Source organism: Gossypium hirsutum, chromosome D02, assembly GCF_007990345.1.
Source record: "Gossypium hirsutum isolate 1008001.06 chromosome D02, Gossypium_hirsutum_v2.1, whole genome shotgun sequence".
Lineage (NCBI taxonomy): Eukaryota > Viridiplantae > Streptophyta > Magnoliopsida > Malvales > Malvaceae > Gossypium > Gossypium hirsutum.
This window is the reverse complement of record NC_053438.1, coordinates 62051684-62123772: the sequence shown is the minus strand read 5'-3', so window position 1 is coordinate 62123772 and position 72089 is coordinate 62051684. Positions and strand designations below refer to the sequence as shown.

Here is a 72089-nt window from a genome sequence, read left to right as displayed (position 1 = left end):
ATAGAAACTCTTAATTTGACGAGTAAATAAGAATTAATGTATAGATTTAAAACTCCCTAAGTGACTTAAGGGATCCCGCAGGTTTGACATGACATTGTTGACACCTTTACGTGTTTTAAACTAACCAATTGTGGACATATTGATAAGTGTGGTCGTAACCGTGCTTTTCCAAACACCCTATTTATGGGGTTTGACCTATATGGTTTTAGCTCAGACTTCCACGTTTGCCTTCTTGATTTGATTCATCATAGAGTAACCATATGTGTGAATACCTATATTGACGATCGTTGTTGGTGGACTATAAGATAACTCACCATAACTACTGGCTTCTTACATTAACCCCCTCATTCCATACGGAGTCTAATTCTAAGTTTGTCAGCTTATTCTCAACAATGTATTTCTTGTGACCTATCCTACGTACAAATCTCTCTTTAAAGGATAACCTATTTACTGATGCCCTTATTGAAAGCATTGGTTATGGATCATGTGTGTTGGATTGGCACCTCACTTTCTCGGCGGTTTCTAACCTATCAGAGAATCCTATAGGACTTCCCCATTTAGGTCAATCCTACCGAGATACTCCCAATGTCAAATGGTCTTCCTCACGGACTCTCTTTTCCTTAAGTTGTCCTTGGCAGACTTCTACATCTACTAGTCCCATAGAGACTATCCCATGCCAAAAAGTCGTGACAGACACCTTCTTTCTTTGAAAACCTCTAGGGAACTTTATCGGTCCTTTAACTTTGAGTTGACATTCACTTTTTCAGGATCCTTTGACGGACTACTCACTTTTCTGGCTGCTCCTTTTATCGACCACTAAATAGGATTTCAACTACAATAATCCATTATGTATTTGCTTACCCAACAATGGTTCTACATCAACTCAGGTGGACTCTTAATGGAAAACACTAGATATGCCCATATGTTGAAGGAATTTCCCCTTCACGTTAAGTCCCTTTTATCAATTCCCCATACCATCGCATTTTGACGGATCCTCTTATTATCACATTTTCCTATATTCTCAGTCATGCCACAATCATTTTGTCTTACTATTTGTCGCACGAGTCATACGACGACTTCTCTTTTATGCTTTGACGGGCTTTTTGATTCAATGTCCTAGTGGACTTCATATGTTGTCATAGCCCAGCTATGGTCTTACACGATATAGTGCCATGTTTACTATCTTGGCAAAATTCATATATTTCTATAGCCCAACTATGGTCTTACACGATATGGTGTCATGTTAACTATCTTAACGGGCTTCATATGTTGCCATATCCCAGCTATAGTCTTACAGGATATAGTATCATGTTTACTGTCTCGGTGGACTTCATATGTTGCCATAACCCAGCTATGGTTTTACATGATATGGTACCATGTTTATTGTCCTCGCAGACTTTATATGTTGCCATAGCCCAGCTATGGTCTTACACGGTATGGTGTTGTGCACCTATGTTTGTGAAGAATTAGTAAGCCTCTTTTGAGATGTCACCCCGAAAGACCTATATACCGTTTACATGATGTCGCCTCAAAGGAGCAATCGATAGATTGACATCACGGTGTCGCTCTAGCAAGCCAGTAGATTCATTTCACGTTGCCGCCCAAACTTCCTCGAATCTCATAACAATCCTCTCATTCCTCTAATATGCCAATTTTTCCTATCTTCAACTAACCCACCAATGTACTTCCATTCGTACTTTGCATATAGCATAATCATGCATTACAATCCATATAATACTACCTTAAGGAGTACGCCGCACTATACTACAACCACATTTAATTCTATCATATAGACATACTTGTATATTTTCATGAGTTCAAACTACCTTAGACACACATATCATGCCCATACATCGAAATCATATACTATCATAGGTTTCAAACAAAACTTAGAACAGATGAAAACACAGATTATTCAAGCAACACTCATCCCTAATCATCCAAGATTAGATTACATAAACTCACCTTACATCCGTTGTCCTTGCCAGTTAGCTTTTCCATATGTCAAAGCTTCCATCATCCTGACAGCTAAGTACGACAATCATATATCGGTTAAATCAAAGGTATTCTAATCTTAAAACCCAGAACTAATTTATATATAAACTTATTAGGAAATCCTTACTCTCATTCATCCTTTAATTTCATGAGTACAGAAAGATAAGAAAGGTTACCAATTTCTCAAATTATCTAATTCCAGACTTCAAATCTCACAACCACTGCTCCATGCAAGGCTCTCCCAAATTTTCCTCGATGAAGAGGAGAAGATATTTGCAAAAAGAATTAAGAAAATTTCCTTTTGCAGGAATATCCCTTCTCACCAAAATTTATAACTCCTCTTGCACGGTTTTCGTAGCTCAAATAGTCATGCATCGACAATCATTGTGTCTCCCACTATGGAACCAACCGGTTCCATCTTAACCAAACCAGGTTTGAAATTGAACTAATTGCCCAATAGCTAAAAAAATTTCAAAATTTCCTAGTAGAGCCCTCCAACTTTTAGTTTTATTCAATTTATCCCCATCTCTTCTTTAAATTTGGGTCATTATGAGAACCGAGTGTGACATAATCCCACGTCCACTCGTTAATCTTTCGAGAGATTTAACCTCTCACAGATTTAGATGACATAACTAGGGGTGTGCAAAATTCGGGTAAAACCGAAAAAATTCGGTTAACCGACCGAATTCGGTTAATCGGTCGGTTAATTGAAATTTTTCAGTCGGGGGTCGGTTAATTATTTTTTGATTTTTCGGTTAACGGTTAATTCGGCTCGAAACCGGTCGGTTAACCGAATTTTTTCGGTTAATCGAAAAAATTAATAAATAAAATTATAATATATAAATAGGCCCACTATTCACCTAAACCCAATTCAAACCTAAGTATTCAATCCAACCCAATTACCCAACCCAACCCAACCATAAAAATTGCAAAAAAAAAAAAAATAAAAATAAAATTCTAAAACTAAAACTAAAACTAAAGTATAAAAGTCTAAAAATAATGTAATTATGTATGATTTAATTAGGTTAATTCGGTTAATTCGGGTAATTCGGGTAATTCGGTTAATTCGGTTAATTCGAGTAATTCGGTTAATTCGGGTAATTCGGTTAATTTGGTTAATTCGGTTAATTTTTAACCAAAAATAAAAAACATATAATTTTCGGTTAATTCGGTTAACCGACCGAATTAACCAAAAAATTTCGGTTCGGTTAATTTTTTTGAAAAAATTTCGGTTCGGTTAACAGTTAAAAATTTTGAAAGGTCGGTTAATTCGGTTAATGCTATTTCGGGTCGGTTAACCCCTAGCTATAACTCTTAATCGTAATTTAAACACGTAAAAGAACACAATAAATTAGAATAAGGTAAAGGTAAACAATTACTCAATCAATTGAATCTAATGTGGTCGGAGTTATATAATCTCGTAATAGTTAATTGATCTTTGATGTTTGAATAAGAACAATGAAAGAAAACTAAATAATTCAGTATAAAAGACTTAGGTTCAAACCGAATCTAGTTGAAAAGAATAAGAAGTTTTTAGAAACGAAATAAAAATGTAATAACACGTAGATCAACTAACTACAGCTCCTAACGACCTCCCTTAATTTAGGAATAGCCTTACTACATATAAAGATATTTAGAAGCCTTACTAGGCAAATTAGAAGTTCTAGTCTCGAATTATATCGATTGTATGGACGAAATGAGCCTTCTCAGTCCTTGCTCCCCATGTTTAGCCCTATGTCACGACACATATTGCCTGTGTCGTGACACGACATCGACATCTCATACTTGGTTTTCTGAATTTGTGTGTTGCATCTCGGGAACTCATGCTCTACTCGAGTGTCGTCCATGAGGCTATCGGGTCACTAAATAATCATCCAACACACTCAATTGAACACATTAAAACTACCTAAGACCCACACTGGCATAATAGGTTAATAAATGTCAATTTATGTCTAAAAACACTTATTTTTGTGCTTAAGCTACTAATGCTGAAAATAACATAATTAATCCTAAAATGCCTAGAAAACAAACCCCTAAAGTGTTGAAATGTACAAAAACTACCACCACATTTTGTGGCAGGTCAAATGCTTCCTAATTTCCAGTTGACACATGGCTATGTCACTCGCCTGTGTGTGACACATGATTGTGTGAACAGGTCGTGTGGTACAAAATATGCCATTATGTGCCTAATTTGTAACAAGGCAAACCAAAGGTTCAAATGATGCATATAAGGCCATTCAAACCTGCACAAAAACATTCGAAAAACATGTCTAAATATTCATTCAACCAATATGCCACAGTTGGAACCACAAACACACAGATTACATAAAACTTTACAAGTCAGCCACACTTTTCAAAACAAAACATTCCAATAGCCAATATGATAATATACCAGTTCCTTTATGACTTTCATGTCACCTTAACTCAAACAAACCATAGCCAACATTGGCCATTATGCATACTTAGGGTCTCTTTGGATGAGCGTTTATCTCTAGTGTGATGCGTTTAGCTTTCTTGTTGTCTCATACTACAGTATTGCTATAGTATCTAATCTTATCGCTACCATTGTTTTTACACTAACGGCGGGTAAATGCACCGTCCATCCAAAAGGGCCCTTAATAACTTTTAACTTTAAAGCATGTAACATTTAAGATGCTAGCACAAGCTAGATCCAAACATCACCATTCAAATGAATATAAACATTTAACAAAACTTAAACACATATCATATAATCATAAAGTACAAGTATTATATGCACAACATAACCATTAACATCCAAAATGACACTTATACATATCAAGTCTATATACATGCCACAAAATCAAGTTTTGAACAATTAAAAAGTCTACCGAAACTGAAGCTGGGTACTGTGAGGTTTGGAGTGATCCAATCTGTCGAGTTCGCAAAATGTCAACTATAGAAACAGAAAATGAAACGAATTAAGCATTACAAATGCTTAGTAAGTTCATAGGTATTAAATCAATAAAGTTACCTTATTTCATAATTAAACAAACTGAATAACTAATTTAACTAAATTCTTGTCACAACATTTCACATTCACAAGGTGAGCATTTCATATGCAACCACATAACAATCAATTTGTTCAGTACAATTCAATTCAATATCATTTCATTAGAACTGTCGAACATATACTTCGTTTACTTAATCTAGTAATATAACACAAAAATATTTGTACAATCACATCAAATTCCATTTATCACATAACATTAGTGAATACATTTCCTTTTAAATAGTTAGCTTGATGAACTAAATAAACATATATGGATATGTTGGTAAGTACACCACACCAGTAGGCACCGTAGTGCTGAGCGATAGGCATCGAAGTGCGAATTAGTAGGCACTGTAGAGCAAATTAGTAGGCACCGTACTGCGAATCAGTAGGCACCATAGTGAAAATTGCATATAAGTGTGCAACTAACCCTATTGGCATGCCAATTGTATCCTATCATATATTCATCCGGGCTCAATATGCATATTAGGACAACTCTTTAGAATCCAGCCATTTCTCATCCTTTTATACCATTTTGAATACATTTCAAAATGCAATTTATATAACAAAAACTCATGATTTAAGAACATTCAATACATTTACAAACATAAATTCACCATATTACCAGGCACAAATAGCAACAATAAAAGTGTAAGGGTCTAATTTGTAATTTTTTTATTATATATCGGTTGATTCAATTTTTGATCTCTATAGTAATTCATTTCAAAATATCAGTGTCAATTACCTTATAAAATTCCATTTAATGCATATGATATCCTATTATCACTTTTCACAATTTCCTAAAGTTTCATATTTTATTCAATTTAGTCCCTAAAACTGAAACTATCATATCTTTCACATTTAAACCTCGTTTCACAATCCGATTTCAAATACATCCTTTCACAACCATTTACAATCAATAATTATAGAAATTTCATGTCAAATCAAAATATTTTCATTTTAGTCCCTAAACTCAAAACTAACCAATTTCACTTTACAGTTTAGTCCTTAATCAAATCTAAGCTTACAACCAAGCTATTTAACATTAAAAACCATCAATGGCAACATTTCAAAACTTTGAAAATTTTACAATTTAGTATCCAATTAGCTAGATAAAGCTACAGTGATTTCAAAAACATAGAATTTACGAGAAATGGGTTTCATATTCACTTACATGCACATAGCTAAACTTAATATATCAAAAATGGCTTATTTGCTTCTTTTCTTGTTGAAGAAATGGTGGAAGAAGGATGAAGATGATGAAGATGATCACTATATTATGTTTTATTATATTTTATTAATAATTTAACATTATAAATATAACACCCTAACCAATATCCGTCCCTAAAATAGGGTTATAGAGCATTACCAGAGTTTTCAAATCAAATGAATACATATTTATAAACATTTCATATCATATCAATAAAAGTATTAAAACCAATTCAAAACATACATATTTTCCCTTAAACAAGCCCTTGAGACCCAAAATACGCGATAGAAACAAGTCTGGACTAAATCAGAAGCTTAGAGAATTTTTCAGAAAATATTGAAAGTTTTCAACACTGCAGGGGTCACACGGCTGTGTGAGCATTCAAAGTAGGGACATACAGTCATGTCCCAGCTCGTGTCTGTGCTCGTATAACTCACTGACTTGGATCACACGGCCAAGCCACATTCCCATGTGCTAGGCCGTGTAATAGCCTGACTTGTAACCCTTCAAAAGCTACAGGGGACACATGGTCGTGTCACCTAGTTGTGTGTCACACACAGTTCAGACACACGCCCGTGTCTTTATCCGTGTGGATGAAAATAGACCACTTTACAAGCCATTTTTCTCACCCAACAAAGAATATACCTACAACGAAAAATACATATATGTACAAGCCATAACAAGGCACCAAAATCATGCATAATCAAGTCATATACACATGATATAATGTCATACAACCCATATGCCCTTAGGCACCTCAAATGACAAAATATAAACATGTACTATCATGTACTCCATTTTTCCAAAATAATCAACTAACTTCCGATCAAGATTGAATCAATTCAAACTATTGAATTAGCTTACCATAACCTGTTAAATAGTACCAAGTATGTTATTCAACCATTAACATTAATAAACATGTATGCCTTTCATAACAAGGCACCAATTCAAAATAAGTTACAATACTTATACATTATGCATACTTAACTATCATTTCGTCTTCCATCATTCAACCATATCAAACAATTTATTAACCATTTTAATGCTAATATTTACATGCCAAAAACTAAGTTCATCTCATCATTAATGTGTCATATCACAAGCCAAAACAAATGGCCATTTCAACAACCAAAACACATGGCCAACAATCGCCAAAATACCTATACATGCCATTATAACCAAAGTTAAACATCTAAAAGTCCAAAAAAGCCGATGGATAGTGTGATATAGCTCCGACAAGCTTCCAACCCAAATGAGCTTCTGATTCTCTATAAGATACAAAAAATAACACAGAGTAAGCATTTAAGCTTAATAAGTTTGTATAACTTAAAACATAATTTACCATTTAATCACATAATAGGTAAGATAAACATGACATAATCCAACACAATTTGGCTAAATGCTTAAACATATAAATCAAACATGTTAGTCATGTAAACACATATATGAATCAATATATATGGATGAGCATAACTATTAATTAAGTTTCCTATACATGTATCATCCGTTTCATTTCTCAATATACCTTGTATCATTATTTCCCTGTAATTCACATATGTCCCTATAATAATTCGTATTGAACTCTTACCATTTCGTATCAGAATATTGCCCGTTGAACCATTTAGAATACCGTTGGATACCCAGGATAGGTCACACATAATGTGCTAAATCATATAACTGTAATCAGTCAAATCCTGCACATGTATGCTCACATGAGCTGTAAATTGGTATGCTCTCACGAGCTGTAAATCGGTATGCTCTCACGAGCTGTAAATCGGTATGCTCTCACGAGCTGTAAATCGGTATACTCTCACAAGTTGTGGGTCAGAACATAGCTATACGATACTGCTCACACAAGCTGTGGAGTATTCACAACACATGCCGGACCTCGGCCATCGGTAGGATGTTCAGGACTAGCACCCAAATCATGCAAACCCTAATGACAAGTCATTTGTATCCTATGTATTTCTAAGGTTCAAACGGGGCTCGGTAATTATTATACGTCGTTGGATATGAAATCGGTATATATATATGACATTTCACAACACATGTATAATTCAATTAAAAACATATAAACTCAATTTAATTACACGATCTTACCTTGACGAGTATAAGTAGATACGGAGACGTCTAACTCGAGAATTTCTTTTTGCCCCAATCTAAAGCCGTACAAGGTCTATCTTGATTTATACGAATAAATTTAACTTAATTCAGTATATATTTTATTCAATTTAACCTAAAATCATATTTTTGTAAAATTAACATTTTGCCCCTATACTTTTAATTTCTTTACAATTTAGTCCCTAGCTCATAAAAATAGAAATTCATGAAATTCCACCACAACCCACTATACTCAAATATTAATTAGGTCCCTAGAAAGCCCTATATTTAATTTATTTCATAATTTCACCATGTAAAATTTTCTATTTTTCAATTTAGTCCCTATTTGACAATTTCACCAAAAATACCTTTACAAAAGTTGTTTATCTAACAACAACCATCCATTTTCTATCATCAAACATCAAAATTCATGTATATTCAACAATGGAAAAACCCTAATAGTTTAATAGTTTCACAAATTAGTCACTGGGCTAGCTAAATTAAGCTACAACGATCTCAAATATATAGAAATAATAAAAAAATGGGACAAAATACATACCTAATCAAGCAAGACAAGCATGGCTGAACCAAGCTATGGTTTCTCCTTGGTAAAATCGGTTGAAATGTTTTATTGAAAAAGATGAAAGCATTTTACCTATTTTAATTATCATTTAATTACTTAATTACTTAATTAACCTTTACAATTAATCAAATTTTCTGTATAGCCAAACCATTCTCATCCACTAAGATATAAATGGTCTAATTACCATATAAGGACTTAAAATTTAAATTTCTATAGCTATTTAATACCTTTAGCTACTAGAACTCAACTTTTGCACTCTACGCAAGTTAGTCCTTTTCTAACAAATTGAGCATGTAAACGGTAACATTTCTTAATGAAATTTTTATACGGTACTACTATCATGTTGTAGAAAATAAAATAATTTTTTTTACTTCATATTTGTGGTCCCAAAACCACCGTTCTGTTTTTACTATAAATGGGCTGTTACAATAAAAACATATTTTTCTTTTACACACAAGCACCAACCGTCCATTATTCTTTAAAAGTGGATAATTGCCACTTAAATCATTGAAATATTACCATACAAGCCCTTTTATCCATTAAAATTGATCGCCTCCAGACGTACCAATGTCCAAGGTGTGAATACTTCAACTAAAGATATGGAATAAAGGCGGTGTCTGCAAGTATACAGGTTAGGTTGTAATATAGTTATAATGATGGGTGAGTACTCCGAGGATCATACCCAAGGGAGGCAAGTACTAGATTAAATTTAACCTAAATGCAAATAGAATTAATTAGTAATCTAGGTAAATCATATTACGACAAAACGTAAAGAAGAGATTTTTGGGTTTTTATGAATGAATAAGAATTGCATAAATAAAATGAACTTTGAATAACTAAAATATAAACTTAATCAAATCTAAACATGGGTGATTAGCTCACTTCAGTAGTCATAATCAACTGTTGTCTCAGGTTTTCTTATTTAATCAACTAGTCAATACCTTAGCAGATCTTCTGATACGTCCACTGAAATGCTGAGTCGACAAGAACTACTTATCTTCCGGCCTCACAGCCTAGATCAATTTATGATTAAGGTGTTCACGGATAGGCCATACCAAATTTGGGTTAATTATCACCTTGATGACTTCTTAGGGTTGTCAATGGTTTAGATTCTTCCTTTCCTGAACAACTGATCCATTAAGAAATCCCTACAAAATAGTTAATTATTCATATCTCCACTCACTAATCCCTTATAAGAGGATTAGTTCCTCATGAAATCTATAAACACAGTAAACTTGATAAATAAGATATGCATAAATAATAAATCAAGAGTGAAGTTTAAGAGAATTCTGATTGTATTTTATTAATGAAGGTGCAGAAATCCAAAATAGTTTGATTGCGTCTATGAATCAAGTTCTCCAAAGAACACGAATCAAAAGAAATAAAAAGAAATCTAAACCCTAAGAGAAAGAAAAAAAAACTGAAAACTAAATTACAAAGAAAAACTTTGAATATCAAAAGTTGTCCTTTAATAAGTGTTTAAGAGCTTATTTATAGAGTTAGGGTTGATGTTCTCCTCAACCCTAGGTCAGCTGACGCTATTGTATTTAGCTTTTGATTGTGCAGAGTAAAACTCCTCTAGCTCGTAAGTGTTTCCCGTACAGGACTGATGTTGCAACACCCTAGTGCATGTGTTGTGACATCAAAGGCAGTATGCTGAGGTTCAGGGTAGTTTCAGGGGTGTGTCGCGATATCCAATGGTTGTGTTGCGGCACCAAAGGCAATCTCAAGATTCTTTCATTTTACTCATTATGTTGCGATATCAAGCTTTCCGTGTTGCAACACAACGACTAGTATTGAGTTTGTACACCCTCTGATGGTTTCCTGCACACTCACTAAGTACATTAGCTCACCTTTAGGCCTCATTCGACCCCTAAGGTCAATAAAAGACTCCAAATACATTTTTAATTGGATTTAAACAAAACTATAAAAACTTAACTAAAACATAATGCAAATGCTTATACTTAAACTCCTCAAGTGTGAAAACTAATTTAATCTGCTATACCAAATTAAGGCAAATAAAAAATCTACAACAATTAACTTTTACAATTTAGTCTTTGTACCTTGATTACTAACCGTTCAATAAAATTACTGACCAAAATTTAATATAACACTATAATGAACTTGTAAATATTAATAAATAATATTTACTGACACGATCATCAAAAAATAAGGTTTCAAAATTGTCGTTTTCGGTACCACTAAAAGACGTGTTGTTACATGATTCGTGATTGGTGAAACTGAATATTGAGAAATTAGACTTAAGTGAATAAAATAGAAATAAGTAATATATAAATTTATAAACGTATTATATTATGAATTGATTATAGAAATGGTATGGAATGATGATGTGGAATATGTGGTGGTATGAATTTGATAATATTAAGTTATATGAATTAACTTGTGTTAACAATATTAAATGATATTGAATGTCAAGAATTTGGACTAAACTGAATATAATATAAAATATTGTGATATTATTTATATATGATATATGATATGAATTATTCTATATGATATTGAATATTTATATATATGTATATGAATTGATGATAAAATGAAATGAGATTATGATATATGAATGGTTGATGCTCATTTGAACTTAGTAAAAAGCTAGGCTACAATCGGCATGCCAATAGGGTCATATGCACGCATGTGTATGGGATAATTCATGATGTGGAGATTATGATATGTTATTTCGAGATCCAACATTTGTTACGGATCATCAAGCATTCATTGTCTCTACGGAGACCTTGGTGTGGTGGAGGGATGTATTTGAATACATACATTTGATGCCTACGGGCATTGCACTACGGTGCCTTGGTGTGGTGTAGTTATGCTCAGATGAGCTATATTGGTGTGGTGTAGTTCACCCGCATGTCTTAACCCATTTTACTAAGATTGCATTGGGTGAAACGTTACATTTAATTTTGAAATCGAAATATGACATGTGTATTAGTTAAATGATGTTTGCAATGATTTGATAATATAGAATGGTATGACAAGTACATATATGTGAATTTTTTTTCAAGATAGCATGTGAAAGACCATGCGAAATGGTTTATACAAGCCCAGAGGATCGATATGAAAATATAGAAAATTAATAAATTCGATACGAAAATGGACTAATGATACGTTAAATGGCTTGAATTGAAATGAAATTAAATGTATTAATGCTAATACAAAGTAAGGTTTGATATGTTATACTGATGTAATTAATTGGTGGCAATTGAGATGGAAATACATACATGATTAGTAATAGATTGATAACATGATATGTGTAAATTAGATTGAAATTGATGGCATTGTATGGAAATGAAACACTTGATATGTGATAACTCTAAATTATATAGATTTATTTAGCATATTCTAAGTAGTAATTCATGTAAATTTTGAGTGTTTCTACAGAAAATTTTTAATTTTTATTACAAAAAAACTAAAATGGAAAAAATTAAAAACAAATCTACATTTTTAATATTTATATGCTAAATTTACATATTTTTGCCAAATTTGAAGCAATTTGGTGCAAAAGGAGAAAATATAGTCTTGCAACTCACCTTTTGACCGTCAAATATTGTAGCATCCTGTAACACTCACCATGAAAAGGAGGGCTGGTAATTAATCAGCTTTAGACGTCCAATTAATTAAAATTTTGAATCATGGGACAAACTTGATCTAGCTCAAAATTGGATCACTGAAGTGGGCAAGCCTGTTACTTAATTTGAAGCCAAATCATCCATTAAAGAGGAAAGAGCCCAAATTCGACAATGGGCAGCCCACCCTGTAACACCCCTAATCCTAATCCGTCACCAGAATAGGGTTACAGAGTATTACTGGACTTTTCAGATCAAATACGAATATTTTATATCATTTAACATACATATTAGAAACTAATCATAATCACTCATATTGTCCCTTATATGAGCCCTTGGGGCCAGAAATACACGTTAGAAATGAATCGGGACTAAACCAGAAACTCAGAGAATTTTCGCAACATTTCAAAATTTTTCTTAGGTGCAGGAGACACACACCAGTGTGGCCAGGCCGTGTGGCTCACATGGCCAAGAGACACGACCATATCTTAGGACGTGTAGGCATTTAAAGTGGGGCACACGGTCGTGTCCCTGCCCGTGTCCTTGCCTGTGTAACTCTCTGACTTGGGTCACACAGCCAAGCTACAAGCCCGTGTGCTAGGCCGTGTGAGCATACTAACTTGTGAAATTAAAGTTAGGGGTCACACGGCCAAGCCACACGCCCGTGTGCTAGGCCATGTGAAAATACATGGGCATTCTATTTCTCAATTTTAAGGATGCGGGGGACACACGGCTAGACCACTTGCCCATGTGTTAGACACACGGCTTAGACACACACCCATGTCTCTGCCCGTGTGGACGAAAATAGGCCATTTCAAGGCCACCATTCTCACCCAATTTTGATTTCAAGTTAAACACTTCAAATTGCACTCTCATAGGCCATAACAAAGCCTCCAATACAACCAACCCTAGCTCTAAACATATCATATTGTCTCATATATCATAGCATTTAAAAGTTACCATATTGATCAAAACACATATACACATATTTATGCTAATTATACTATACTATTTCAATCACCAACATGCCTATAAACTTTCATTTAACCATACCAAACCCATATAAAGCATGATAAACTACCTACATATGTATATAAGTTGATTGTAAGAAAATAAACAAAATGTAATTCATATTATGTACATAATCAACTTTGATCAAACCATTCCAACCCTATACATGCCATATAAACCATAATGTACATTGCAAAAACTACCAGAACAAGTTGGATAGTGTGGCTTGATGTGTTGATCCGATCTCTTGACCTTACGATAATCTACAAGGACATTAAACAACACAAATAAGCTTAATGAAGCTAAGTAAGTTCGTTAGGTTAAACATAAATCTTACCGAACCTAATAAACAAATCAATAAGCAAATTATTCATGCAATCTCCCTGTCAATCACAATTTTAATCGATGAATCCACTTATTTTAAATCAATACCAATAATAATAAGTCTTTCAATTTCAATTACATAAGTCACTTACCTAATCTTACCAAATAGGAGAACGACTTACGGATAAGAGTACATCATTATCAGAAACCCTAAGGGTGAACAAAAGCTTATAAAAGCTAAACAGAAACCCATAAGGGTTGAACGAGAGCTCTTAAGAGCTGAATGGAAACCCATAAGGGTTAAACAGAAGCTCAATAGAGCTGAACGAAAACTTATATGAGTTAAACAAAAGCTCGTGAGAGCTAAACAAAAAGTAAACATGAAAGTTAGCAACAAATGCTGAACTTCGATTTACTTGGGTAATTTGCTGTCACTTTCCTCCAATGTCGTCAATTCATCAATTGCTAAATGTATTCATATCCCTCATTCCATTTAAATCCGAACATTCAATTCAGTTTTGTAACTTTAACAATATTTCATTTTTAACAGTAGAATAAATACATAATACCATTCATCAAATAAATATCAATATAAATATTTAAGTTTAACCATACGAACTTACCTGGGTTAAATTGTAATATTTGCAGGAGTTTAGGGACTATTCTACTAATTTTCCTTTTTCACGAGTATCTACGGACTCTTAATCTAAAATATAAAGTTACTCATTCATTAGAATGTATTTCAATCTCAATTCACTTCACAATTAATACCCCTTAATTTTTGAATTTACACAATTACCCCAACTTTTACAACTTTTGCAATTTAATCCCTTAACTAATTAGTCTATCAAATGAACTAATTTTTCTCAATTGATAATTTATCTGAATATTCTAGGCTATCATACAACCCTTGATAAATAGAAATTTAATACCAAACCCTAATATTTAACCTTTTCACAATTTGATCCTAAACTCAATATCTATCAAAATTACCATGTAAAATTATCATACAACAAAATTAAAGCTCTAAATCCATGTTATTTCATAAAAAATAACCAGTATCCATCAATGGTAACTTTCAAAATTTTCAATAAAATCAAAAACTAATAAAATAGTTAGTTAGACCTAATTGTAAAAGTCTCAAAAACATAAAAATTTCAAGAAAAAGGTAAGAATTAAACTCACATGTAGAAAAATATAAAATTAGCTTCTTAAGAGCTCTTAAATGGTGTTTTTAGGCTGAAATTTAGAGATGACATGTCTAGAAATCATTTTAGCCATTTGTTTTATTTTTTTTCTTAATTTCACCAAATGGCCATTTTGCCCCTAATTCACCTTATTTTGTTTTCTTTTCTCTGCTTATGCCGCCTTAGCCATCTCTTTTTGGCTCATTTACTCTTTAAGTCCTCCCTTATTTACCATTTAAGCTATTTAATCACTATTTCTCTTAATTAGCAAGTTTTTGCACCTTTTCCAATTTAGTCCTTTTTAATTAAATCAAAACGTCAAAATTTTCGAACGAAACTTTAATACTACATTAATGACACTCCGTAAATATTTATAAAAATATTTACGGCTTAGTTTATAGAAACGAGGTCTCGATACCTCATTTTCTAAATCACTTGACCTAATAAATCTTTATAAAACACAAATTACTAATGCAAAAATCTTTCTAAAATCACAGTAGACTTGTAAATACTAAATAATAAAATTTACGAGCTTACTCTTCAGATTTGGTGCATGTTTAATCTAATATTTGAGAAAATTAGGTTAAAATTTGAAATAATTCGAAAGAATATTATTACCTTACATAACCCTGGGATTTATGTGATTAAACTATCTCAATATAGAAATATCATTGTTACCTCACATAATTTTTTTATGCTTATTAAAAACACTAAGTTGTTGACATAGATATATGCTAGACTTAATAATTTAATAAGTATGAATTCTTAGATGATGCCTTAAAAGGTAACCTTAAAGTCGGAATAGACATAGAAATATACAAACAATAGGTTAAACTTAGGACTTCGAAAGAAGCCAAAGTACTCTCAAATAAAATATGGTTAATAAATAGCTGATTTGCCGTAGGATTTCCCGTACATCATTTGCATTATTTAAATATTTATGAGTTAGGAAGAAAATTTATTCTAACGCATGCATACTATTGTGATTGCTCTTAAAAACTTGCATACTTATTTCTTTATTTATTTAATTTAATTTTAAGCATACTTAGGTTAGTTTAATATAATTAAAACCCATCACTTTAATTTATTTTCATCACCGACCAATTTTCTTAATAGTTAATTTTGCAACACTTGATTCGTATAAACAGTTCCTATGGAGATGATAACTCTTACTCATTACTTTATTACTTGTCAATGATTGTGTATACTTGCACATCAATCGAATTATTTCGAGACAATATGATATAGTTGGAATGTGATCTTGCAATAACATATATGTATCTTGTTTCCATGTTATTTATATGACTTGAATCATGAAAGTACCATAGAGCTTTATTGCTCAATGTACGGTTTGTTATTTTATACGTAAGTATTAGGAGATCTCAAAGTTTTGAAAGGTGGTGCAGCATCTAGATCATCGAATCTTTACTAAAAAATGTTTGTACCATCTTTACATTTCAATAGATGTCATGTACCTAGAATTTTAACGGTTTAAAGTTTTAATTGGTCAAGTAGATATTTTGGTTAGAGAATGTTAGATAAAATTGATTTGTGAATTGTTTTAGTCTTGTTTAAAAAGTGTTTTGAAGTCTTTAATATGTTTTAAAGTGAAAATGAATACCTTTAAGTTGAATAGAGTTATATATTGGGTCTTTAGACCATTGGTGTCTATAATTTGGCAGGTTGAATCTAAAAGAAGTAAGCTCTGTAGGAGTCTGTCATCAGAGTCGTGACACCAGCTCCCAATGTCACGACGCCTTCTGTCTGAAGTTGCGACGCCAACCTATTATTTTGAAAGTCGCGACATTGCACCCCTGAAGTCGTGACGCAGCCCGAAATATTTTGAAACTTTGTAGTTTAGTCCTCCAATGGCCTCGAGTTATCATAAGAGCTTTCGTAAGCTCAGATAAACCCATATTATAATATAATGATGTAATGAACATGTTAGTGAATATAAAGTGTTGAATAGATAGAAATTATGATCGTAGTTACTCCGGCAATGAATTGACATCCTATAGCTCAGACCCAACGATTAAGTTGGGTATGGGGTGTTACAATTTTAAATATAAAATATTTATTTTACAACACTAAAAAAGTAAAATTAAATAAAAATAGAATTAAGTTTGATTCAGATAACCTTGATAACTTGTATTCCAAAAATCATCCAAATACCATAGTTCAAATTGAATCTTGATTTCTTTTTTTGCTCAACTTAACTTCGTGAATTTCTCTTTTGGCTTTTCTCTCTTTACCTTCTTCACATGCAATGAAATAGTCTTAGAGGTAGACTTGTTTAATAGTCGAGCTACCCATCCAAACTTGAGGGCCTACTTGAAATTTGAGAGAGTTCAGGTAACATATTAGACCTAAAAAAGGGCTTGGGCAAAATAAAAGGTTCATTCAAAATATAGGTTGATCTTAGGCTCAAACATTCAAAGTCCAAGCCCGACTCGGACATTGACCCAACCCGGCCCACCAACATTTCTTCTTAAAAGTCAACAAAACATCTATCTATTAGCAATTCTATTTATTCTATATATTGGTTTATATGAAGTTAAAGTTCACTTTTAAGAAACAAGCCGATCTCAAATAAAATGGGTTCAATTCATTTATTCTTATAAATGAATTTGTTTATGAATAAATTGATCAGGGTAAATTACATGTAGTCAGTTATGTTTTTCTATCATCCAAGTATGAAAAATTAAAAAATGATCATCCAACTACAAATTTATCTTCTTCTTTTTTGTCACCAGCTGGCTAATATAAAAATAGAAACACCCAAATTCCAAGATAGTTGGGTGACCAAAAAAGGCAAAACTGAATAATTGAGTGACCATTTTGTAAGTTGTCATAGTTAGGTGACCAAAAAATAATACGACTAATAGTTGGGTGACCATTTTGTAACTTTTCATAGTTGAGTGGTAAAAAAAATCATAGTTGGATGACTACTAATGTAATTTACTTAATTGATTAAGTTACTATACTCTTTTTTTTTGTATTTAATGAGTCCCTAAACGTCAAAAATTTTCATTACTCAAACTATTAAGTCTATTTTTTTTAAAAAAGGATTAACCCATAAATTAGTTCTTAAACTATGCCATTTTTTTTTTCATTTTGGTACCTTTTTTTTGCCACAATTGATATCTAAACAATTTTTTTTCAAATTGATACCTCTGTTAGTTCAGTTGTTAGTCAACTCATTAAATATATTTTAAAAAAAAGATAACCACTTAAAATTTTCCATGTAGCAAGAAAATACAAAGTATTATTTTCTTTATATATATATTTAAAAAATTATTTAGAAATTCACTAAAAATTAAAAAAAACGGGGGAAATCTAGTTAAACTAGTTCAATAGATTTTTAGTTGGTTCAAATGTTTTGTATTGGTTCACAAGTCAACTAGTTCAACCCCTATCTCCGGATTGATTCCCAATCCAACCGACTATTCTTGTCCAGTCCTAAAACATTGGTTTTGATCGATGAAAGAACTTTTCCAATCTAGTTAGGTCAGGCAAGTAGGCGATGAAGTTTAAAAATAGAATTAATCACATGCATCTCAATCTCAAGATGACCAATTTAGAGTATTGTTGGCATTACCAAACATTATAAAGGAAGAAGAAAGAAAGAATAAGAAAAAGTAGAAAAAAAATAAAGAGAAAAATAATGTAAAATAAAATAAAATAATTAAAAATTAGTTTTTAAATTTTATATGACCTCACGGTCTATTTACTGGCTGATTTTTTTACGGATATAATACTTCGGTGTAAAATAAGTAATGCAAAAATAATTTAAGTATCACTTGTGACAAAAAATTAGTTTACTATATTATGGGTTAAGTTTTTTTAATAGACTTAACAGTTTAACTAACGGGGCATCAGCTTGGAAAAAAATAATTTACGTATCACTTGTGACAAAAAAAAAAAAAGAGTTGAGGTACCAAGATGAAAAATGACATAGCTTAGGTATCATTTTATAGGTTAAGTGTTTTTTTTTTGTCTAGACCTCATCATCCATCAATATCAAGGTTTCCTTAAAAAAAATAGAGAGAATTAACCTTGAAATGCAGTAAAGTCTCTAGAATCCCATTCGTCCATTAAATTTTTTTCTGTTATAGAGAGGTAGTTGTTATAAACCTACCAAAGAGTTCATATCGTGAATTTTCATGAAATAAATAAAGTGTGAATTGTGTTCAAAAAGAAAGAAAGCGAGAATCAAATCAACAACATTAAAAGATGTATAACAGGTGCATGCATTATTGCTTTTATGCGTCTTTTATTTTATATTCTTTCACATTTTTAATTCATAAATTTAACAAATTCAATTAATTAACATGAGTTATTAAATTCAAGTAATCAATTTATAAGTTTATAATGTTCCGAATTCATAATAGAATCTTTAATCAGGAAACTTAATAATTTATTGAATGGATCTCTTTAATTCCACTTATAAAATATTATTTTCATTTAATAAAATATGATTAATAGAATTTTTAAATAAGAAGGGTTAAATTTATTAAATTATTTAGAATTAGGATCAAATCGATAGAATATGTAAGTATTGATGATTAAATGTGTTATTATACTGGTTAGAAAAAAGGCTTTCCGTTATCAATTTAACGATGAGTGACCAAAATATGAATAGATTCAAACGCTAGTGCCTAAATTGAAAAATTTTAAATTTGGTTATCAAAACAGAAACGCGAGCATAGTTTGGGTGATCATTTGTATAGTTTTTCCTAGATTTTTTGATGTGAAATTTAAACATTTTATTGAAATAATATTTTAATTAAAATATTTTTTATTAATAAATTATAATTAATAGATTTGCTTATATGAAATATCTATAATTTTATTTAAAATTTTAGACAATATGTTGTCATAGAGAACTAACTTAATAAATATGTATTCCACAACTATGGATGTTGCTGTAATCAATGAAAAATTGTTACAAAAGGGTGAAATAAAGTATAAAAAATTGATTCTACTAAAAATTTGATTATTATAACAAAATACTGTGATAGAGGATAATTGTTATAGACAGAGTTGATTGTGTAATTATTTTGAGAGTAAATAAATAAAATAGAATCAAATAATGTTAAAAAATTTAAGAAATGAAGATATAGTTTACGACTAAACCTGATCATGGGTCAGGCCACCCGTCTAGGCCTGAAGGCTCGTCCGAAAAATGAGAGGGTTTGGAATAAATATAGGCTCGAAAAATGAGTTTAGACAAAAAATAAGATCTGCTTTCTAAATGGACCGAGCCTCGGGTAAGTTTTTTTGGGCTGAGCCTGAACCTGACTAATGTTTTTTTTTTCATGTTATTTTTCTGTCATTTTGTTATTATATTTTTAATATATTTTCAAGTTTTTGGAAAATATCTATTTTAATATTTTGATGTACTTGATGTATTATATATTTTAAATTTATTTTTATATAAAAAATTTACTACAGACCAGGTTGGGCTCGAAATTAACATTTATTTATCTGAATTGAGATTGAACAAAATTTTAAACTCGTTTTTTAAACCGAATTTAAAAAACGAGTATACATTTTGACTTCGATCTTACCCGAACCAGACCCTGATAAGGTATATATAGTACACATTGGAGGAATAATACAACACGTGCCTTGAGACAAACATGGTAGGATTTGGTTTGCCCTCAACCGATCAAACTGGTTATCTATTTGTGTTCTTCCGTCACTTCGCCAGTTCACAAAATCGTAAATAAAGACAATTCTCACCAACGAAAAGAGGAAGACATTCAGTTATCAGATTTACCCTCAAAATCGTAAATAAAGATAATTCCCACCTACGAAAAGAGGAAGACATTCAGTTAGCAGATTTTACCTTGATAAATTATTCGATGATGTTTCCCAAATTTGTCTCATCATCAACTGGTTTTGATCTCAAATAAGTTAAAACAATTTCTATGGCAATAGCAGCAGCACCACCACTTAAGCTGTCTCCTTACTTAGATCCTCAACAACAGCCACGCTTACAAACCGAATTTAATCCCATAAAAAGGGTACCCTTCCTTTCATCTAGAAACCCTCTCCTTTGTGTCTGCAAACTCCATCGTTACAATTTCAAGTGTTGTCTCCCTTCTTCTTCCTCCACCAACTCCGTCACTCCAGCTCAATACTACTCCTTTCTCGATGAATCATATAGGGGAAGCCGTGTTTTAACCAATGAAGAGCTTGAAAAGCTCAAAGCTTTGGAGTCTTTCGTTTATCTTCAAGAGTTGGAATCTTGGTCGTTGTGGGTTCGGGTCATGAGGATTGAGGAGATGGATATGACTGTCGGGTTGTTGGCTTTGTCATTCGCTGAATCAATGCTCATGTCCTTGCAATACGAGGCTTTGTTGAGGTTCTTCGTGAAACAGTATTTGATTGAGAGGAGAGCTTCGATGCCACACGCTGTCACTCTTGTTGGGTTCTATAGAGAGGAAGGTGGGAAGAGAGGTGAGGAACTGGCTGGAACAGTGGAGGTTTGCTTTGACAAAAGGGGTGCTAACGCTTCTCCTCCTACACCTACGCCTCCCAGGAATTCTCCATATATTTGTAACATGACTGTCACAAAGGAGCTTAGAAGGTAAAGGGTTTCATTTGTTTTTCCTTCTACTTTTGTTTTAGTTTTCTGTATTCTTTATTTGGTGGATATTATTGGAACGGAATTATGACATGATGTTTTGTAATGTTAAAACCATATTATGCCTAAGTCTCTTAGTTATTGTGTTCAATTTAGTCCAAGTTGAGTTGTTCATTTGGATAATGGTGGCTGCACAATAGTAGGGTCAAAGATTATTGGTAGGTTAACCACCAATTGAAAGACAACGTGGTATTTGTAATGTTCAAGCCATTATGTAAAAAGTTACTCTTGTGGTCAATAAGCTTTCATTGCAGGTTGAGTTTTTCCTTTGTCAGTTTTTTCACATCTTTGTACAATGGCCTGTTCTTTGGCTCTAAAAATGGAAAAGAATTCGAGGCACAGAATACAAATTTTACAATTTGCTAAATCTGGGAATGATATTGATTGAATAATGTTGTAATGGTAATTCAGATCTCTTCCATTTAATTTGTCATGGAATTTTACATAGATGGAATTTAAATTTCATAGACAAGCTACTAGATTCTTTAAATTTAACCCTTTTTTTATGATTTTATTGTTATAGCTCTAAAAGTCTCAATGCTTGATTTTTCTTGGTTCCATGAATCCTTATTAATCTGCAAATTCAAAATTTTCTAGTTTGAGAATGGAATCAAGAGGCTGACTAATTCCATGCATGGTATTTGCTATACTGAATTGTTGCTCCAATCCTTTGTACTTTAATGGCTCTTATGAATTGTAATTATAAACATATTTTCTATGCACAGCTTGTTCAGTTTTTTTAAAAAAAACTCTCTTTTTTTTTCAATTTAATTAAATTGTTGGTGTTTGCATTTGAATCATTTAGGAGAGGCATCGGTTGGCATCTTCTCAAAGCAAGTGAGGAGCTAATATCCCAAATGACTTCTTCAAAAGAGATTTATTTGCATTGCAGAATGATTGATGAGGCTCCATTCAACATGTACATAAAAGCAGGATACAATGTTATTCAGACAGATAGTATCTTTATCTTGTTGACATTACAGAGACGTAAGCACTTGATGTGCAAGAAACTCCCTGTATCTAACAGTTTCCCAGAGCCAGATATGTCAGAATCCGGTGAGGAACCTTCCTCATAAACATATAAGTTGCAATCATACTGTAATCATAACCTTTTGAGCTACGAGCAGTTCAAGTCATACACGATACCTTTATGTTTATCTTGTTTAATGAAACTCTCACCTCCTCTTCTACTGTTACTGTTGTAAACCTGTCAATTTTTGCTGCTTTGAGATGATTTAGTTCTTGTATCTTTCTTCTGCACCGTCTCTTTTCATAGTCCCAAATGGAGTTCAGAAAGCTTGCTAGGATCATCCATTTGGGTGGATTTCGTACTAGGAACTTGATGGCTACTTACAATATCGCCTTGTGTTTAGTTTATCATGTGCATGGTAGAGCACACTTGAAAGGTAAATTGTATCCAGCATATCCATTGCTTTTGTCATTTTTTGTCAAGTTATTGTCTTTAGCTCGTAAACAAACTTCTAATGCACCTCCTCTCTCCTGCTTTGTTTACGTGTTCTTGAGCATGAACTTATGATCAGGAAAGGGAGAAAACGAAATGTCTTTCCATGTGCTTTTGTCATTGTTGGTACAAATGAAATTAAAGTAACTATTTGTTTACATTTTTTATTTTGGTGCAGAATAGTTTCTAAATCACTGTGTTTATACAATGTATAATGCATCGAATTAGCTACACCAAGCAAAATATTAGCAAACAAACTGGTGATACTGGACTAGAACTAAAAGTACTGAGGAAATATTATCTCTTAAAAAGTTTCAGTTCTCCAATAGTTTCCTTACCATGGAATGACTTTCGACGTGGTCCTACTAAAGTTGCTTTTGTTTTGACTCATAGATAACTCAAATACCTTATGTTTTCATGTATTTTATCCAATTGCCCTGGTAATAGTGTTTTTTCATAATTTGAAGTGTCCTTATTGTTGATATGATTTTAATTTTCCCAGCTGGTGAAAGATCCACATTTCTCAACCCATCCTAAAAGCCATGCCCTAGGCCTTTTGCATTTGTACAGAAAATCAGTTGAAGTTCTTTCAGACATTCTGACATTGAGGGCCTGTGTCTGCTCTCAACACGGACACAGCGTGATGCCAGGTTTGCAAACATAGCTATACATTCAATGGTGTATGAACTTCGAGCCATCTCTGGGTCGATCACCTTTCGTAATTTCTTCCTGTCATTCAGAATGTGCCTAACCTGAAACATGGACCACCCACCAACTAATATGTTGCAAGTCCTTGAAACTTTAGAACCATCTTCTCTTTGAATGAGAAGTTGTTATGACATACCTGGAGTACAAGGTTTCGGTCATTTGGTCCCTGGTTTAAGTCCACAGCTCTGCGTCCCGTCAAAAGCTCTAGAAGAACAACTCCGAATGCATAAACATCACTTTTTAAAGTTAATTTTCCTGTCTGTCACAAGAAAATCTAGTTTAGTTGAAGAAAATCTGACATCTAATATTATTTTATTGAAGGTTAAAGAATGATCTATTTGCTTATTAAAGTTCTTCTTTCTAATATTTTAGACTTACCAATACTTTTTGTTAGGAATTATCATAATAGTGATCTGTTTGCATTTTACAATCTCCTATAGAAGTCTTATGCTTTGTTAGATTTTTGGGTCATGTTTAGCTATGTGTTTGACACAGTGAACCAAAATACAACTCTAAAAGTCTCAAAGAAACATATATGGAAATTTTTGACCTAGAAAAGTTCATAAATTTGGAATGCCCTAGCACCCACGATTCTCAGAATGCATGAAACTCAACAGTTTTAACATACGTTGAAAATCAGAGAATCTGATAAGATAATATTGAAAATCTTCAGACATGAGTATAGAGATCATGTAACTAATGTAAAGAAAAGTTATTAAGACATGAGGATGCATACTGATGTATACTCGGGATCAAAATAGCCAAATGTGCCAAGAACTCTGGCAGTCACATCAGTCTCCTGGCCCTCTGGCATCAGTTTGGCTAGTCCGAAGTCAGATATCTGTGATGAGTAGCAAATTGAGTTTTAGTTAGGAATGCTTTTTAATGTGAACCCTTGATGAAAAAGTACTTTTGTTCCTTACCTTTGCTTCGAAGTTGGTGTTTAGAAGAACATTTGTGGACTTGAAATCTCTGTGAACTATTGGAATTCTTCCATCAGAACTAGAATGGAGATAAGCAAGTCCTCTGGCTGCACCAATTGCCACTTTGAGCCTTGAAGGCCAATCTATTTTCTTCTCACTAATACCTATTCAGCAGTTTAAAATTGATGGATGTTAATTGGACAAGGGACTAGGTTAGAAACGGATTTTGAGTGGAAACCAACCATTTAAGTGATCTTGCAGGTTCCCTTTTTGCATGTATTCGTAGACTAGAAACCGATGCTTTCCATCTGCACAATAACCTATCAACGAAACCAGATTTGGATGGTCAAGTCTGCTCAAGATATCAACTTCTACACGGAACTCACGTTCTCCTTCAGCTTCTTTGAGTGGTGGCAGCTCCATTTTCTTGATTGCAACAACCTTCAGAATACAGAGAGAGCATTTGTATGTTTCCATCACTCTTTGCTACATTACTGTCTATAATATAGGTGTTTCATCAGAGGAATTAAAGTAGATATAGATGATGTGACTGAGTTATTGAAGTAGCATAACTCATTCATCGAACAAGCATGCCATGCCTAAACAAACACCGAGAAAATTATGAATACCTCTCCTGATCGTAGAGTGCCCTTGTAGACTCGGCCAAATCCTCCTTTCCCAAGCAGATTCTCATCACTGAAAGAGCTTGTTGCCTCCTTCATCTCCTTGAGTGTGAAAACTGATGATCCATGGCACCGTTTTGTTGGCCGGGGTGTTTGATCTTCAATTTCCCAGTACTCTGCAGGTTTGTGAATCCCTGAAAAGTAGGTAGTTTAATATGTTGAAACTTTAAAAGCCCCAGCACTGCAAAAGGATAAAATGGTTATCACATGAAGAAAACAAAATACAGGGGTCAGTATGATCCTGGTTGTTGCTTCTGCGGCGCTTGTTCCATGCTGAGACTAACCGGAAAGGCATTATTATATCAATGCTTGATGATTGAATTGACTGACAAATGGAACAAGAGTCTAGTTGCATGCCGGTTGTGGAATTATGAGAATTAGCTAGGTGTCGTAAAATAAATGAAGATAACACATGAAGAGATCAAGACTTAGGCTACTTCTTTTATTAAGTGGATGCTCGAAACAATATAAAGAAAAGGAAATGGTTCTGAGGATTTGCCTGAAAGAGGTTAGATAGTACAGGGACACGTATGGAGCAAGTGGAGTTAGATTTAAAGAGTACTCAACACCATTTTTTCCAACCAACATACATCAGTTAGAAAGAGAGATGTAGCACTTGAAGGAAAAGAAAAAGCAGATGAAAGGGCAAAAATAAAATAAAAAGTTGGTTTTGAAATTGAAGCTACTGTTGCTATTGCTATCTTTCCCTCCCTCCATTCAAGTTTATTAGCTTTTGAAAGGAGAAATTGAGGGTGGGTGTTGAGAGGGTGCTTTCATAATTTCGTTTTAGTGCCAGACTTGTGTATGATTAATTTCCTCCAAACCATCGGCTCTCACTATCTTAGAAATTCAAAACGTTATGAAAATGACAAGGTAAGAGATTGGTCCATATTTATTATTTCATTTTTAACAGCAATATGGGGACTAAGATACCAATTCTTTCTTGCATGTCCGGCATTCTTGGTACCGTTATATATTATATGATGAAAATGGGTTATTTTTAAAACACACAAAATTCTAATACAAAAGGATACTGTTTAGTGCTATTAAGATGCTTGTTCAGAACAAACTTAAAGACACGCTTTTAAGGACAAAAAAAGAGAAGATAGATCAAATAGGAGTTGACAATTGAATCATGATGCCAAAACTTGAAGCAAGGTTTTGCAAATACGTACAAGAAGAAGAGTATTATAATAAGATTGTATTAACTTGAGTAGCATGCCATTAGATAATGACAGATTACCATAACGACTCATGGGCTGCTTAGTCGGTCGAAAACCTATAAATGATCATAGGTTGGTTGCAATGCTTGAGATGCTTATAGAGTTTTAATAAAGAGTAAATATGCATTTTAACCCATAAATTTGACGATTTGTATAAACTTGGTACTTGCATTTTTTTATTTAATTGGTATGCAAGCTTGGATTCCGTTAACTAAAAAAAAAATACCTCGATAACACCATTAATTTTAGCTAAATCCATCGATCCTTATGCAACACGTGCACATTTAAAATAAGAAAATATACTCAAGATAAATTAGTTTTAATAAATAAAAAATGGGAATTTGGAAATGCCTGAATTATAAGTGTTTTTCATTAATTAATTATTTTTATGAAAAAAAAAACGATTAAAGGTGATTTGCTTTACTGACTTTTCTTTTATCGAAACCTTATCAATCACAAAAACTCTTTCTTTCATCAAAGCCAAATTCTTCCATTGACTTTGGTTATCATATTTTCTCGATTAGTCAGGTATATAACGGTTTTCTTTAAATGTTTGTTTGTTTTTATTAGATTTGAATTTGTTTAATATTTTGGGTTATTGTTTCAGTCCTTTGATGAGAATATGTTTCTAGTTTAGGGAAATGTGGGAGAATGATTTTTTTTTTTTGGAGCCCTAAGCCCATAATGATAGAAAATTCCCCCCACTTGATGTGTTGGTTTTGAACTTCAACTTGAAGAAGCCATGAGTTGAATCTGGCTTTAGAATTTGATTTGTTGGTGTGTTCAATATTAAAGCTTTTCCAAAAAAGGTTATGGGTTTCAGGCAAAAAAAATTATAGGTTAAATTCTATTATTAGTCTTTGAACTTAATAAAATTTGTGATTTTAATTTCTATACTTTTATTTGGTTATTTTTAGTCTCTATACTTTTCAAATTTTAAATTTCCTGCCCTCACCAAACAATAATGTTAAATTCAATAAGTTTTGCTATTTCCAGAATATGATGAGCCAAACATATTATCATATGTCTATTGTCATGTCAGCTTATGATTTCCACATATTATTTACTAAAAATCTAGTTAATGGATTGTTGATTATCTTTTGCATTAAGACTGAAATTTAAAAATTCGAAAAGTATAGAGACTTAAACTGATACAATTGGAGAAATTGGACTAAATCTACAATTGTATGCATAGTATAGGACTAGTAAATGAATTTAACCAAATGAATTTAACTATAATATTTGGGTCAAGATTAAAATTTCAAAGTTTGAAAAGTATAAGGACTAAAAATTACCAATTCTAAAAGCATAGGAACTAAAGTGATCAAATAAAACTACAAGGACTAAATTCATGATTTTTGCTAAGTATAGGGACTAATAATAAAATTTAACTAAAATTATAACTAAAAGCTAAATGTTTCATTTATGGGGTTTTAGGAAAAACTTGGGGTCATGGGGAGAGGATGTTGAACCAAAAAAAATCTAGGGAGAGTTTGAAAAAAAACAGAACTAATGGGCCAATGTTGTGGGTTTAGGGTTATAAGCATTTAGTTGAAGTTTTTGATATCATGTCAAGATTATGTGTGAATATGAAATATTTATTCATGTGCTCCAAAGCTAACATTTGTATCATACTTGCTCATGAGTCGTCTTTTCATTTACTATTTTGTCTGTGTTGCTTGAGGACAAGCAACGACTTAAGTATGGTGGAGTTTGATCTGTCGTAATTCGGTGTAGCAGATTAAAATAGTTTTTGCACTTAAGGAACTTGAACACAAGTGTTTTAGTTAAGTTTTAATTATGTTTTCGTAAATTTAGTTAAGTTCAATAAAGTGTGTAATTTGAATCTTTGATTGACCTTAGGGGCCGAAAGAGGCCTAAGGGTGAGCTAATATACTTTATGAGAGTGTAGGAGACCACTAGGAGACGTGCTAACTCGATACTAATGTTGTGTTACAACACGGAGCATTGGATGTCGCAACATAGGTAGCAGAACAAAAGAATTCCAAGACTGCCTTTGGTGTTGTGACACAGCCTAATGATGTTGCGACACACCCCTAAAGATGAGCATACTACCCACGATGTCGTGACATAGGACCTGGTGTGTTGTGACATCACCTCTGTACTGGAAATAATTATGAGCCAGGGGCGTTTTGGTTCGCACAATCAAATGTTAAGCATGAGGACGGCAACTGGCCTAGGGTTAAGGACGCCAACCACTTTAAAGTCTATAAATAGGCTCATTTAGCACATACTATGGACGACTTTCATATTGTATAATTTTCTTCTTAGATTTAGTTTTTAGTTTTTCTCTTCTTCTAGGCTTTAGGTTTATTTCAGTTCTTGTTATTTACTTTTGTGGGGAGAAATCATATTTGTAAAACACAAATAAACTCTATGAGGATTCTGCGCTCAATTCTAATACAAATCAGGCTTCTTCTCAACTTTATACTCTTGAATTATTATTCATCTTTACTCTTTCTACCAAGTTTATATTGTTTATTAGATCCATGAGGAACTAATCCTTTTGTAGGAGATTAGCGAGTAAATGTATGATCAATTAACTATTTTGTAGGGTTCTCTTATCGAATCAACTATTCAGGAAAGGAAGATCCTAAAACCCTGGGCTTGACAACCTTATGAAATCATTAAGGTGAGAATTAACCTAAATTTGGTATGGACTATCCGTGAACACCTTAACCCTGAATCGATCTAAACTGTAAGGTCAAGAGATAAGTAGTTCTTGTCAACTCGTTATTCTAGTAGGAGATCGAAAGATTTCGCTGGGGTATTGACTAGTTGTTTGAACAAGAAAACTTGAAACAACAATTGGTCATGATTACTAAAGTGAGCTAATCACCCATATTCAAATTTGTTATATTTTATTATTTGATTTCTCGTGATTTATTTATTTATTTTCATTTATTCATTATTATTGCTAGTTTAGATTACCAAAACCTTTCTTTTATTCATTGTAATATTTCAATTAAAGTACTAATTAGATCTATTTATGCTTAGGTTAGAATTAATTTAGTGCTCGCCTCCCTTGGGTACGATCCTCGGAGTACTCACCTACTCCGTTGTAACTATGTTACAACCTGACCCGTATACTTGCAGATATCACCTTTCATATATTTTGTGCATGATTTCTACTTTGGATATTGGTACGTCTAAAGGCAGTCAAGATGTTAGGGTGGCTTCTTGTGTGATAAAAAGGAAAAATAGAGACTACGCGATATAGTACATATAAAACCTTGCTAAGTCAAGTAATAAAACAAAAGAGAAAAATAAATAAATAGAAATGTTGAGTGAATAAAAGCAAGGTGAAGGTTAAAATCATTATGAGTGAAATAGTGCAAAAAGTAAAAAGAGTTTAAACAAAAGAAAAATCGAACTCGAAAAGAAAATCTTTCAAGTCATAATGTATTAACGCTTACTAGTTGTGTATGTGCCATTTTCATAGTATCTTTTAAAATTTTAGAGAAATAAGGAGGCAAGCTTATGGATAAATTAGGGATAAAAGGGAACAATGTTATGTACTTTAACCATTTTTAGTGCTTGAAATCGTTTTCAGCTATCTATGTTTCAACTCTTAACCGTCCTAATCCTTAGAAAGTTACAAACCTAGAAGACCTTTAAGGCCCGAATAATTCACTAACACAATAATTCTTGAATTGCTTGCATTTTTCCAGATGAACATGACCAATTCATTTTTTTTATATTTATGAGCTATCCACCTAATTCATTTTGATGGATAACATTTGTACATATATTCATTTTAATTGCCTTTATATTTGTTAGCACTTTAATTTTTTGAACTAATTGTGTTTGCGTTGAGGATGCCGAGTTAGCCAAATATCACTATTAAGTTGCATGTGAGGTAGTTCTCATAAAAGTTCGAAGTTTTACCACTATGTGACTTAATTTTTTGATTCAGTCCAATGGTCGTCTTTTTGCATGTTTAGTGTGTTTGCTTGAGGACAAGCAAATGCTTATGTATGAAGGAGTTTGATCTGTCGTAATTTGATATGCCAAATTAATCTTTCTAATACACTTGAGGAGCTTATTCTCAAGCAATTTATTGTATTTTATATGGTTTTTTCGATTTTTAGTTTTGTTGTTAATAAATTGTTTTTATTAGTTTTAAAACATTTTTAGACCTAAATTGACCAATCATGCCATGGGGAAACTAATAAGATGATCGAGTGTTGTAGGGAGTCGACGGTGGGCCAAACGTGAAGAAAACATCACCAAGAATGGGGTATCACGGTATCGAAGTATGAAAGTCATGATACCCCTAACAGTGTTTAAATGAGGAGAATAGAGGCAATCTATAGTGGTATCGCAATACCAGATCATGTGTATCGTGATACTGAGACCCCAAGACTCCCAATCTCAAGATTGTTGTGGGTATCGCGATGCCCAAGCCTAGGTATCACAATATTGCTGCCTAACAAGTGAAAAAACTACAGTGGCAGTTTTGTGTCCAAACAAGCTTATGTCTTCTTTTTACTTAAGAACAAAATGATCAATATTAGGTTAAATGTTAGTAGGCTATAAATACCACTTCATAAGCCTTTGAACTTAGACTTTTGGTGGCTGAATAGTTTCATTAATTTTCCATAGTTTTAGGGTTAGGTTTTTTTTCTTTTCTTTTCATTTTTAGATTAGATTTTATTTTTGTTGTTTCCTTACTCATTGTTGAGGACTACGTAAAAAGATGAACAAACTCTTGGGCTTCAATAGAACTTTAACAATTGAATAAGCTTTTTCTTAAACCCATTTGCTTTCATTTTATACTTACAATATGTTTGATAAAATGCTTGTTAGTGCTTTGTTTTTAAGTATGTGCTAAATTTGCTGGATGATTGGATGGTTGGTTGATTGGTTGTTTGTTATTTTAAGTTAATGTCTATTTTTGATTGATTGGTTTTTCGATTATATCGAAATGCTTAATACGTTAGAACTGGCGTCTCTAACAGAAAACCTAGATAAATGAGACCGAGAAGAGAGTTTATCCTTAGATAATTCGATATAATCGTGCCGAGTAATGAGACCGAGAGGTAATCTATATGCCTAGGTGAGATCGAAAGGTAATCTTAAGTGGTATCTTTTAGTCTAGGATGAGACCGAGAGAAGATTCCTAGCTAAGAGTGACAACCAATATAATCAGTATAGGTTCATTAGTTTAGTTAGCATTCAACTAAAAAACCGAACATCATTTAATCATTTACATTATCTAATAAATTAGGAAGAAATTTTAGATTAGTTAGTTTAATTAATAGTTTAGTTTTAGTTTATAAACAATTTTATTTGGACTTGCACTAATAATTTTTTACTTGATTAGTTTAGTAATTGTTTAACTTGTAATTAATTTGATAAACAAATTTACCCACTTAACAATCCTTTGGATTCGAACCCTTGGAATACTCCGTGTTCCATCAAAACTACAAATACTACAACTGACATTGTACGCTTGCAGTTAAAACCTGCACTTTTAAAAATGTTTTATAAAATCATTGTTTTCCTGCGCACATCGTATGCGGGTCAGTAGCTAGGTATTCTTTCCAATTTTTGCAGTTCACCTTGAAATGCCCTTTTTTATTGTAGAATAAGAATTTAGACTTAGATAAGTCTTTACGATTCCTGGTTCTTTTCCTTTCCACTTGTGGTGGCCTAGAGACCTTAACCTTGCCTTTCTTAGCGCACTTTCCCTTCCCTTTTGAGGAAGAAGTGACGATTATATTTTCTTCTGCTTTTCAAACCGATTGATTGTCGTTCAACATCAACTCATAGGACTGTAGTTCCTTCATGAGTTGTGTAAGCGTCAAATTATTCTTCCCAAGGTTATAAGTGACCCCCGAAAACCAACAAAATCCTTGGACAAACTTTTGAACACTATATCTATTTGGGGTGTTTTGGTCCAAATTGGCCTAATTTTTTGCGGCCTCGACAAAGTAGCCTATAAGAGTGACATATGGTCTTTGACCAGGATGTCGGGCTTTTCTTGGGCATTCATCAAGCTAGTTATAACAAACTATTGAGCTAAGGTAGCTTGGCCTTCAAATATGTCTTCTAGCTTATCTAGCTTATCTAGAATCGCTTTAGCAGTCTTGCAACTCTCCAGTTGCTAATCCAAAGTGTTGTTTATGCTTGCCAGCATTTTGCAATGAGTTATCTCATCAGACTTTTCCCAACGTTTTCTAGTCTCAACTTGAGTGGCCGGAGGACACTTAGTATCAATAACTATTTTAAGTTTCTCATAACTCATGACAATTATCAAGTTCCTTTTTCATTCCTTATAGTTGTTTATGTTCAGTTCGTTTTCAGTATGTTCAATAAGGGAGTATATTTCATTTTCAAACTAAAAATAAAATATTCATCTATTAATATCTTTGTATAAGAAAATGTTTGAAAAATTTTGCAGCGTTACAATATGTATTAAGATGATGCATATGTCTTACATTAAACCTTAAAAAATATTTATAAGTTGTTGCAACGATAATTCCCACACCCATTGAATCAAGCCACCATGGGGTGATCATGATCAACTAGTAAGAACATGGATTTCTATCCAATTAGTACATGAACCTAATTCCTTAGCATTCACATGTACTAATAATCGTGTAACGTATGGCCATCATTCCAACTTAGGTAGAGCTCTGTGGGGAGTTACTTAACTAAAAGATCTTGAGTATATAACCATTAACTCGGCATTCATCACGTAAATCTAAGATGAGTAGACTTGATTAATGGTTATGATTTGACGTGGTAGGATTTCACTCTCCACATAATTCCGAGCTATGAGAGTCAACGGTAGTGCAATCGACATATGATTCTTCCTATAAGCCTCTGCCATTTGTGGGAGTAGAGCCTCTTGTAAGCCTTCCCCAAGTGTAGGAGCAAGACCCCTCGTAAGCCTCCTTCCATGTATGGGAGCAAGACCCCCTGTAAGCTTTCACCCATGTGTGGGAGTAGGATATTTGTTACTCTCCATGTAATTTTGGGCCGTAAGAGCTGATGGTAGTGTTACCGACTTATAATCAGTATACGGGCCCCTATGTGAACTATTCAATTGATCTCTTTAAAGGTGAGGCATATCTCTAGACAACATTCGGGCCCCTCTGTGAACCGTTTAACGAATCTATGCAAAGGTGAAGTATATCTTCAAAAATCAACATTAGGACCCCTCCTTGAACTGTACATCAACTTTCCACGGAAGTGAGGTGCATCTTAAAAATTGGCACACGTTACCTTCTCAAAACTACTTCCATGGTACTCTCCCATAAGTACCCTTCCACGATATCCTCCCATGAGTATCCTTCAACGATACCCTTCCATAGTACCTTCCCATTGGGACCACCTAAGTTATAACTCTCACACTTTTCCACTAAGGTTTCAGTTTCATTCCAATAATGGTTTATTCATCAAATGGTGGTTCATCTTATTACATTTGCATAGTCTCGAATGGTTGTTACCGCCTTTGAGGTAAGCTTAATTTCGAATGGTCATTTTACCTTCAACATTAATGTAATTTTAAATACCTATGAACATTTGCAACGTCGATGCCACAAGCACAATTCTAAATATTTGTGAATTACCATAATTTTTGTAAGAAGAAATATAAGCAAAATTTTCTTAAAACAAATTAACCTTAAAATAAAACAATCTTACCATTGTTTTTCGTCTTAGGCAAAGTCACTTTATAATATTTCCTTCAACTATAAAGGAGAGGGAAATTATTATAGACATAAATGTTGACTATAATATGGGTCCCACAAAAAAACCTTATATATGTACCCCTTTTAGGATTTGTCAATGTCACGGGTCGCGATTCAAAGTCCATGACCAAATTACAAAGAGCATCCCATGGAGGTTTACATATTAAATGGGGCTTATTTGACCCACTTGAACTGGTTTGATTTGAAGAACAAGTGATGAAGCTCATATTCTTGAAGCCTTGGTGGCCTAACGAAGCACTTGTAGTAAATTAGGACTACCTTGGTAAATAGGGAAAGTAATCTTAGAAGATTTGTAATTTGATAAGATTTAATTTTGTAATTTTGGGAATTTTGTAAATTCCTTAATTGTAGATAAGCTTTGATCTTGTCCGTCAATGTAACTCAATCTATACCGTCGGTTTTGGAGGAGCTCAATTATAAATAGAGAGCCTCTCCTCAATTGTAGTCATCCATTGAATCCATTGTATTCAATTCTTCAGTAGTGAATACTAAATTGAGAGCATTTACTCAAACACCTTGTGTGCATTATTTTTCTGTGTCTAATCTGCTCTTTTGAGCTTCTTTTGTCTTTAATATTGCTTTTGCTATATTTTAGTGCCTTAGAGGAATTCTGCGAGAATCCTCACATTGCAAAAGTTAGGCCAACTTAGGCATATTTGAAGCAAAAGAATCGCCTAAGGCCGCATGGATTACGAAACAAAAGGTCTAACCTGTGACGGTTGGTATCCAAGCTAAGGTTACAAAGGAACCGTTTAAGATATCGAAAGAAGTTACCAATAAGATTGAGCCAATAGAGACCCATGAGAGAGCCAAGAAAGCAATCCGATCGAGGGACATGCTGTCAGTTTTGGAAAAGTGGGTGGTCAATCTTGAGGAGTCCATGAGGGAGACGCTTAAGGTGGTTGAGGGATGTATTGGTGGGTTGGACTCAATAAGGGATCACCTTAAGGACTTTGTGTTGGATTATCTCGATTTCACTATAGACAAGTTAATGGCAAGGGATAATGCTTTCGAGGCCATGGTGATGACTTTTAAAGAAGAGATCACGGAGTTTAAAGGGGAGCTCATGATTTACAAGGCTACTTTGAGTAATGGGATGTTGGCTTTAGGACCGAAGCAACGAGCAATGGATGTTCTCAAACCAAAAGAGTTCAATGGGACAAGGTCCGTGAGGGAAGTAGACAATTTTCTTTGGGGAATGGAGCAATACCTTTAAGCGATGAACATCGAGGATGATACCACTAAGGTAAACACTACTTCAATTTATTTTGCTGATATTGCTCTCTTGTGGTGGCGTTGTAAGTCTACGGATGAGAAACGTGATGGGACAAGTATTGGGAGTTTGGAGGACTTTGGATAGCTATCAATGTTTGTAATAGTGGCAATGGGAAACCATGAAATAGGAAATGGAAAACCAACAATAACCCGAAAAAGAAGAGGAGCAAGATAAAATGCTTTCTTTGCGACGATTTGCATATGGTGAGAAATTGTCTGAAGAGATCCATGTTTTTTTTCCATCAAAAGGGATGATGAGCCGAAAGAAGCACCCATGAACCTCTGTTTGATTGTGAGGGTTGTCAAAGACAATAGGGCCAAGGGGTATGAGAAGAAGCTAATGGAGTGCTTCTTGTGTTGTGGGCCGCATAGGTTGTGGGACTATCCAGAACGATCTAAGCTAGTCGTGACCAATGGAAAAGATTGAGCGGAGCTTAAGGAGGATAGGCTATCGAAGATTGGATCAATGATACTTGTTTCATAAATAGTGCTCTTGTTGACACGGGAGCATCAGACTTATTTGTATCAAAGAAAGTCGTGAGAAAACTTGGTCTTTCGGTTAGCAAATTGACTAAGACAACCAAGACGGTGAATTCCAAAGAGGCCCCTACTATGGGAATAGTGGAATGACGGAAATGTGCAAGTGAACACAATCGTATCAAGTAATAAAGTGACAAGTAATGTCGTGTTATCATATCCACAGGGATTGTGCAAGAAAATATTTATGAAATATAAAGTTAAACAATTTGGTGATGGAAAAAAATGTTGATTTGAGAAGGTGTTATAAAAACTAAATAATTAACTAAATAATTAAACTAAGAAAATAAAAAGTAAAAATATTCCAATGCACGATTTCTAAAAGATGAGTTAATCAATATGACATAAATGTGTTAGATCAATTTTATTCTTTAACTTAGAATAATTAAAACTGTGTTCATGTTGTTACGAATAATTTCACGACAACTTAGTAACTTGCTAAGTAATGCAAATACTTACCTACTAAAACTCAATAACCTCTTGAGCATATCTCTATATCAATTCAAATGGTTGATCAAATTATAGTAAGAAAGTAAAAGATTAAGTGAAGTAACAATATATCTCTATATTGAAACAATTTAATCACAATAATCTTGCAAGTTATGCAAGGCTAATGTATTGTTTAATACCATCACTAATTTAACCCTCTGCTATTTTAGAAGATTAAACATGCACCAATTAAATATTATGTCCATTAATTACAATTTCAATCTGTGTAAATAATTAATTCAATTTTTACCTTACAATTAAAATGCAAGCATAACATAAGTATGGTTTTATTTAATTGAACATTTAATTAGACCTAATAACAACAAAAACACATTTTTAATAATCTAAGCAAACATGATGCAATTAATCTAACACGAAAGGAATTTAAGTAATTTTAATTAATTTAAAAATAACAACACAAATATTCATGTTCATGATCAAAACAAAACTTAAAATAAAGTTTAAGAGAAGGGAACTAGAAGAACAAATTTAGGTGGTTTTTGGAAGCCAGACTAGTGCGCTCCTCTCTTCTTTGCTTGTCCTGCTAATTCAAGGCCTTCACGAACACTTGATTGTTGCTACTCTAAGAGGTGTGCAAGCTCTTTTTCAATAGGGGAAATCAGAAAGGAAGAAGGGAATTGAAAGACAACTAGAATGGAGAAAGAAAGAGAATGTGTGAGAGAGAGATGTGTGAAGTAAGGGATGATTTTTGAGGAAATGAAGGGGGATATTTATACTTGAATTGGCAGATCAAATTAGCTAAAAATAGCAGCTAATACCCCTTTCCATGGCTGGCCCATGATAGTAGGGAGAGGGGTTGAATTGGTTTTGCTATTTTTAGCTTGTGGCTAGATATTAAATGCACAACAAGTGGAGGGTTGAGAACGGATTTCAGAGAATTTTAAGGGTTGTTTTGCAATTATTATAATCAACTTACTTATCTGGTTTGGGCAGCAATTGGGTCGGCATTGGGCTGCTTTTTGGGCTTGTCCCTCTTCCTTCTTTAGTTGCTTAATTCAAGCTATTTTTATCCGCTTCAAGTTGTCTGATTTTTCTTGATCAAAGTCAATTGGACCAATTGATTTAAATAAGTCTGAGAACATGAACTTAATTTCTATAAGGCTAATAAGTTATCATCTTAAGCTCCCAATGTGCCTCGATACTTGAATCATTCAAGGTGATTTCCAAGTTGATTTTTCACCCTTTGTGCAACACTGTCAAAAAATAGCCAAATTATGCAAAATTAATATAAAAATAACTAAAATTCAGAATGAAAAATAATTTAAGCTCAATTTAATTATTTACAATAAAAGCATAAAATTTGACAGAAATTACTTAGAATTTGCATGAATTCATGTTCAAAAGGTGCTAAAAAAAGTCTATATAGTTTTGTGTTTCAAGTAGCACGAGGAGTGAAGCTACAAATCAACAAGTGAAAGGGAAAGGAAGATTTCAAGGTAATCCATTTAGATGACTATGACTTTGGTCTTGGCTTGAACTTCCTTGACAGGAATAAGGTGTGTCTTTTTTCCTGTTGTCGATTGCATTCATATATTTGATGATCCGATATCATGAACTATTGTGTCAGTAAATCGAGACATTAGGGTTGCGACTAAGGTATTTTCGACAACCCAGCTAGTCGAGGATGTTTTCTATGGGAGGAACATTAACTTGGTAGATTGAACTATTGAGGAAGCCCATTTAGATATGTTACTTGGACAGAAAATCGATATAAAGCCTGTTGAGTCATCAGTGGGGCTACCACCTATGAAAGAGGTGGGTTGTGCATTAGATTTTGGGGTTCAAGTGGTGATACAAACTGGACAGTTAAGATGAGTAAATGCTGCGAGTAAGGTACGTCTCAAACACTTTCGTTGTGTTTTTCAATCTTACTTTTTGGCTTCATAAGGACACATGGGCCCTTTCAGAGTTCTGAAGTAGAGAAGCTGAAGGGCTTACAAACCATAGTTAGCAAGAATACTCAAGGTTAACCCAATGTTCAATGTGGGATGCTGAAGTCGATGTGTGCGGATCAAGGGGTTCTCGATCGGGGCAAGTCATAATATGGGCAAGTAAGAGCGACAGGCTCCTGCGAATGAGATTAACCAAAGACAAGTGAAATAGTTCGAGTTAGGAGATGACGGAAGCTGAGGAAAAGGTTCTGAGGAGCGAGACTACCCAATAGTGAGAATAGTCAGGAAAGGGCCAAGATGAATCAAACTAGTGTCATTCCAAGGACACAACAAGGATATTGCGAGAATGATTAGGGAAAACATCATGGGCCGTGGTTCAAAGCCCATGACCAAAGCATAAAGAGCGTCTCACGGAGGTCTACATATTAAATGGGGCTCATTTGACCCACTTTAACTGGTCTGATTCAAAGAACAAGTGACAAAGCAGAAGTGACGAAGCACATCTTCTTGAAGCCTTGGTGGCCTAACGAAGCATTTATTGTAACAACTCGCTTGGTGTAAATCATACTAGTATTCTTCTGGCTTATAATTGAGTTAGCCAGAGTAGTGTTAGGGTGAATTATTAGCTAAGTTTTTGGTTGGCATGTTTCATAAATTCTTTAGTGTACCATTAAAAGGTTCGCCTTGGTGGAATTCATCATTTGGAGAACTCTAAGGTTGGCGAACTCTAGGGTTTGACAGACTCTTTTATAATACGATCCGCCAACCCCAAATATTCTAGGCGAACTTGCTAATTTGCAGAGCTGTAGGATTGCCTTATATGGAAACGATAGCTTGGTGGGCATCATTAGAGTTCAGTTTAGACCAAGTTGGAATTGAATTAGAGTATTGTAGGTGAAAACTTGATATGTTTAGGTAACCGAATGACCTGTTTAGTTGGTTACCTAATTGTCCAAGAAATGTTTTTACCAGATCAACGTTTGGGAGGAACTAAATAGGAAGCTCAATGAAAGGAGCAGTTCCTGCTTGAGAACGTTACATGGCTTGCACGAGAGCCCCTGATCCGAACTGGTACTATTCGAGAAAATCAAAGCAAACCATGGGGGATTGACCCTAGCTATAGATAAAAGAAGGACTTTGATAGATGGAATAAGGCACTCAGACATCAAAAAGCGGGCTACTTTACTATGAATGGTAACATATGAGTTGAAACTAATGTGATAGGTGTTAATTACCAAAAATGACTCGACCACTAACTTAGTCTCGCGGGACTTCTAAGACAAGTCCCAAGATAGATGTGAAGAATATTTGAAACCATTCTTAAACCATTACACGGATTCCAACTCAACTGCCCATAATATGGTAAGAACAAAATGAAAAGGAAAAAAAATGATTCTATGCATAGACATGAAAGCTCTATGGATAGAAGCATTCTAGCCTATTTTGATTTAGAGAGGATTCCCTCGTCTGAGAACTGCCATTCATGCGCTATTCATCCCCACTAAAAAGAGCGATTGATAATCCTGATAACCTAATCCCCCTTTTTTAACCAACACCATTTTCCACATTGTTTGGGTCAAAGCCAAAAATATGATGAATAGAAGGAAAAGAGATTAGAAGGATACGCGGACGACTTTACTATAGTTTAGGTCAGATGTTTCCGTGAGCAGTAAATAGCGGATCCCCTTTATTTTGGGAATGTTGGTGGCCGCTTGTGAATTCTTTCAAGGAAAGGGCAGCTTGATTCGACATTGTTGTTTTCTCTAATCTGGTCGAGGTGGTTTTTGTTTACCAGTGCGTAGGTGGTCTAAGTTCCTATGATTGAATCTTTCTGGCCCTTGTGAACATCTTTTCTTAATGTATTAAAGAAGGCCTTTCTAACCGGTGAAAAGTGGTAGGTGTCCACTAACGAACATTCTTAGCTCAGCTCCGGTAACGTAATTTCGGGAGGAGTCAATAGTTGGACACTGGATCCCTTCAGGCTTGGAGAACCTGTGACGTTGGGTCGAGGTTTGGTGAACCAACTGGTTGCTCCTCTAGTTGAAGTATCGGGCCCCTTTTCGTTGCCTAAGTTACACCTTCGAATTACCCCTAGAAAGGAATTTTTCTATTGGTCACGGTTAATTCCCGCCTTGTGTGCTAGCCCAGTACCAAATTATCTGCGATATGTGAAAATATGAAAAGAAACTTTATTTGTGATACCTTTGGTAGGGCAAAGTTATTGCAAACCAAACTGACAGATCACAGCCCAACATTGTGGGAGAACACGTGTTCAATATGACAAGTAATATAAATAAAGATATGCAATTCTGATTTATGAATTATTGGGCTGAGACTATCAAAAGGTTGGGTCATTGGTAAATACATATGATTGAGAGAAGTATGTATCAATTACTGGCACATGTCTACAGAGGATACTACGTACTATATTTGTGATGTGTGCGTCAGTGATCTGTACTAGCATATTAGCGTAGTGTTACGGTTGGGCGGAGTTTGAAAAATGACTTTATCTTTGATTTGATCAGGGGTAACTAATAATTATGTTGTGTTTTTTAGAAACTCACTAAGTTCAAATGAACTTACACCGTTACCTTTCTTTCTCAAGCAGTTGAGTATTAAAAGAAGATCCTTAGAAGGGGGATTGTGCCAGAGTTGCGACTATAAATGAGTCACTTATCTGTTTTGTATCACGCATGATTGTTCCGTGAAGGGCGTATTTACATGTTTTGTGCTTAATTTGTGTTTTCGCTTCATGAATATATTGTTTTGTCTTATAAAGTGTAATTGACCTTGTTTATATATATATTTATGGTCACCAAATTCCCCTGATTTTGAAATTTTCAAAATTTTATTTTCCTAACAGTATTCGCCTTTGATGGCAGAGCCTAATTTATGAGTAATTTATTAATTCTTATTACTCTCCTTAAAGATGTAATACCAAACTAGAAAGGATTAACAGTTGTAACGTAAAGGGAGATCATTATAACTGTTTTTCTCAAACTTCAAAAAAAGTCCAAGGCTTTAAATCTGTTAGTAACGCCCCAGTTCGTTGGGCGAATTGTTGGTTTCTTGGTATACGCCATGTCTTTCTAATGGGCTAATGGGTGTTACAAGTTTTTAGTATCAGAGCCTAGGTTTAGCTGATTCTCAAAAAATTGAAGGTTAAGCCACGCACGCGATGGAAGATATATCTTTGCCTTAATCCTTGTGGTTTTGATTTATTTAAGTTTTGTTATAGTTTAAAAAGATGTCTGAAAGCTCAAGAGAAGCAACAAGAGAAGAGATTGAGAGTCATGTGCCACTAGCGCAAGGATAAGGTCTTGCAACTGATTCGGGCGTGGCCGAAAATACTTTCTGTACTGCTTTCGTCACAATGATGAGTCATGTCACACTACAAATTTGGATAACCCGAATTTTAGGCACGTAGATAAAAAGATGTCTGTTTTGGTGCACTACAGAAGTTAGTTTGCCAAATTATAGCTTCTAGCGAATTAATTTTTTGGGCAAATTAAGTATCCGCCCAGGGAAGTATATCAGGATTTAGTCTTTGATGTGTTCTCGGTTAAAAGAAAGAGTTCGATAAAAAGGGGAAAATTAAGCATTGTATAGGTAACTACCAAAGGTATATTACACCTAGTTTATTTAAATACTGTGAATGGCAAGTCTCAGTAACTAGATCTTGTTATAAACCAGCTAAAATGATTGGAAAAATGACATATGGAAAAGACTTTCCTTTATGTTTCCTTCAAATTTTGTAGGCCATTATGAATGGCATATTCTAAAATTTCAATACACTTGTCAAGTTCCACTAAACAGAAATGGATTATATATATGTGTGAGAAAAGTTTGTGAGAGGTTTCCTCTTTCTTTAGAGTAATTCTTTACTTCTTTCATTTTCATTAGGTATTAAAGGTTATTTTTGGTTGCTTTTCTTATGTGATCTAGAAGCTAAGGATTCTTGGATAATGTAAAGGTGTTCCATCTCTTGTGTTGTTGCTGATTCAAATTGGATGTCTGAGTCTGAAGCTAGTAGCTGCAGTAAGTGAATCCCAGGTAAGTCCCTAATATCAACTCCTCTAAGTCCATTTAGAATAATCTCTTATGAATGATGTTCTAGAAATAGTGAATGAGTATATGAATGATCGTTAAAAATAAATATGTATTCTTGAAATAGGTCTTTGTGAGTTTGGAGTATAATGAATTGTGTGTAAAGGTGTATGCAATTATATTGAGTACCTAAGTGTATGTGTCTGTAATGTAGACTCACTACAACAAAATAAACTTTTAGCGGCGTTTTTTTAGGCCTTTAGCGACGCTTTTAAGAGCCGCTAAAAGTATTAGTAGCACTTTCACAAGTGCCACAAAAAGTGCCACTATAGACAACGCCGCTAAATTTAGCGGCGTTTATGTGAAAAAAAAACGCGACTAAAGACCATGACCTTTAGCGGGGCTTGTCACAAACGCCGCTGCAAAACATAACTTTTAGCGACACTTTTGTCACAAACACCGCTATAAAACAAACCTTTAGCGACGCTTCTCGCAAAAACGCCGCTAAAAACATAACATTTAAAAAAAACATTTTAATCAAATAATATTTATTTTTATGATAAATATTATATTATGTTTTATTTTTTAAAATTTGAACTTTAAATATACTTTTAAGGATAAATAAAAAGCATTATTTAAATTAAATTTTCTATGAAAATTTTAACTTTAAAACTAAATATAAAAATTAATGAATTTAGTTTTAGAATTTAAAATAGTAAATTAATAACACAATTAACATCGAAAAGTTAGAACTCAAGTTGTCGTAAATATTAAAGTAAAAATAAAAATTTAGAATCAAAACTAAAAGAAATAATATATATGAGAAACAGACTGACTAGTTAAACCTACCTATGACTATACACATTGCAAGGTAATAAAAAATACAATGCATTTTCTTAATCAAGTAAATCTTGGTAATAAAAGATATAATACATTTACTTAATCAAGGAAATCTTGTAATGAACTCAAAGCAATGAGCCTTAGAGAAAAAATTTTGAGCATGGCTTCGAATTTGAACTGTAGATTTAGTGCCTACATGCTCATATTGGTAGGCCCCATTCTCTTTACATAACAACAACAGCTGTAATGGCAAAAACAAAACAAAACAAAACATGCTGACTTGAACAACAATGCAGCGTAATTAACAAGAATTAGACAACTTACTGGATGTAAGTTAATGCAAATTAGAAGAAAATAAAATAACCATGAATGATAAGGGTAACAAATTTTAGGGTAAATATTAAAGTTTTGCATTGCACCCTTCTAGAGCTCTCTCATGCTGCGTGTAATATTTTGGTTCATATTTTAAATTCAATTGTATTATGCTGTTGTCTTTATAGAATTGAGAAATACTAACATGCAATGTAACATTCATAATAGAGTTATGAAGCCATGTCCTACCAGAAAACAAGAATATATCCTTCCAATTGTCGGAAAGGATAAGTCTCAACATAATACTATAGTACTGAGTTGCATGCGAGTATACAGTTTGCGCACTTTCAAAAGGCATTGACTAGTTGCATATGAACATAAATAGCAAAATTAATCAAGCACTTTCAAGGGACATCATTCTAGCAGTTCTTTAAAGAAATGGATTTCAATCCAGAATTCAGAAGTTCTGTAACTACCTTAGCAGACAGATGGAAAAATATTACTTATTTTAGAGATCAGACTACCTCTTAAGTGGAATAACTTTCTGTAAACTTTAACCTTGTGAACTTTTTTATTAATATATTTCTTCTAATACTTCTTAGAGATAATCATAGTCAAGAGATTCAACCATTATGATTCAATGGATGGTTAATACAATACCAAACAAAGACAATGCATCTAATTTAATAAGCTAAGCAGTGCTCATGAACAAAGCAAAGAAGAATTATATTCACCTCAAAAACTTCCATGTGGAAGTATGAATTAATTTAATTTATCGCTACTTTTGCAGGGGCTGTCAAAGCTCTTTGAACGACCAAAATAGCATTATAAACATTATCTGCTTTCATACGCTTTGCACAGTTTCTTACCATAGGAACACCAACCTTTACTTCGCAGGAAAGAAGACATAAATCTAGAGACAGAAATACCATCAGTACATCAACATTGAAGTTATAAAATTATTTGTAACAAAAAAGTTAAGAAAAGGGAGTTGCTCTATATTTCTAATATTAGAGTTAAAAGTAATGACCCATTCTAACTATGCAATCTTTTACAACAAGAAAGTGCAAACTCATACAGACTGTTTAAAGAATTATAAACATTTCAAAAATTTGAAAGATGGGCTTCTGATTTATAAACTGATAATTCTGAAATAACTGCACAGCTTGCTAATTTGATACGCTTATTACCTTGTATTTGAAACAAAAATGAGGAATCCCAACACCAAGGGCTAAGAAATTTTATCAATATTGAAATAAATAAATAAATTTCAGCATAAACACATGCAAAAAAAAATGTTAAGTCTCGATAGAAAAACCTGAAAAAGAAAATATAAATAGAAGTAAAAAAAATATATAGAATGGGATAAATTTTAGTTCTTACCAGTTAATATTGCTTGAAAGCTATTGAACAAGACTGAGAAGACAAGAAGATCTGAGAGAGATGATATAACTTGTGCAACTAGTTCATCACTTGTAAACAAGTAGGAAATTTGATGCAACACCCTAAACACAATATAAAGAATACCATTCCAATGCATATTGATTCACTCATTATTGTTTTTATTGCAAATTTCAATGGTTTTGCATTTCCTCTTCCTAATTCGTTGGCAACCCGAACTCTGCAAAAACACACCATTTATATGATAAATGAGGTTAAAGGGAAAAAATATTTGAATTAACAGTATATAGAGAAAGAAAGAAATTACATTGCTGCACCAAATAAGCCTACGCAGATCATAAATTCCCATGTATTGAAATTGAGGCTGCAGAGAAATTTGATTACTTAGAATAATATTGGAACAAAAAAAACCCAAAAATGAAAGAATTAAGTTACCAGATGGAGAATGCATCAATGGCAATGGTCGCATTTTTCACATATCCAGCAAGCAACACAAGAATGGCAGTGTACCACAACTCTAAGCTGTTAATTCCAAATCAGTCATTTTCTGATATCATGTCAAGTATATCCTAAAAGCAGTAACAATGTGAGAAAGCATCATAGTACGTTACCAAATCATCATAGTACTCTACTTGACAAAGGCATCCTTGTGAGCATAAAGATTGTTTGGCAGAATATAGGATACAAGTTTCCTCTTACAACAATTCCATATAGATTCCACATTATTAATCCCTTCCACATATTTATGAATCTTTCATGCTCTACACTAATGCTAATTTCACACACAAAATGGGCACCAAAAGATTAAAAGAATATTACTTGGAGTTACCTAGATTCAACAGCATGTGTTTCAGAGCCCCTAAGAAAAGATCTGCGCCACCAAATCTGGAAGGCCTTGCTCAGATTTGGACATTCACTGCCATTCCTCGAGAAACATCGGAACCACTCCATAAACAGAACATACTGTTGCTTCAAAGGAAGTGTAAGGAGGGTCTGACCCATTGCTTCCTCCAATGCCTTCATGTCAAGTCCCTTTTTACATCTTTGCAGCCAACCAAAATCCAATAGCATTGGCCCAAACCATGCTTGAAGAAGCCCTGACCTGGCTTCTGAGCAGCAATGCAGCTTTCTTGTACCCATTGCGATGAATAAAATTACTGAAACGCGGCTTAGCTCATACCTAACCATGAGAGATGCTCTTTTATGAAGTTTTAGCAAATTTTCTTGATTTACCCACAGATCCACAAACTCCTCGGCCATTTGTCTATCAAGCAAGATCTCCAGCAGAAAATTGATGTTATCCACCTGTTTGGAGATGCGTGCAATCAGAGGCTTACTCATCTCCTTTTTGGTCATTCTTTCATGGGGAATAGCATCAGAAGAATAGGGTGTTTTTTTTTATGATTATAAGCCATCAATCAGCTTGCTTAAAGTGATTCCAGAACTATATACGTACATATATTTACATCAGCATTATTGTCTTCATAGTAATTTATGCAAAAAATTCCAAAGTCATGAAGAATTAAAACAGAAAGGCAAGTAGATGGAAATAAATGATTGAGAAGAAGTTGAGAAAACTTTACCTTGGGTATGTTGAAGGAAAGAAGGAGGCTTCAGAGTCACATGAGAAATAGATAAAGATGGTGTTAGGATTGTCCCGATTAAGCAACAAACAAGTAAAATAGTAGAAGAAATTGAGAAGATGAACACACAAATTTAACGTGGAAAAACCCCTCCAAAGAGGATAAAAAACCACGGGTAAAGATAATTTTACTATAATGGCAAAAGAATGAAGAGTACAAAAGATGGAGATAAAACTAAACCCCGAAAACCCGAAAACAAAGAACCCTCAAAACGTAAATACAAAATTCTCTGAATGTGTTATGAGTTCTAATCTAATGAGTGTTTTTACTAAGGTTGTAAAAGAGCCTATTTATAGGCTAAATTCATAAGTCAAATAATAATAAAATAATCTAAACTAATCAGTGTTTGAATGAAACAAATAAACAGAGTTTAACTAAAAGATTATTTCTCAAATTTGACTGAAAATAGGAGTCATACTTAACAAATCTCCACCTTGACTCATATTTCCACAATGCCATCTTTGCCAAACCCCGCCACGAGCCTATCTTGAACTATGCAGGGAATTAACTGGGTCGAATCTGTGCTTAGAAACTGGAAGACTTCTAGCCTTCGACTTATACACTGCCAAATCAAAACTAACCCGGGTCTGATTTTCACGAACACAGTGCCCTAACTTTTCAAAACCTGCATCTAAAAGAGAACCTCTCTTCAACGAAACGGTCATACATTTTTCCCTCCTATGACCAAGTTGCCTCCCCTCCAAACGAGTTGACTTCGACTCTGTAACGGACGAGGGACGCCCGATTTCATTGATCACTGTAGAACCTTCCAGAATATAAAGACTGCCAGTTCTTTAACCTTTTAACAAAACGAGAGCTCCACGAGATACTTTAATGCCGCTTGACTCGATGTTGATTCTGCATCCTTTCAAATCTAAAATACTCAAGGAGATGAGATTCTTTCGTAAATCAGGTACATACCTGACATCTGAGAGTGTCCTAATCGTCCCATCGTGTATCCTAATTTTAACAGTACCAATACCAATTACCTTACTAGATGAATCGTTTCCCATGCGCACAACTCCACCTTCAACCGAACTGTATGTAGAGAACCATTCTCTATTGGGACACATGTGGAAAGAACATCCCGAATCTAGGATCCACTCGGACGTGAGCTTGGAGTTATCGCTCGTTGACACTAACAAGAAATTATCACCGCTTTCATCGATCAAATTAGCACCAGCTACATCTTCCTCGTTACTCTCAGCAGCTTTTTTATTTCGCAGTTTATAACAATCTGCTTTAATGTGACCTAACTTTTTACAATAGCGACACCTTTTGTCTCTTTTCTTTGATGCTATCAAAACGGGAGCTTGCCTATCTGCCTTGCTATCCAAATGAATCTCATTGTCGAGTTTGTCTCTACTCAACAAATGACTCTTTACATCTTCGAACGAGAGTTTGTCTCTGCCATAAATCAGGGTCTCCCTGAAAGACTTGTATGAAGGAGGTAAAGAGCACAATAATAGCATAGCTTGATCTTCATTATCAATATGAACCTCAACGTTCTTTAAATCATTTAAAAGAGTAATGAATTGACTGATGTGATCTCTAAGAAGCTCACCTTCGTTCATGTGTAACATAAATAGACGTTGTTTTAACACTAAACGGTTAGCCAAAGACTTAGTCGCATAAAGAGTTTCTTACCTTTTCCACAAGGCGGATGAGGTCTTCTCCATCAATACCTCCTGTAATACTGTATTCGCGAGGCACAACTGGATTACAGACAAGGCCTTTTCATCAAGCTCTTCCTATTCTGTTTTATTTAGATTCTCAGGCTTTTTCCCGGTAACAACCTTTTTCAAACCGGATTGAACTAGAATTGCCATCATCTGAACTTGCCACAGATTGAAATTTGTCTCAGCATCGAACTTCTCAATTTCAAACATTGTTATTGCCATATCTGAATAGACTGATCTTTGAACTAGCTCTGATACCACTTGTTAGGATCGTCTCGATTAAGCAACAAACAAGTAAAATAGTAGAAGAAATTGAGAAGATGAACACACAAATTAAACGTGGAAAAACCCCTCCAAAGAGAATAAAAAACCACGGGCAAAGATAATTTTACTATAATGGCAAAAGAATGAAGAGTGCAAAAGATAGAGATAAAACTAAACCCCGAAAACCCAAAAACAAAGAACCCTCAAAACGTAAACACAAAATTCTTTGAATGTGTTATGAGTTCTAATCTAATGGGTGTTTTTACTAAGGTTGTAAAAGAGCCTATTTATAGGCTAAATTCATATGTCAAATAATAATAAAATAATCTAAACTAATCAGTGTTTGACTGAAACAAATAAACAGAGTTTAACTAAAAGATTATTTCTCAAATTTGACTGAAAATAGGAGTCATACTTAACATATGGCTTTTGCGTAATGAAACATGTATGTTAGGTGTTGAAATTAAAAAAAAAAAAAAGAGGGGAAGATGATGATGAAGATGATGGTGGCAGAGAGAAACACTTAAAAGCGTGTTTTGAGGATACCAATTTTAGGGGGAAAAATTAGGGTTTCAGGGAGAAATTTTGAGATAAAACGTCATTTTTAAAAGTGAAATGATTTTTTTGCGTCATTTAAAAAAAGAAAGAAAGAGGGGAAAATGATGATAAAAACGTCGTTATTGCTAATTTTTTGCGGCGTTTATATAAAAAACGCCGCAAAAAATCATTTTATTTTTAACAAATCTACTAAAAATTATTAGTTAAGTAATTTTATAAAACATTTATTATTACTATTTTTTATAAATTGATTTTTTATTAAAAAAAACAAGTACTCTCAAAATAAATAGTTTATATTTTAATAAGAAAACAAATGATAAAATGACTGTAATTAATTATTAAGTTAGAATTATCCAATGTAAGCAATTAATCTCTCACATATCAAATTTCTATTAAAGATTGAGACGTTAATCATTATTTTAAATTATTCTTTTTCGATCTAATCTCCATTTTATTAAAGATATTTTTTTCTAATTAAAATATAATTACTATTATTTTGCTAGATGTTCGATGTGGAATGATTTTAGTACTTGTATTTCATTTTTATTTGTTATAATTTCGTCCTATCCAAAATAGATAGTTACCTATCCACATCAATATGTTACTTTTATTTATTTATTTATCAATGTTTTTTTTAAATCTAATATTTAAATATATCAAATGGTTTAGATTAAATTTTTAAATATAAAAGCATTAATTGATTGTATAAAAATTCATCATTTAACAAATCTCAAGTAAACCTTAAATCATAAACTATTTAATATATATATATAAAGTTTATCTATTATCTCTTAAATAATTTAAACTATAATCATAATGTTAATATATTAAAATTAAAATTATCTCTTTTACAATTACATAAGAAATTATTTAATACATAAATTAAAAATACTAATTAATCTAAACCCTAAACCCCTAAACCCTGTCCCTTAAACCCTAAATCAAAAAACATAAACCCTAAACCCTTAGCCCCTAACCCCTAACCCCTAAACCTTAAACCCCAACCCTTAAACCATAAACCATAAACCGTAATCCCTAAACCCATTATTAGTTAAGTGATTTTATAAAACATTTATTATTACTATTTTGTATAAATTGGATTTTTATAAATAAAAAACTAATTAAGTACTCTCAAAATAAATATCGTATATTTTAATAACAAAACAAATGATTAAATGGTTGTAATTAATTATTAAGTTAGAATTATCCAATGTAAGCAATCAATCTCTCACATATCAAATTTCTATTAAACGTTAATCATGATTTTATATTATTCTTTTCCGATCTAATCTTCATTTTATTAGAGACATTTCTTTCTAACTAAAATATATCTATTTTGCTAGATGTTTGATGTGGAATGATTTTAATTTTTGTATTTCATTTTTATTTGTTATAAATTGGTCTTATCCAAAATAGATAGTTACCTATCCATATCAATCTGTTGCTTTTATTTATTTATTTATCAATATTTTTTTTAAATCTAATATTTAAATATATCAAATGGTTTAGATTAAATATTTTTAAATACAAAAGCATTAATTAATTGTATAAAATTTCATCATTTAACAAATCTAAAGGAAAAACCTTAAATCCTAAACCATTTAATATATATAAAATTTATATATTATCTCTTAAATAATTTAAACTATAATCATAAATTTAATATATTAAAATTAATATTATCTCTTTTACAATTATATAAGAAATTATTTAATATATAAATTAAAAAACACCAATTAATTTAAACCCTAACCCCAATCTCTTAAACCCTAAATCATAAAACATAAACACTAAACCCATGACCCCTAAACCTCAACCCTTAAACCATAAACCATAATCCCTAAACACATAATCTCTAAACCTTAAAATAGTAACTCTTAAATCTTAAACCCTAAACATAAACCCTAAACTATAATGATAATTAATTTAATATTTTAAAATTAATACTATCTCTAGAGATAGAGCATTAGCGGCGCTTTTTCAAAAAACGCCACTAAATCCCCAAAAACTCAGAAAACAACGTCATTGGGCTTAGGTTTTTTGCGGCGCTTTTCGAAAAACGCCGCTAATGCTCATTTTTAGCGGCATTTCCAAAAAGCGCCGCTAATGCTCGATCTTTAGCGGCGGTTTTTGAAAAGCGGTGCTAATGCTTGATTTTTAGCGGCATTTTTTTATCCAAACGCCACTAAAAATGCCGCTAAAAGCCTATTTTGGTGTAGTAACTGTGAGATGTGACCGTGTTGATTTGTGTGAAGCATGTAATGAAGTATATTTGGGTTAAGAAGATGAACTATTGTACCTAAATCTGTGTATATTGAATATATAATAGATGATTGGAAATTGTTTGGAGGGAATGGGAGTGTCTCTTAATGTGGAGAGGTTGAGTTGGGAGTTTGGTTATCGCGGTGGTATACGATGAAGTCAGTTGGGACAGTAAACATGAATTCTTATATGTAAATTCTGAAGAAAGTCTATGGTCATGACACATTTTAGAAAGTGTAGATGAGCCACAATTATCGACTAGGATTCTTTGCATGTCCTAGGGCAATGATAGGCAAACCTCACGCGATCTGAGTTTAGGCAAATCCATATCACCAACATGGAAGTTATGGGGTGCCTAGGTAGCATTCTGCTAACCTTTATGGCATTATCTGATATGGCCTTTTTGGTATCTAATATGGCATTTGTGGCATTTTTCTATGCTTAGTGGCTTAATCTACATTATGCCTTTATGGCGTAATCTGTATGTCGCTTTTGTGGCGTAATCTGACTAGCCCTAGTGGCGTACTATGGTAAGTTTGAATCAAGAATATGTTCTTTCTGAAACTTTAATATGTGAAGTTTGTGATAAATATGAATAAGTCTTAAACGAAGTATTATTCAACATGTTTAATGAGAGTATTTATTGTGGTTATCTACCAACCTAGTATATGGGCGTATTCAGTACAAGAGTCCGTCAATTCAAGTTACAACTACTATGGTAGAATTTTGAGCTATCTGACATATCTATTTAGAATCATGTATTGTTCTAAACTCTTTTAAAATCTATGATGTTTGATATATTGGAAATCTAGAGTTCATTAAAAAAATCTAGAGAAACTCTCATCTGAATGGTTATGTGTTGGGCTAAATCAGGGTTCAGATTGGATTATGATTCGATTTATCAAGATCAGTAAGGGTATCCACCAAAAGTATGATCAGTTAGTGATATCAAGAATAGTGCTTGCGGTTAATTGTTCAAGAATAACTGTTGAAAGTTGTTTGAAGCGATATGAAAAGTGTGGCATTTGAATGTCAAGACCTAGATCTAGATAAACAATTGAATGAATGGGAATATGGTATGAATGGTAAGTGATGTATAAGTATGATAGTATACAACTAACACTATGAAGGTATTCGCCAAAGACAAATGTGGAAAGTCCAAATATTCACAATGAAGAATTTATCAAGAAAAGCTAGAAGGTAAACTATATTCATAACTCACTAAGTTCCTCTGAACTTATTGGTGTTATATTTATGTTTCAGGTATTGTCGTGTTAGTGTAAGTACTTGAGGAGGCGATGCCAGGAACATGCCAAAATAGCAACAAGTGGGGATACTATCCATATAGTGGGCATATAGGAAGGGTTCATGTTTAGAAATACTATACCCTTAGAGTTTGTCTTTTGTAACTTATGAGTTGTAATAAAATTTTAGCAAGCCCGTTACAATATGATAATTGCAAATACTTTCCTTTGTTCTTTTAGAATGAAGTTTTAATCAATTTAATGAGAAATGTCTTCAGTAAAGAGTCTTTGTCAAAGGTTTTGAGAATTTTGTTAAGTTTTTTGTGTAGTAATGCTTGAAACCCAAACTCAGTGAATCGGGTCAGGTGAGAGTGTTACAAGCCAAATTTTTTACTAGTTCATAGGGATAGCCCAAGCACCCAAACCATAGCAACCTCAACCTAAGGTGGTACAGCCTGTACTTCCTACACCTTTGACACCAGTCGTTAATCGGTTTAAAGGATATTCTGTGATAGAAATCTACAAGCGTGGCGCTAAAGAATTTCCTAGGGATAAAAGTGATGACCCCGTCACAGTAGAATAGTGGCTATCACACGTAGGCAAAGTGATTGCAGAACTAAAATGTACACCAACGAATAGTCTATTATGGAATGTTTCCTTATTGGTAGGAGAAGTGTATCAATGGTGGGAAATGCTAGTAAGTATATCCCTAGAAGAACAGATAGATTGAGAGGTTTTCTTGATGAAGTTCAGATAGAAGTATGTCAACCTGATATATGTTGAAAAGATGAAGAAAGAGTTTTTGTACATCAACCAGAGACGGATGTCGATAATGGAATATGAACGAAAATTCATCAGATTAAGTTGTTATGTGATGGACATGTTTCAGATTGAGAAAGCATTATGTGATAAGTTTGAGTGGGGCTTAAGGGATAAAATCTGTGCCCTGGTAGCAGCATCAAAAGCCTGTAGTCTAGCAGCCATGACAAGTAAAGCTCAAAAAATGGAAACAATTATTCAAAAAAGGAATAAAGGGAAGGATAGTGAAAGAAAGAAAGAAAGAAAGAAGCATTCTCTAGTTCACTACCCTTGACAAATTTCAAGACCAAAAGATAGAAGCTTCTCTACTCTAAGGAAAGATTTTCCACCCTCGAGTTTCTAACGGGAAGGAGGCGTATGATAAACCACCTCAATGGAAAGTACTGGAGGATCCAGGGTGATGAGGGATCCAATATGCAAGCATTGTGGAAGAAATCATCGGGGCAAAAAGGGGCCTGTTTTGTTTGTGTATCAATAGACCATCAAATTTAGGACAGCCCCTTAAAGGTTGATACCGTCTCGAAACAATCCATACGTGGGACTCCAAACGAGTACGTCTTTTAACTACAGAAAAAAGAAGAAGTGTTATTACTTGGTATATAGACCAATTTGGCAGGTAGCGTGATTTTAGTAGTATCCGCTAGGAAGGTTATAGTTAAAGGTGTAGATGCATACTTGACATATATTATGGATTTAATTCAGGTGAGGAAGGATATCAGCCGAGTACAAATTGTGAAGGAGTTCTCTAATGTGTTTCTTGAGGAGCTTCCAAGCATGTCGCCAGACCGAGAGGTAGAGTTCTCGATTGAAATAGTGCCTATATCTTGTACCTCATATCGAATAGTGCCATTAGAGTTAAAGAAGCTAAAGAAGCAGCTACAAGACCTTTTGGATAAAAGCTTTATTCGACCAAGTATCTCACCATGAGGTGTGCCAATCTTGTTCGTGAAGAAGAAGGATGAGACTCTTCGCTTGTGCATTGATTATCACCAATTAAACAAGGTAACTATAAAGAACAAGTATTTGCTACCTCGGATAGAAGACTTGTTCGATCAACTAAGTTGAGTTACTATTTTATCCAAAATTGATTTATGGTCTGGCTACTATCAAGTGAAGATTAAAGATGATGACGTTCTGAAAACTTTTCGTTTAAGTTATGGACATTATGAGTTCTTAGTGATGTCGTTCAGATTAACGAATGCACCAGCAATATTCATGGATCTAATGAATAAAATCTTCCAACCCTATTTAGGTCGCTTTGTCATTGTATTTATCGATGATATTTTGGTCTATTTTAAAAGCGTGGTGGATCACGAAGAACATCTGGAAATTGTGCTAAGGACTCTACGAGAAAGTAAGTTGTACACCAAATTTAGTAAATGAAAATTTTGGTTGAGAGAAGTTCAATTCTTCGATCACGTTATTTTTGCGGAAGGGATCAAAGTAGACCTTGATAAGATCAAATCCATGCTTGATTGGAATTTTCTAAGGAATGTCACTGAAATACGTAGTTTTCTAGGTTTCGCGAGTTACTACAGGCGATTTGTAAAAGGGTTTGTCATGTTGGCAACACCTCTTACACGTCTACTAAGAAAGAAGGAAAAGTTTGAGTGGACAGAGGCATGCCAGAAAAGCTTTAACAAGCTGAAAATAGTTTTAATGAAGGCCCTAATTTTAGCCCAGCTAGAGTCTGGCGTAGAGTACACCGTGTACACTCACACATCCCTAAATAGGATTGGATGTGTGCTCATGCAAGGAGGAAAGATCATGGCGTATGCATCTCGCTAGCTTAAGTCGCACGAGAAGAACTATTTGACCGCCTCTGGATGTACTAACATCCAGAGTAGAAATCTTGCACAAAATATATTAAAAAGGCGATATCCGCAAGTATATGGGTTAGGTTGTAATATAGTTACAATAGAGTAGGTGAGTACTCCGAGATCGTACCCAAGGGATGAGTGCACTAAATTAATCCTAACCTAAGCACAAATGGATCTAATTACTAATTTAAAAAGATTATATTACGATGAAGTATAAAAGATGGATTTTTAGGGTTTTTAATAATAAAAGTAAAAAGAACATAAATAAATAAATAGTGGGATATCAAATTGTAGAATTTATCAAATCCGAGCATGAGTGATTAGCTCACTTTAGTAATCATAATCAATTGTCACTTCGAGCTTCTTATTCAATCAATTAGTCGATACCCTAGCAGGATCTTTCGATATTCAACTAGAATAATGAGTTGGTAAGAACTATTTATCTCTCAACCTCATAATCCAGATCGATTTGGGGTTAAGGTGTTCATGGATAGGTCATACCAACTTTGGGTTAATTCCTACCTTAATAACTTCCTAGGGTTGTCAAGCCTAGGGTTTAAATTCATCCTTTCCCAAACCACTAATCTGCTAAGATAACCCTATAAAATATTTAATTAATCATACATTCACTCGCTAATTCCTCACAAGAGGATTAGTTCCTCATAGATGTCATAAACATTATAGACTTTATATATAAAATAGACATGAATAGCAATTCAAGAATATAAAGTTTAGAATAAACTTGATTTGTATTGAATATAATATCGAATCCTCATAGAGTTTGATTAAGTTCAAAAATCCGATCTCCCTACAAAAGTAAGAACAAAACTAAAAATAACCTAAATCCTTAGAAAAGGAAAAACTAAAAACTAAAACTATGAAGAAAATTATACAATATGAAAAGTTGTCCATAACATGTGTTAAATGAGCCTATTTATAGACTTAGAGTGGTCGTCATCCTTAACCCTAGGTCAGCTGGCGTTCTTGTGCTTAATGTTTGATTGTGCGAACCAAAACACCTTTGGCTCTTAATTATTTCCCGTACAATGGCGATGTTAAGACATCGAAGACAGTATGCTCATCTTCAAGGTATCTTTAAGGGTTTGTCGCAACATCCTCAGGCTATGTCATGACACTGAAGGGAGTCTTGAAATTCTTCTATTTTCTCCCTATGTTGTGACATCTAACTTTTCGTGTTGCAACAACGACCAGTACTGAGTTAGCACACCTTCTAATGGTCTCCTGCACACTCACAAAGCATATTAGCTCACCCTTAAGCCTCGTTCGGCCCCTAAGGTTAATAAAATATTCAAATTACACAATTTATTGAATGTAAATAGAATTACAGAAACTTAACCAAAGTTCTTGTATTCAAGCTCATAAAATGCGAAAACTACTTTAATCTGCTACACCGAATTATGGCAGATCACTGTCCAACGCATGACTCAGAGCTAGCAGCTGTAGCATTAGCACTAAAGATCTGGATACATTATCTCTATAATGAGAAGTATCGCTCGTTTTTGAGCCACAAGAGCTTGAAGTACTTGATGACACAAAAGAATTTAAATTTATTCCAACGAAATTGGATAGAGCTGCTAAAAGGTTACGACCTGACTATTGAGTACCACCTTCAAGCGAGTGTTCACATGTTAGATGATAGGTCACTAGAAAAATTGACTGCCTGTCCTACTGTTCTTTCTCAAATTCTAGAGGAACAGCTAAAATATACTAAGTGTGAAGAGTACAAGAAGCAGTTAGCGTTTGGCGATACTATGAGATTTACCCTGGAAAAGGATGGTGAACTTCGGTATATGGGAAATATGTATGTACCAGCAAGAAATAAATTGAGACAAATACTGTTAAGGGAGGCTCATCAATGACCCATTTTACTTTATCCAGGAAGTGTTAAAATGTCTCATGATTTAAAAAGCTTATATTGGTGGCTTAGAATGAATAGGAGATATCAGAATATGTTTCGAGCTGTTTGGCATGCCAGCGAGTAAAGCCGAAACACCAAGTTCCCTTAGGGAAGCTGTATCCTTTAAAGATTCCAGAGTGGAAGTGGGACAAAATCACAATGGAATTCAGTTCGAGTTTCCCTTCAGTCCTACCAAGAAGAATGCAACTTGGGTGGTTGTGGATCGAATCATTAAGTCAACCCATTTCCTGCTTATGTGCACAAACTACTCACTGGAAAAGTTGGCAGAGCTTTATTTATCGAAAATTGTACGACTCCATGGGATACCAGCATCTATAGTATCTGATTAAGACCCAAGGTTCACGTCAAGATTTTAGAAACAACTACAAAAGTCATTGGGAACCAAGTTACAGTTCAGTACTGTCTTCTATCCTCAAACAAATAGACAATTAGAAATAGTTATTCAAGTTCTTAAAGACATACTCAGAAGCTATGTAATAGATTTTGGAATCAACTGGGAAAAATATCTTCCATTGGCAAAGTTCACATACAACAACAATTATCACACTAGCTTAGGAATGACATCTTTCAAAGCACTATACAGAAGAAGGTGTAGATCTCTCACCTGTTGGTTGGATCCCAATGAGAAAAAGATAGTTGGTCTTGACTTGGTGTGAGAAATGGAAGAAAAAGTTTCTATTATTCGAACTCACTTAAAAGCTGTTCAAGACCGACAGAAAACTTACGCTGATAGGAAGAGGGAAGATATTACGTTTGAGGTTGGAAACAAGATGTTTTTAAAGGTGCCTTCCTAGAAAAAGGTAATAAGATTTGGAAAAAAAAGAGAAGCTAAGCCCACGTTTTATAAGACCATACGAGATACTAGAGTGAGTTGGTCCAATGGCATATAGATTAGTGCTACCACCAGAACTGTCGGAGATTCATAACATGTTCTACATCTCCATGTTGAGAAGATATCGATCAAACACAGACCATGTGGTACAAGTAAAAATTCTAGAAGTGGAGCCTAACCTATCTTATGACGAAGAGCCTGTTCAAATTTTAGCTAGAGAAGTGAAAGAGATGAGGAATAAAAGAATTCCACTAGTAAAATTGTTATGGAGGAATCACAACATGGAGGAAGCCACCTGGGAAAGGGAAAGTTTAATGAAAGAACAATACCCATGCTTTTTCACAGGTAAGAATTTTGAGGACAAAATTTTCTAAGTAGGGGAAGAGTTGTACCAACCCACCAGCGTAGATCATACTAATATTTTTTTGGTGTATAATTGAGTAAGCCAGAGTAGTATTAGGGTGAATTATCAACTTAAGTTTTGGGTTGGCGTGTTTCATTAATTCTTTAGTACACTATTGAGAGGTTCAGCTTGGTGGAATTCACCATTTCGCGAACTTTAAGGCTAACGAACTTTAGGGTTTGACAGACTCTTTTATAAGACGATCCATGAACCCCAGATGTTCTGGGCAAACTTGCTAGTTCGTGGAGCGGTAAGATTGCCTTATATGGAAACAATAGCTTGATGGGCATTGTTAGAGTTTAGTTTAGACCTAGTTGGAATTGAACTAGAGTACTGTAGATGACAACTTGATATGTTTAGGTAATCGAATAACCTATTTAATTGGTTGCCCAAGTGTGCAAGCAATGTTTTACCACTCTGATTAGTGGTAGTAGTTACATTTTGAAAGGGTTAGATTTCAAATCTTATTAGGTAAGCTTAGTCTCTAAATTCAAGGTTGATAATAGGGTCTTAGACCTTTCCAGTAAGCTTATTATCGTTGTTTGTGCTATAAAAGGGTGTTTATAACCAACATGTTTTACTTTTTTTCTTTTCTCTCTGTGTTCTCTCTATGTCTTTAAGAAATTTATTTTAAGTCATCTTCACTAGAGGAGACGAGGAAAATATCCAAAAGCTTGTTAAAAATCATTGATAAGTATTAACAGACTGGTAATTTTTTAGAAGCCCTTAGGATGTTGTCGAAGAGATTTACGTCTTTTTTCCAGTACATGCATGGTTAATTTATAGTAGATAACGGGTCTGATAATTATGATTATTTCTTATTTAGCTCAAGAAGCTAGAGAAGGTCTGAACGATCAAGGCAAAAGACCAATAGAGTAGATTTTATCCTGAAGGTTCTGGTGAGTTTCTTTTTGCTTCCTTTGGGTTTTAAAAACTCTATGATATGGAGTTGTGTAAGGTAAGTTGTCTCTGCTGAAAATATGTCAATGTGTTGTGTATTAACGAGTCAGTATTGTGTGTACATGGCCATGGTCACGGTTAATGCCCACCTTGTGTGCTAGCCTAGTACCAAACTATTTGCGATATGTGAAAATGTGGAAAGAAACTTTATTTGTGATGCCTTCAGTAAGGCAGCTTTATTGCAAACCGGACTGGCAGGTCACGCCCCAACGATATGGGAGAACACGTGTTCAATATGACAAGGAATATGAATAAATATATGCGGTTTTGATTTTTGAATTATAGAGTTGAGGTTGGCACAAGGTTGGGTTAATGGTAAGCACATATGATTGAGAGAAGTATGTATGAATAACTAGCACGTGTCCACTGAGGATATTGTATGTTATATTTGTGATGTGTGCGCTAGTAAGCTGTACTGGTAAATTGGCGTAGTGTTACAGTAAGACGAAGTTTAAAAAATTACTTTATCTTTTATTTGATCATAGGTAACCTGATAATTATGTTGTGTTTTTAAGAAACCGAGTAAGTTCAAATGAACTTACTCTATTACCTTTCTTTCCCAGGAAATTGAGTATTAGAAGAATATCTGTGGATGAGGGATTGTGCCAGAGTTGCGACTATAAGTGAGCCACTTATCCATTTTGTATCATGCATGGTTGTTCGACGAAGGGCATATTCACACGTTTTGTGTTCAATTTGTGTTTTCGCTTCACGAATATATTATTTTGTCTTATAAAGTGTAATTGACCTTGTTTATATATATTTATAGTCGGCAAATTCCCCTGGTTTTGAAATTTTCAAAATTTTCTTTTCCTAAACGTATTCGAATTTAATGGTAGAATCTAATTAATGAGTAGTTTAGTAATTCTTATTACTATACTTAAAGATGTAATACCAAACTAGAAAGGATTAATAGTTTTAACGTAAAGGGAAATCCTTATAACTGCTTTTCTCAAACTCTGAAACAAGTCCAGGGTTTTGAATCTACCAGTAATGCTCCAGTTCGTTGGGCCGACTGTTGACTATTTGGTATACACCATGTCTTCCTAATGGGCTAATGGATGTTACACTTATGGTAAATTAGGGCTACATTGGTAAATAGGAATAGGGAAAGTAATTGTAGATTTTTTTTTAATTTGATAAGATTTGATTTTGTAATCTTGGAGACTATGTAAATCCCTTAATTGTAGATAGGCTTCGATCTCATCTGTTGATGTAACTCAATTTATACCGTCGATTTTGGGGGAGCTCAACTATAAATAGAGAGTCTCCCCCTCAATTGTAGTAATCCATTGAATCCATTGCATTTCATTCTTTAGTAGTAAATACTAAATTGAAAGCATTTACTCAAACACCTTGTGTGCATTACTTTTCTATGGCTAATATGCTCTTTCAAGCTTCTTTTGTCTTTGAGATTGCTTCTGCTATATTTTGCTGCCTTAGAGGAATTCTGCAAGAATCCTCACTTTGTGAAAGTTAGGCTGACTTAGGCACATTTGAAGCAAAGGAATCCCCTAAGGCCACACGGATTGTGAGACTAAAAGTCTTGCCCCTTGACAGCAACAGAATATTAAAAGGGGTAGACATAAGTTTCAATAGCCTTGCAAGGTATCGTATATTCTCGGATCATTGGGCTAATAATTGCATCCCACGTCTCGTTGCTTAATTTGCAGCAATTACCACTCATGGGGGCAACCTACAGATGGTCTTGAGACACGGTCACTTTAAAACCTACCTCTCAACTAGGGGAGGGGACTATTATTATACCTCTACCTCGATAGGGACACGTGACAACACAAAAACCAGTCGGAGAGATCCACGAGTAACCCTCTGCCTTGTATTGTCTAGATGGTCACTTAGTGGCCTACTATCTCCCCCCAACAGAAGGAACCATCCATTCTTGACCACCTAGTCGAGTCCTCTTTTAAGCCATCCGTTATTAACAGGTGTGCACTCTTCAAGAGGGGACCACCCTAGAACTATCACCTCTCCTATAAATAACTTCAAAGCACATCATAAAAAAGGGGTCTCTCCTTTCCTTCCAACAAAACCTAAAAGGCCAAGCCATCATCCTCTCCTCTCGATTCTCCCCTCCACTCTCCTACTTTTTCGACTCTTAGCCTAACATGGGTGAATCGATCTTCCTCGATATCATCTCCTCCTCTTTTTCCAACATCATTACCATACTTTCCTTTTTTTTCAACCTTGTTGATATAAGATATCAACAAATATAAATTCAATCCGACTATAATGCACGTAATTAAAACTACTCCCTAATTTAGCGACTAATTAATTATGCGCCAACCGCTTTGGCATGCAGTTCAATTCACTTAATTTTTCCCCCAACTTTAGTTTTTTGTTCAATCATTTTCTCCCAACTAAAAAAGAAATTCACTTCATCTTCGAGAAGCCCCGAGAGTTAATGAATCTTTCTCGCTACTACAACTGAATTAGCTAAAATCCAAAAGCACTATTAGCATTGTTAAATAATATTTCACTAGGATTTATAATTTCATACATATATATATATATACTCTCTTTAGCCAAGTAATATCATCATATTAAAAATAAATTTTAATTTTAATTTTTAAATTTCTAACGAAATGAATAATCTAATTGACTAATAATATATATATTTGAAGTTACAACTAATAAATCATGAATTAAAAGAACTAACAAATTATATCAACCATCATAAATAGAATTAAATCATTACAAGCATTAAATTGATAGCTTATGTAAAAGTAATTCAACTCAATTAATTTAATTAATCCATACATAATTCCGAGACTTAAATTTAAAAGCTTAAAATTCTAAAATAAATAATAATAAAGTTTCGTTAATAATAATGTATATATTTTTATACCTTTTTTTTAATAATAACTTATATATTACTTCCTTGTTAGATTAATAAATGTATACATTGCCTCAAGTAATTAATTTGTTCATCATTGAATCAAATCTAGTAGGATGGTCCACCGACAACATTGAATAATTAATTTAAATTTATCAAATGTTTAGCCGTGTTTTGTATTAAAGTTCGTTTGGTTTGTTTCATCTATTTAAACATGTTACTAAAATATATTCTAAAATAATTTTGATTAATAAAATTGGCTTTTAGAAAACTCTATCCAAAAGACTTGCATTCAACATAAGCCAGTTTTATTAATAAAAATATTTTTAATTATAAAATATATTATATGTTTGCATTCTTATTAGCATGTTTTGTTTTAAAATAGAAAATTATATTTTCAAATACATTTTATTGCTTTTTTTGGTTAACCCGTTGAAATGACATTTTACACTACGATCCATTAGTTATTGCTTCACCGACTAGCTTTGAAATTGCATCAGTGAACGCCACAAATAATGGGCCCCGACCAACTCCCTCGCTAGGTGCGTGCTTGTGCCTCCGGATGGGCAGTTGAAGCTGTACCAAAGATAATTTAATGCGACATTTAGAAACCACTTATTTCTTCTGCTACTATATATACACATCTATGCTACCAGGTGTATGTCAACAACCTTTCTGCCTTTTTCTCCCTTTTAGCATATATACAATAGCAAATACAGCAATGGCTTCCAGTGGGCAGCTTCATGTGGATTTCGAGCTCAAATCTCCTGCAGAAAAAGTGTGGGGAACCATTAGGGACTCCACCACGATTTTCCCTCAAGCCTTGTCCCATGATTACAAGAGCATTCAAGTGCTAGAAGGCGATGGCAAGGCCCCTGGATCTGTTCGTCTTATTAACTATGCCGAAGGTAACTAAAACAGTAACTTAAATTGCCAATTTAAATGCAATACGAGGCATTCATTGATGCAAATGTACCTAAGGGTTGGACTTCAAATTTTTTTTTTTTTTTTTGCATTTTTGTTTGCTTCATGGTAGGGTCTCCAATCGTTAAGGTATCAAAAGAAAGAATCGAATCAGTGGATGAAGCTGAGAAGAAATATGTTTACAGCATCATTGATGGGGATCTCCTGAAATACTACAAGACTTTCATTGGCAAGATCATTGTGGTTCCCAAGGGAGAGTCGAGCTTGGTTAAATGGTCCTGTGAGTTTGAGAAGGCAAGTGAAGAGATCCCTGATCCAAGCGTCATTAAGGAATTTGCAGTGAAGAACTTCAAGGAGATCGATGACTATCTTCACGGTAAGGCTTAGAGCGGCCAGGCCATGCCATGCCATGCCATGCATGCGCCTAGCCCTTCTTAATGGATTCTCTCATGTTTTATTAGTAATAAAATAACATGCAAGGATCCCACTTCAGAATATTTGTCTAGGATCCATCCTTAATTAGTTCATCTTGTTGAGTGGTGACTTCTTGCTGCAAAGTAATTCTGTTGCTTTGTATTTTCAATAATAATTTATGTATTGCCATGGATTTTCTTAATTTCCTCTATATTGTTTGTGAACTTATGTTGCGCACTGGATTCAAAAAGGTAAAAGGAAAAAGAATGCAGCAAACAAGAGATAATTACATGAGCAGGTAAACAAATTAAAGAAACCTTCAAACAAACACCATAGCTGTTTTAAACACTCCAATACATAAATACAACATATACAATTTTTGTCATTTTTTTCACAGTTTTTTATTCACACAGAAACCACATATGACAGTCATTTAAAACTTAAGAATCTGTCCTCAAACCTCCAAAAAGTAGGGGGGGGGGGGAAACACAGCAAGTAGATTTACATTTTACAGTGAAAGGCCATCCTATCAAATGTATATACATGTAATAGAAGGGGCTTCTACAAAATCACAGCACCTTCTGGTTTGACAGGTCGGGCCTCTTGCTGTTGAATCCTTTTTTTTTTACAGAAAAAAAGGGACACTTTCACCTGATTTTTTAATTCAATAATAGTTGTAGAGGTTGCTTGGCCTGGCTCTAGACTTGGGCATCTTCGTTTTCCTGCAACAGAGGGGCCTTGAGGTCTGAAATATCACCCACTTTTTCAACTTCACGCTCTTTACGAAGTTCCTCTTCCCTGATTTGTCCCCACATCACAGCATAATATCCCGTTCCTACTATTATTGTACCTATTACACTGTACAACCTTTTTGTATCAACAACATATAAAGATTTGAAAGGTAAGAGAAAAGGGACAAAGATTTTAATTACCTTCCATAATGAAGACTGTTGGTAAAGAAACAGGTTCCAAGAACTGTTGCAAAGACTACCCCAAAGGGCTTGAACATAGGCACATAAAAAGGGCCTTTCATTCTCGTACATGCTATATGAACGTTGCTACGGATAATACTCCCAAATACTCCCTATAACCATCATTATGGAATCCATTAGTCACTAATTTTCTTTAACTTGTAATGTTTGGTGTTAGCCAAATTTCACTTTCTTTTTTTTTTTTTGGGGGGGGGGGTGGTCTTACTGTCACAATAATGAGTAGGAGATCCCGCTTGCGTTTCAGTTTCCATGCATCTAGATCTCCTTCCATGATCAAAGAAAAAACCAGGCACTGGATAGTCCCAACTACGCTATAAGACGAGGCCACTTTCATCACTTGTGGATATTGTTTGACGGTTCCCATCTTACAAACAAAAAAGTTGTATTGTTTTTTAATGATAAAAGGAGACAAGGTTTCAAGGCACAAAAACCAAATACTGAGCTTAGTTTATTTGTGGACCGAAACCTTGTACCTGAACAATATTCCATACTGAAATCGACAAGGTAGCAGCCGCAAGCAAAATACCCCCAAGAACCCAACGATCTGGCGTCGAGTAGAAAACAAAAAGTTTTGGTATAACTTGAAGGTGGTGGTCAAGTGAAACAGGTGATGGTCGTGTAAACGGGCCTTTGTATAGTTCTACAAAAATTGCACCTGCGATTGATATAAAAGTTCCAATCATTTTGGCTTGGCTGCTTGTGCTTCTCCAATCCAGCCTTGCCGTCCTGTGATAATTATGAAATTTCAGCCAACACTGAATAAGATGTTCCAATAGACAGTTTTTCTTTTTATCTAAGCATCCCACCACAATGATTTTGACCTTCCCTCAACTGATATTTATTTTCTTTATTTACAATATTTGAAATTTAAGAGTTACTAACAATTGAGTCCAATGGGCCGTGGTCTTCACTTCCTTTACTCTTTAAATCGTATAATGGAAGTGATAGGTTATTTCGTTTATCAATTATTAGATTTAAGGTAATCACATATATCTATAAAAAAATCATATAAAAAGTAAATGACAATTTAGTTAAAATGATAATTTTATTATATGCAACTTTTTTATTTTATATTTTATATAAAATAAAAAAATAAATTCTTGTTATTTTATAAAATAAAATTTAATAATTTTTTGACTTAATTAAAACGCGATGAATAAGTAACACTAAGCTAACTCACCGTATACATACCATTCAATATTCTAACTATATCATTATCATGAATCATGCATGGGTGAACCCGTAGATATCTGTATTCAGTTTGTACTCGTCAACTTTGAATATTAAATATGTTTTCTCACTTCTTCTTTTTAAAAAGAAACTGAAATAGACAAATTAAAACAAAAAGGAAAGAAAAATGGAGATGGTTGGGAGAAAGTTAAGAACCTGAGAATGATGGAAAGCAAGAAGGAAATGGTAGGCATCAAGAGGCCCATTGCGCATACAACGATTGGTGAACTGTAGCTTAACCCGAGAAATGCAAGGTTCTGAGAGATTGCAACCCTACAAATCAACACCAGGATATAAAAAATAAAAATAAAAATAAAAAATCAATCCTCACTTTGAAAATAGCTTTGACAGTAGCAGCAGGAACATTAGAAAAGAAGAGAAAACTACCCTGTTAAACCCATGAAAAAAATACGAAAGAGGAGTGGGAAGGTGAAGAGCGATTGTTCTATTCTGCAATTAATGGGAAAGAAACAATGGTGAAGAAGTGGGTTAATGGAAAATAAAGCATATGCATACGTCCTGTAAAGATACATGTAGAGCCTAGAGAGGGAGACACAGACACACCTTTCCCCACGATGATAAAGGAAGGAAAAAGGGAGTAGGAGAATGGAGCCAACAGCATTGGTATACACCACAAAAACAAAAGGGCTGATCCCAGCCGTTAAGGCTGTTTTGGCCAATATCGTCAATGCTATGGTGCAACCCTCCATTATGAGCATCACCGCAAACGGTGCCACTTCACTCATTCTCTCTCTCCTCGTCTCTTCAACCATCTTCTCTGGTTTGGCCGATAAATCAAAAACACAAAACAACGAGAGGTAATGAAGCCTAGCCTAGCCTCTCATAAAGTCAAGTTGTTCGCTTGTTCTTCTGGGACTGTGTGTGTGGGGATGCTATTTATAAAGAAAGAAAACTTTATTTTATGAGGAGAAGGCAACCACAGCCTCAGAGTAGCCCTTGGAAGAAGGGTGAAGCTACTTTGGAAGTGAAAAAGCGACTCGGTTAAATAGTTATCTGATTCCACCTCCAACCAGAGGCGGAGTTGCTGACATACGCATTCCTTTCTCTCTTTTTTAAATTTTCTTTTCTATTTGTTTAAACTAAAAAAGTTGGCTATATGTTTTCTTCTAATTCGTCATCAATAATTATGTCACACCATTAGGAAAATAGTAATATTGTTAATGATGTATCAAATGACAAAAAAATCTTTAAAATATAAATCTTTAGTTAACTACGGGCCATAATCTTAATTGTTTTTGATTTTATGGTTGAAGTTTATGGTCGACATTCGCAATGGCCCTACCTTAAATGCATTATAATAAGCATACTGACCCATCCACATGCCTCAAGGGACCTAAACTTCTCAGCCAAATCTGTATGATTAATCCTACAGGCCAAGGCTGGTACTCTAGATTTAAATTTATGGCACAGGTGAAAAATAAATATTATTAAAATTCACATAAAAATTAATCATGATGGTAAAATTAATTATTTATTATGAATGATATTTCAAGTTATAATTTAATTTATATATAAAAATTATTTTAATAATTGCTTAGGAGGGTAAATAACAAATCAAACGATAAAAGAAGGCTAATGGAAGAAAATAATTAAATATATGTACTGATTTGCTACAACTCAAAAATTACGCAGCATTCAAGTTATTCATTAGCTTACAAATGCTTGATAAGCTGGTTTATTCTACTTTACTCACTGACGAAGCGTCCGCGCTGCTATATTAGATATTTTTTTGTATCTGCCATGTTTTCTGATTTGAATATCAGTTATGGGAATATGAAAAGCAAAAAAAAAAACTTAATGATTTTTTTCATTCTAATTTTACCCAAAAAAAATCATTTCAACTTTTTATTTAACTTTTTATCTTTTCTAATCCCTAAACTTATATTTTTTTATCAAGTCACTTCAAAATGAATGGAAAAGTTAATATTTGTTAACTTTGTTGACGTAGCATACACGTGAATTACCACTTGAATGACATGTTAGTAGGGGTGAGCACTCGATCGAATCGAAAATTTTCGAGTTAATCGAGTTTTCGAATCTCATTTTATCATCCTAACTTTATTTGAAGTTTTCTCGAATCGAGTCGAGTGAGATGGAATTCGAATCGAATATATTTGTTCGAGTTAAATTTTAAAAAATAATTTTGGGTCCTTGTAACCATTGTCACCCATCGTAATAAAATTTGTCCACCTTAATCAAATTTTTTATTAACTTTCATCACTTCATAATTTATTTATTAATTTTTTATATACTGGTTAGCTTCTTTGCTTGCTTAGTTGTTTCAATTATCTTCAGATTCTTGTCACTATGTATTTTAGAATTAAAAAATATATTAAATGTAAAAATATGATTTTTTCATAAAAGTTTTTTTAAAAATAAAATGTGAAATTGATACCAATATAAATTTTTAATACGAATATTTTATAGCATAATTAATAATTCAATTTTAATATAAATATTCAATATGACTAAACAATTCAATAATATAAATAATATAAAATGTGAAATTTAATTTAATAATATAAATAGTAGATATAAATAAAATTATTACTATTTATGTTTAGTGATTTTTTTGGATATTTTGATTTTTTATTTGGAAGTAAAGGGTGAGAAGTAAAAGTTTAGGGGAAAAATAAAAAGTTTTGGGGAATAAAAGTTTGAGGGAAAGTAAATAGGGGGAGTAAAATTTTGGAGGGAAAATATTAAAAAAAATTGGAGGGGGAGGGTTTGGGATAGATGGGAGGTGAGATGGGAAGGGAATAAAAGTTTTAGGGGAAAAGTGGGAGGGAGTAAAATTTTGGGGGAAAATAAAAGGTTTTGAGGGTTTTTGGGAGTAAAATTTTGAGAAAAATAAATGGGAGAGTAAAATTTTGGTGGGAAATGGATTTTGGGTAGATTGGGGGGTTGGGAGGGGAGGGGAGTAAAAGTTTTGGGGGAAAGTGGGAATGAGTAAAAGTTTTGAGGGAAAAGTAAAAAGGTTTGGGAGTTTGGGGTAAAAATGTAAATATTATAGTTTGATATTCGAATTACTCGAATTATTCGAGTTATTCGAATTCGAAAACTCAACTCGATTCGAACTCGAAATTCGAAAAAAAATTCGAGTTGATTCGAATAACTTGATTTGTTTAACTCGAAATTCGAATTATTTTTCGATTTTTTCGAGTCGAATCGAGTTTTGCTCACCCCTACATGTTAGCATTTAATTAATTTTTTAATATTTTTAAAATATTAAAAAATTATTTTTTATAAATTTTATATATTTTTAATAATTTTAAAGTTTTTTAATTTTTAAAAATAATTTTTTGAATTTTTAAAATTTTAAAAAAATTAATCAAATGTTGACGTGTCATCCATGGGTATGCCATGTCAGGAAAGTTTAAAAAGTTAAATTTTACATCCAGTTTTGAGTGATTTGACAAAAGACATAAATTTATAGACTAAAAAGATAAAAAAAAATTAAATTGAGGATTAAAATATTTTTTTTAAATTGGAAGGGTCAAATAAGTTGTTATGCCTAAAAGAGTTATTATATTAATCAAAATTAGGATAGCAATCATTAGAGTAAATTCGAATATTTTTAAATACTTTATTTGTATTTTACAAATTTAAAAAATATTCAAACTCATATATTTTAATTATTATCTACACTAAATATTAACCCTCGAATATTCATAATTTGAATCTATTTTACATTTGTAAATGACAAATTTACATTCTAATGTTCGAATTTATCTTTCACATTACTCTTTAAAATTTCTTACTAAATACAGATATTTAATAGATTCAGATATCCGATGGTTAGCTTAATTCAAATAATAATACTTAATTTTATGTGGATTACAAGTATATTTAATTTTTTAAACTAAATTTAGGAATTTAAATTCAAATTTTATAGAAATGGCAAATATTCAACATTCCTCAAATTGCTTTGCTTTTACATTAAGTCCAAAATTATTGGATTTAATTATCGCTATATTGGAAAATGGTGGTGATAATTAAGGTTGAATTTGGTTAATGTTTTTCTTTTAAAATTTTCATAGTATTTATATTATTTATCAAGTATTGAATTTACACTATAACAAACAGATGACTTAAGACGTGTCGAGATCGTGTCTTTTTAAATTGACTCGCATCAATATGTAGATATGCACATAAATAGCGTTTCCTTAGGTAGGCACTGAAGAGACATCACCGCGAAGCGTCTCCTTAGGCCTAACTTAAGGAGACGCTTCTGTCGCGTCTCCTTGGAACAAACCAATGGAGATGCTATGCTGCGTCTCTCTAAATTGCCTATGGAGACACTTTCTTGTGTTTCCTAAGATGTTGATTGTAGAGACATCGGTCATCATCTTCGTAGGTTTCTAAATTGTTTTGCACAACTTAAACACTGAAATGTTCTGTTCTTGCTTTCTTCATAGGTATTTTGAATCTTGCTTTCTTTCTTCTAACGTCAATCTCTCATTCTCCTTAATTTTCGCTTTCTTACGAATTCACGATATTGGAGTAGAGACAACGGTATGTCCATCTTCACTATCTTGAAAATTTATCAATCCATATGATTTCAAATTCACTTATATCAAGTTTAATGGGATTCTTTTTTTTTTTTTTACTTTTATGTATATATATACATTGCATGAATGAATTTCTGGTATAAGTATTTCATGTGTACGTATGCAAATAATGAATAAGTTTGTTACTAAATTTGTTGTTTTAAATCGATTTTTTTCTTCTTTGAATCGATTATTTGTTGTTTAAAATTGATTCTTTACTTATTTGAATCAATTCATTATTGTTGTTTTAAATCGGTTATTTGCTTCTTTAATTGATTCATAATTGTTGTCTTAAATTGATTCTTTACTTCTTTGAATCGATTGTTTGTTGTTTTAAATCGATTCATTACTGTTTGAATTGATTCTTTATTATTTAACTCCATTCAAACTCCAACATAAATTCACTACTAATATTCATTTGGTCCCTTATCAATACTTACACTGGTGTAAGTAAGTTCTTTTTCCCTCAAACCTCTTGTTGAACTTGTCGGAGGTTCCCCCAATATTCTATTAAGGGAAAATACATATATACACCAGTGTAAGTAAGTTTATTGAATTGATTGTTTGTTGTCAAATATATAGGTATTTTCCTTTTATTCTTTAGAATTAACCAATGGAGACACTAGGCTGCATCTCTCTAGATTACCTATGGAGACACGAGAAAGTCTCCTAAGCTGTTGATTGTAGAGATGTCAGTCATCATCTCCGTAGCTCTCTTTCGATAAATTGTTTTATAAAATCCCACTAAAGCCCTCCTCTCCTATTCATCAAATTGTTGCCTCCAAATATTTTTCCCTCCTCTCTCCTCTTTAACTTTCCCTTCTTTCAATTTCATGTGGAAGAAAACAAGAAAAGAATGGAAGCTCTCAATCTTCAACAACTTTCTACACTTCTTCGTACCCCATCTTTCAAACCCTTTTTGGTTTCATCTCTCTGCAATTCCTCCTTCAATTTTTATTTCTTTATTTATTGTTTTTACTAATGAGAAGCTTACTTTGTATAGTTTATTTAATCCCAGGCAGAGAAAATAGATGAAGCCTCTGACAGTCGAAAAACAATTGGTTATGGTTAGAAAATCGAGTTGTGTCGCCTTCAAACCCATCCCCGATTTACCAAGAAGTGAGTGATTTCCTCGATTCTCTTTCATGTGTTTAGTTAAAAATGAGGGCATTTTTCTTACCTTGATCTCTTTAAGTAGGTTCTTGTGGATAAAGTGATGATACCTAGAAGGTAATGCTTGTTTGGAGTTTTTTATTTTTGTTTGTATATTTTGGGTTTAATGGCTTTTTGATGGCAAATTTAAGGTATCTAAGCATAAGGATTTGTCAAACCGAGTGTATGCTTCAGATGAAGCTAGAGTAAAGGCTTTGGAGAAAGCAAGTAAATTGGAATCTGGTTTGGACACTCATTCTCCTATCTTCATTAAGTTCATGCTTCAATCACATGTTACTAGTGGATTTT

General features: G+C 33.5%; 5 protein-coding genes and 1 long non-coding RNA gene across 10 annotated transcripts in view; 3 read left to right on the top strand and 3 right to left on the bottom strand.

Moving 5' to 3' along the window:
- Window positions 1-20633: 20633 nt before the first annotated feature.
- On the top strand, window positions 20634-23761 carry LOC107909663 (uncharacterized). The gene is made up of 3 exons (XM_016837279.2): window positions 20634-21608; window positions 22471-22721; window positions 23630-23761. Exons 1-3 carry the CDS (start codon window positions 20947-20949, stop codon window positions 23662-23664), a joined length of 948 nt encoding a protein of 315 aa, XP_016692768.1. The 5' UTR covers window positions 20634-20946; the 3' UTR covers window positions 23665-23761.
- Window positions 23415-26382, bottom strand: LOC107909662 (probable serine/threonine-protein kinase PBL28). 2 transcript variants are annotated; one of them, XM_016837276.2, is made up of 7 exons: window positions 25649-26382; window positions 25388-25575; window positions 25001-25199; window positions 24759-24922; window positions 24572-24676; window positions 23972-24094; window positions 23415-23879 (listed from the first exon to the last, which is right to left on the bottom strand). In XM_016837276.2, exons 1-7 carry the CDS (start codon window positions 25794-25796, stop codon window positions 23661-23663), a joined length of 1146 nt encoding a protein of 381 aa, XP_016692765.1. In that variant the 5' UTR covers window positions 25797-26382; the 3' UTR covers window positions 23415-23660. The 2 variants fall into 2 exon arrangements, with proteins under 2 accessions (XP_016692765.1, XP_016692766.1); XM_016837277.2 differs by having other exon boundaries at window positions 25667-25963.
- Window positions 26383-43513: 17131 nt separating this feature from the next.
- LOC107909661 (BTB/POZ domain-containing protein At2g13690) lies at window positions 43514-46796 on the bottom strand. 2 transcript variants are annotated; one of them, XR_005910495.1, is made up of 5 exons: window positions 46050-46796; window positions 45656-45742; window positions 45528-45584; window positions 45203-45440; window positions 43514-44732 (listed from the first exon to the last, which is right to left on the bottom strand). XR_005910495.1 is itself a non-coding variant. In XM_041088950.1 (4 exons), exons 1-4 carry the CDS (start codon window positions 46574-46576, stop codon window positions 45281-45283), a joined length of 831 nt encoding a protein of 276 aa, XP_040944884.1. In that variant the 5' UTR covers window positions 46577-46796; the 3' UTR covers window positions 43514-45280. The 2 variants fall into 2 exon arrangements, 1 of the variants encoding a protein (XP_040944884.1); XM_041088950.1 differs by having other exon boundaries at window positions 43514-45440.
- Window positions 46797-63019: 16223 nt separating this feature from the next.
- Window positions 63020-64037, top strand: LOC107909659 (MLP-like protein 423). Its single transcript, XM_016837274.2, has 2 exons — window positions 63020-63405; window positions 63534-64037. The coding sequence occupies exons 1-2, from the start codon at window positions 63093-63095 to the stop codon at window positions 63806-63808; spliced, it is 588 nt and encodes a 195-aa protein (XP_016692763.2). The 5' UTR covers window positions 63020-63092; the 3' UTR covers window positions 63809-64037.
- A 135-nt stretch (window positions 64038-64172) lies between these two features.
- On the bottom strand, window positions 64173-67119 carry LOC107909658 (WAT1-related protein At1g70260). Its single transcript, XM_016837273.2, has 7 exons — window positions 66622-67119; window positions 66445-66507; window positions 66214-66330; window positions 65301-65553; window positions 65033-65191; window positions 64768-64919; window positions 64173-64693 (listed from the first exon to the last, which is right to left on the bottom strand). The coding sequence occupies exons 1-7, from the start codon at window positions 66828-66830 to the stop codon at window positions 64534-64536; spliced, it is 1113 nt and encodes a 370-aa protein (XP_016692762.1). The 5' UTR covers window positions 66831-67119; the 3' UTR covers window positions 64173-64533.
- A 3154-nt stretch (window positions 67120-70273) lies between these two features.
- The window catches only part of LOC121214754 (uncharacterized), a 1960-nt gene continuing 144 nt past the window's right edge, over window positions 70274-72089 (top strand). The window contains exons 1-5 of one of the 3 annotated variants that reach the window (XR_005910494.1): window positions 70274-70593; window positions 71471-71524; window positions 71647-71747; window positions 71827-71858; window positions 71933-72089. The exon at window positions 71933-72089 is cut by the window's right edge and continues 144 nt beyond it. This is a non-coding gene — a long non-coding RNA (uncharacterized lncRNA). Of the gene's footprint in view, window positions 70594-71470; window positions 71551-71646; window positions 71748-71826; window positions 71859-71932 lie in introns of all 3 variants that reach the window. The other 2 variants (XR_005910492.1, XR_005910493.1) reach the window with 2 other exon arrangements.

What these genes read in the sequence shown, in the direction of transcription:
- LOC107909663 (XM_016837279.2), top strand. Translation starts at nt 20,947, where the DNA reads ATGGCAATAGCAGCAGCACCACCACTTAAGCTGTCTCCTTACTTAGAT. An exon ending in GTCACAAAGGAGCTTAGAAG is followed by an intron (nt 21,609 to 22,470) that starts GTAAAGGGTTTC and finishes TGAATCATTTAG; the next exon opens with GAGAGGCATCGGTTGGCATC. An exon ending in GCCAGATATGTCAGAATCCG is followed by an intron (nt 22,722 to 23,629) that starts GTGAGGAACCTT and finishes TAATTTTCCCAG; the next exon opens with CTGGTGAAAGATCCACATTT.
- LOC107909662 (XM_016837276.2), bottom strand. Translation starts at nt 25,796, where the DNA reads ATGCAACTAGACTCTTGTTCCATTTGTCAGTCAATTCAATCATCAAGC. An exon ending in CTGTATTTTGTTTTCTTCAT is followed by an intron (nt 25,576 to 25,648) that starts GTGATAACCATT and finishes CCTACTTTTCAG; the next exon opens with GGATTCACAAACCTGCAGAG. An exon ending in ACACCAACTTCGAAGCAAAG is followed by an intron (nt 24,677 to 24,758) that starts GTAAGGAACAAA and finishes TACTCATCACAG; the next exon opens with ATATCTGACTTCGGACTAGC.
- LOC107909661 (XM_041088950.1), bottom strand. Translation starts at nt 46,576, where the DNA reads ATGACCAAAAAGGAGATGAGTAAGCCTCTGATTGCACGCATCTCCAAA. An exon ending in ACACATGCTGTTGAATCTAG is followed by an intron (nt 45,743 to 46,049) that starts GTAACTCCAAGT and finishes TGGAATTAACAG; the next exon opens with CTTAGAGTTGTGGTACACTG. An exon ending in ATTGATGCATTCTCCATCTG is followed by an intron (nt 45,585 to 45,655) that starts GTAACTTAATTC and finishes ATTTCTCTGCAG; the next exon opens with CCTCAATTTCAATACATGGG.
- LOC107909659 (XM_016837274.2), top strand. Translation starts at nt 63,093, where the DNA reads ATGCGACATTTAGAAACCACTTATTTCTTCTGCTACTATATATACACA. An exon ending in TCTTATTAACTATGCCGAAG is followed by an intron (nt 63,406 to 63,533) that starts GTAACTAAAACA and finishes GCTTCATGGTAG; the next exon opens with GGTCTCCAATCGTTAAGGTA.
- LOC107909658 (XM_016837273.2), bottom strand. Translation starts at nt 66,830, where the DNA reads ATGGTTGAAGAGACGAGGAGAGAGAGAATGAGTGAAGTGGCACCGTTT. An exon ending in TTGCTTTCCATCATTCTCAG is followed by an intron (nt 65,554 to 66,213) that starts GTTCTTAACTTT and finishes TAATTATCACAG; the next exon opens with GACGGCAAGGCTGGATTGGA. An exon ending in AACAGTCTTCATTATGGAAG is followed by an intron (nt 64,694 to 64,767) that starts GTAATTAAAATC and finishes AAGGTTGTACAG; the next exon opens with TGTAATAGGTACAATAATAG.